Source organism: Halichoerus grypus, chromosome 3 (genome assembly GCF_964656455.1).
Source record: "Halichoerus grypus chromosome 3, mHalGry1.hap1.1, whole genome shotgun sequence".
Taxonomy (NCBI): Eukaryota; Metazoa; Chordata; class Mammalia; order Carnivora; family Phocidae; genus Halichoerus; species Halichoerus grypus.
Window position 1 is genome coordinate 133,387,109 of NC_135714.1, and position 71,067 is coordinate 133,458,175.

Sequence of the window (71,067 nt, forward strand, 5' to 3'; positions counted from 1 at the left end):
GGGGAGGGGTGTGGGGGGATGGGTTAGCCCGGTGATGGGTATTAAGGAGGGCATGTACTGCATGGAGCACTGGGTGTTATACGAAAACAATGGATCGTGGATCACCACATCAAAAACTAATGATGTATTGTATGGTGACTAACATTACATAATAAAATTAAATTAAATTAAAAAAAAGAAAAACTTCTATGTGGAATATGTACATTAACTGCTTTATCTAAGCCTTGGATCTCTTGGAGCCACACTCATACCTAGGAGAGTTGTGCCATGGGCACCGCGTGCTGTTTTATAGCACACCTGATTGCATGGAAGTTTTCTTGAAGGTGGTGGACCGCCTAGTATCAATCTGACCCATCTGTGACCAACTTCTATCATGGGAGTCTTTGAGTTTGGTGGCTGAATGCTCTAACAGGTTTTAAAAGCTCGACTCCTGCCCACCAGGTTTGTAGCTTTGCCTTCCACAGTTGTCCATCGACAACAGCCTTTACCTCATGCACCCACATTCCAAGTCCATTTGACAAACAATATGAGAGACACAGACAAAAGAAAACAAAGATGATCTCTGGGAGGAAAGGGATCAGTAACCAAAGAGTTGCTAAGCCCAAGGGATTACTTCCACAGATATTTTCTCCTTCTAATCTAAATTTAGGAAGAGAGATAAACGACTCTCACCACTCTTGCTCCATCGAACTCCGCAGATGGATTCTGGGGGCTGACATGGTAAGAAATCCTACCTTCCGTCGGCTGTATGTCGGATTTCCCAGGATCTCTCAGTGGCAGCTATATCTAGGGCAAGCAGTGTCTGGCGAGTGAAAGTATCCCGTCCACTATGCCAACTTTCCCGGAGCAAGAATTCCTGTTCCCTTCAAGCGTTCTTCTACCTCGATTAACAGACAGATTCACAGGAGACAATAAAATGTAACTGTGTACGAACAGGCAATCCCCACAGACACAGAAATCACGAAGACTGTCTGGCAAAATGAAGTATATATGTCATCCTGACCTAAGGAGAAGGGGTCTGGGACTTTAGAGGAAACTATTAAAAGACAAACACAGGCCCCAAATGGTGTCACTTCGTCAGAGTTCTCAAACCAGTGCTCAATACATAATCTTATTGCACTTTCAATGTCTGATTGGGTTGGAAACCCAGAAATATAGAAGTTTTTGGTCTGTGCCACTGAGTCTGCCACCTGGGTCCTCTCCATCCCCCAAAGAAAGACGAGGTAATCTGCATGAGACATCTTGCCTTCCCCCCTAGAAACAAGCTCACCTGGAACAATCTTTTTCTTTTGCTAATAAGCTTCTTGCCCCCCCCCCAACATTCTTCTATAAAAATCTTCCAGTTGGAACAACTCTTGGAGTGCCTCTCTACTTGCTAGAGAGGGTGCTGCCTGCTTCATGAATTATTTAATAAAGACAATTAGATCTTCACATTTACTTAGTTTAATTTTGTTTTTTTAACAGAAGAAATGCAATTCACAGGGCAATAAGAAGAACAGACATTTCATAAGCAGATGTTTGTCCTGCCATACAGATGAGTCGCTCAGATAAAATTTATCTCTACTGGTCAACCTTATTCTGAAAAAAGACCCTCAATTTCGATTCTTTTATGCAGTTAAGAGAGGGGTAAAATTTCTCTTGAGCTTGCAGGGTCTCAAACTGCCTTCTGCTCAAAACAGTCTGCATACCAGGGGCAACCTGCTGGCTCAGTAAAGTGTATGACTCTTAATCTCAGAGTTGTGAGTTCGAGCTCCACGTTGGGGGTAGAGTTTACTTAAAAAATAAATAAAATAAAAATTACAAAAAAAACCAAGCAACCTTTAAAAAATAGTCTGCATACCAAAGTGTCCCATCTTGGGGTGGCCTGCCCTTGGTCCCTACAAAGGTAAGACATTGTTACTGAGAATACCACATAGACTACTTGTGACTGTATTCCTATGCTCCTTTGTCATAGGAATGGTGGTGGCAACAATGGGTAGGGTGTTGCAGAAGCAGAGTGACTTCCTTTTGGGATCTTCCACTGCTGGTGGCCAACCCCCTCTCCCCGAACATCATATCCTTTGTAGTATCTTCTGGGCCAAACAAAAGCTGGCGAAGATTTGGTGAACAAAACTTTTTTTGGATTCAGAGTGAATATAAGACAATTAGAAAACAAAACAGCAAAATATACTTACAAATGCAAATAGGTGTTGGACAGAAGGACAATCATTGCAAAAAGTTACCAGACAGAAGAGCAATGATGGGGGAATGTTTGAACTTCAGAGAGAGAGAACAAAAGTTGACAGGGACGCTCATCCTTCATTTCCTCTCATATCTCCCTCCAGGTGGACTTTTCTTATTTTTCATAATTAGAGAGCAGTTTCCCCTCTTTATCTTTTACCTATGAAAATCTAAGGTAGAGGACACCACAGCACACTCCAGACTGAGATGCAACAGGGGTTTACCGCTGGTCACAAGAAGACAGGTCAAGATATGATAAAAATTCTTTTTTTTTGGAAGATTTTTATTTATTTATTTGACACAGAGAGAGAGAGTGCACAAGTAGGCAGAGGGGCAGGCAGAGGGAGAGGGAGAAGCAGACTCCCCGCTGAGCAGGGAGCCCGATGTGGGGCTCAATCTGACTTTGGGATCATGACCTGAGCTGAAGGCGGATGCTTAGCTGACTGAGCCACCCAGGTGCCCCTGATAAAAATTCTTTTTAACAAATTAAAAAATTATTACATCTTCATAGAAAAATATCAAAAGGTATAGAAGATCATCTTACAAAATGTAAAAGTCTTGATCTCTCCAACCACTAGTTTGAATTATAGACAACAGGCAAATCAAAACTTTCCTGTGCATCTCCCCAAAGGTTATGCTTACAGCAATGTGTGTGTGTAGTCTTATTACCCAAATAGCATTTTATCTTATATAACCAAAAAAATTACATTCATGTGTCATTTGTTTATTTAATAACATATTTTCTGTATTGTTATGTATCTATCTTTTTCAGAGTTGTATAGAGTAATAGGCTATTTTAATGGTTAAAGAGTAATAGTTAATAATAAATAATAGTTTAGTATTTTATTTATTGTGTAAAGTGTTCCATTGTATGAATCTAATTGATCATTTCATCATTGATAAAATTAGTGTTTTTATAAGTTATTTGTTGTTTTGTTTATTTTCTACATAATTATTTATTTCTTAAGATTTTTAAAATTTATTTGACAGAGAGAGAGAGAGAGCACAAGCAGTGGGGGAGGCAGAGGGAGAGGGAGAAGCAGGCTCCCCGCTAAGCAAAGAGCCCGATGCAGGACTCAATCCCAGGACCCTGGAGATCATGACCTGAGCCGAAGGCAGATGCTTAACGACTGAGCCACCCAGGTGCCCCTCTATATAATTATTTCTTTATCAATTACACCTCAATATAGATCTCTGGGTACCAATGCCAGTATAGTTTTCTTGCTTTGACATTTTCTCTACCATACTGAAATTGTTCTCACAGTAAACTATTCACATTACAGAATAGTATCCTGGCTTCTCAGGTCCACTTGAGACTGGTGACCTAGAAGCAATGCTTGCTTTCCCTTCCTCACTTTGGACCTAACACTAGTTAACCATATCCATGCGCCCCAGGCAGTTTTAATCAACAGAAAGTTCCTGTTCCTCTCATCTTTTCCCTGCGGTGGGCCTCAGAGCACTAAGGAACCTAAGTGTCTGGTAGAATGTTCACTGGGAGATAGATTACTTAAAAGGTTGCTTATTTTGTACTGTTCCCCCCCCCCCCCCCAGCTCATCTGTTACCTCTGAGAAAGAGGAACAGAAGTCAATTCTGGACAGTTAAAAATTCCCTGGAGTCATAGCTCTTGTCTATGATATAGGGTCAGGTGTCCCACCAGGATCAAGCATAGAATACAGGATCTTGTAGGGCAGTTTAATAATGGGCAAAGTTGGGTTTGACAGGATGCTCACCAAACTGTATTATCATGCTCATCAAATTGAATGAATACTTTAGCTGGCTCACTCAACTAGTCTCATTAACTACAAGTAGTATGTGTTAAGCTCAGTATTATTAGCTTTCAGTTTGCCAAAAGCTGTTGAGGAATCAAGCCACAAAGGAAATGTTTATCTGCAAGAGGACGATGAACATGAGGATGCTGACCATGAGGGTGTATTCCTTTTTAGGGCTTGTCTGTTGCAATACACACATACACACACACACACACACACACACACACACACACTCTCTCTCTCTCTCTCTCTCTCTTTCTCTCTCTCTCTCCTTAGTTTTTGCTACCCTTGAAGGCAGACCTTTGGGTAAGAATACATTTGGTGGGACCACAACAGCTGTATTCTTCCTCCCCCGGAATTCATGCAAGAAGCAAAACTGGGGCTTCTCCGTCGTCATGTAATGGCCTCAAATGAAAGCCTTGTCACCGGGGCGGGGACTGGAAGGCACTGGAGCGCCCCAGCGCAGAGAGCATCCGAATTCCCTCCTCTGTCGCTGACTGGTTGAAAACTGGGAGGCAACGACCAGCCTCCAGCGGCTCGACTCTCGATTGGCTGCGAAGTGGTGGCAATCAGGGCGGGCCGAGGCTCTGCGCTGCTTCCAGCTCTATGCTGCCGCCGCGGTCCTGTTGCGCGGTCGCTGCTGCAGCCGCCACCCGGGTCCCTTCGGCCGTGCCTCTGCGTGGGGGCTGCCTCCTCGGCTCGGGTCGCAGACACCATGGTGAGTGCCTCCAGCCGGGGCAGGCTAGGAACCTCACGCCGTGCCGCGCCGGGCCTGGTTGCCCAAGGGAACCGGCCGCGCCACCCGAGCTTGGCGCGGGGGCCGGGGGAGCGCACCGCAGGTCGCGGGAGCAGTCTCTCTGTTTTGCCTGTGTCCTGGGCAGGGGTGGTGGGAACGCTGGGGGTCGCGACGGGGCGGTCAGTGCCTTCGCTCCTGAGGGGAGGGTCCGCCACTCTGCATCGCGCCGCCACTTCCCGGGCTCGGGAAGGGGACTTGCGGCTGAGGCGCGGGGGCTTTTCGTCTCAGGCGGACCCCACCGGCGTGGGTGGCTGAGGGCCAGTGGCGGGGGATGTGCCGGGTTCGCGTCCCCTTTGCCACACTTTCCCGGATGCCCAGCCTGCTTCGGAGCGGTGACAGGTGAGCGGAGGGGTAAGAAGGTGGCATGGCGACGGGGCGGACGGTGGCGGAAAAGATCGGCCTTTGATTGGGGTGGAGGTGGCGCGCGTCTGATGCCTCTCTTTAGCACCGAGTACCCCGAACCGAGCGGAGCCAGAGGGCAGGGGACAAGGTTAAACCAGAGCTGTGACAGCTGATGCTGCAGCCCACCCTCGAGCCCCCTCCCACCCACCGCTGGTCCCTGGCGCTCAGGTTTCCCCTGTCCCTGCAGTACGGATTTGTGAATCACGCGCTGGAGCTGCTGGTGATCCGCAATTACGGGCCGGAGGTGTGGGAAGACATCAAGTAAGTGACTGGCCCCTCTAGCTTGGGCCCCGCTCTGGCGACGCGCGCTGCGTGTACGTGCGTGCGTGTGTGTGTGTGTGTGTGTATGTGTGTGTGCGTGTGCGCGCGCGAGGTGGGGTGGGGGTGGGGGGCGTCCCGGGGCGGCCCCGGCGCTGTCCCCCGCGCCTCATTGCATCCTCCGCTTCCTGCCTGGGTCGCGGGCGCTCATCCTCCGAGATGCCTCCGCCCGCCGCTCCCGGCTGCAGCTGCGCTCCCACGCTCCGGAGCGGGGACCCGGAGAGGAGGGGCGGCCGGGGCGGGGCTGCGAGGGCGAAAGCCAGGGGAAGGAGCCCCCGGGGTCACCGCGGCCTCCCGACCCGGCCTGAGCGTGGGAACGCTCTGCCAGCGCCCGGGCGGCTCCGAGCCTCTGCAAGCCGGGCGACTCCCACGCGGAGAGGGGCCCCGGGGACCACTAAGGCCTCCGCGACGTTCAAAGAGCCTGAGGCCTTAGAAACAAACAGGAAACCTTGGCTCGTTTAGAATTTACACACCTCGAAGACACATAAAATAGTTAAGCCTTTTTAGTGTGCCAAAACTCACTTCTCTTGAGATGATTTCTTGAGCAACTGAATCAAGTGCATTTACTCATTTGAAATAAAGTAAAATTGGATTTTTTTCTTCCATTTTCTCAAAATCTACCCCTCCCCCTTCTTTTTGGCTTCTGCTATGGTGAAGGCTGCCATGTAGGAGAGCATCCTAGTTTCAGTCTAGCGCTGACGGTACTTTGGATGGGGACGGAAATACCACAGCCACCTGAGACTTTAAGCCTGTTGGAATGATGGATCATTTCCGCGGGCATGTTGAACATTTCGATCTAACAAAATTCTTTCTTCTCTTACTCTGGTGAAATTTGCGTTTGACTTGTATATATGAGCACAACCAACTAGCTATACCAAAACCATGTATAAGGGTTTTCATCCTGGAGCGATGGAGCGACAATAGGTCACATTGAAATGGAAGTAGAGGAAGTGATTACCTGGGTGGGCGGAGGAGAACACATTGTTACTCTTTACTTTCATTTCCTGACCTCACTGATTTCATTTTGTAATATCAAGTAGGTGGTGTTTTCATGCTATTTTTTTCCAAATACATTGCAACTGTTGGCAATCAATTCTAACAAGTCTTATTATGCAGTTACATGATAATGATTTCTTTTAAATATCAGTTTCCATGGAAACGGCCAGGGTTAACTATTAAGCTCTAGAATGCGACTTTTCTCTTCCTCGGGTCTGTACCGTTGAGCCTGGTTTCATGTTCCATGAGCCAATTATGTTACCCACAGGGCATATCCACATATTATAAAGAGAAGTGGAGATTTGGAAATTATGGATTGAATCAAATGAGTATTTAGGTACTAAAGCTTACTTAGGGATTTGAATAAAGTAGATTTGGATCTACTTTATTAATGCCTTCATAATTTTTATTATGCTTGTTAGAGTTATAGAGAAGGCAGACGTCAAAAGCAAGATTTTAGACTGTAATTTAAGTATAGGATTATCTTTAAGCCACTTTGTGAATTTATGAAAGCATCATGCATATCACCCACATGTTTTCTCATCCATAATATAGAAATCTCCAAATTTCTGAGAGAATATGCTATGACAATATATTTGAAATTTTGAGGGCACAATAAAAGATAGCTATTATGGCTAAATAGCTATTATGTGTTTTAACCAGATTTAGAGTGTATGTCCTACCCACTACCAACTTAAATCACTGTTAAATACAAAGATGAAAAATATGCTTTATAGAGAAATGTATCAGAAATTTTCAAAAATTAAATTATCACTGATTTGTTTGTATTGGCCACATTTTCCCCCAGAGAAGGTCAAAATATCGAAAAATATTCAAATTCCACTGGTGTGAGAACTTAACTTTCTCAAAGTAGGCTAAGAACTTTGTTACATTCTACTTTAAAAAACAGTGTATTGATTTTTAATTAAACATCAATATCTTTTAACTCACTAATTTATCTCTAAGTATTTCTGGACAGTATTCTTAATCTGTTCAAGTGTTGATAATTTAAATCATTCAAAATCTTTTTTTCTGGTAAAATGAAACAAATCATATGGGTCTTTTTATATGTACCCCTGCAACAATTATGTACCCCAGCAAGAGGAATACTGTTAGTTAAACTAGTGTTGTAATACAGGTGTTAACTTTAATCCTTTTTTGTCTGAGCATCCCTTTTGTTGGAGCCCTTATTGTCTTGGGTAGCATTTAGGATCTGGAATAGAGAACATTGTTCAGTTTTCTGTGTTGAGAGGGATTAAAGCAGCTCATTGGTTTCCAACCCAGTCAGTACCCCTGAGGGGTGACTTTGTACTCCCTGGAAGAGCATTTGCTTAGCACAGCAAAGAGATTCTCACTGCCTAGGGGCAGGAGAGGAGAATTTGGAGGAGCTTAATTTGAAAATGCTCCTTGGAAGATTCTGATGCCTCCTCTCAATTTCATCTTCTACTCCAGGAGGGAAGGATCACTGTAACCAATGGTTCAATATGCAAAATATACAATATACTTTCTGTTTTAACTTTTTATGAAAAACTAAATGTGTGACTTTTTTTTTTTTTTTTTGTCTCCGTAAGTACCAAACGTCTCCATCTTCCTTTTTGGTCTGTGAGAAACTATATAAATCAATATTTATAAAACTTTATATAACATTTTTTTTTTGGTTTAGTAGGAAATAGCTATACATTCTTCATGAGAAAGGATGCCAAACATTTAATGACAAATAAAACCCTAAGTAACAGATTCCAGACAGCAAATTCTAAGTGGTAGGAGCCAAAAATGCTTCATTGTAAACTCTGTATCCACTTACACTCTTACAATCATATAACCATTTCACAGAGGCTTTAAATTCCTCCTTTTAAGAAAAAAAAAAAATCTAGACTAAGGGTCAGCAAACATTCTCTTAAAGGGCCAGATAGTAAATAATCCAGGTGCTGCAGGCCAAAAGTCAATATTGAGGTTATTATGTAGGTATGGACATAACTGTTAAAATGTGACTGTCTAAAATATAAAAATGATTCTGTGCTCTCAGACCGGACAATTGGGGCAGTGGCCTGGATTTAATCCATGGGTTGTAGTTTGCTAACCTCTGATCTAGACCAAATATACATATGAAAAAGAAAAAGAGACCTCTGAATCTATTTTAAATCTTGTTTTGTTGGTATCTTTTCAATTTTCACATGGTCCTTTCTAGAAGCCGTGGTCCCAAGGTGATGAAAAAAATCAATCATCATTTCAGAGAAAACATGAAGTCAGGATATAGCTATTAGAAAAGCACCTAACTACTTGGTTTAATCATTTCTGTTATTCTTCCATCATCCCTGGCAAAACTAATCATTGCATCAAATTAATGGGTTCAATTTTAGATTGGTTTAACTTCACTGAAACATAAAGATGGATTCAAAAAACTGAAAAAAATCTAAGATGATTAAAAGTTTATCGAAAACAAGCAAACAAAATGCCTTCCTAAAAACTATTTTGCCTCGAGTTGAGCAGGCCAAGGAACAAATTAAAAATAGATATAAAACTCCATAGTGCTTTACAGTACATGGCTTAGCCCTTCTCTGTCTTACTAAAAGGTATGAGATAAATATTTGGATCGAAATTTTAGTATGAGATTTGAAAAGATGTAATCACACCATTAGTTGGTACATGTTGGAGCAATTCCTCTAGAAGGCTGTCAATCAGCTTCCTTGAATAAAGAATTCATATATGTTTAGTATGGTTTTAACTGATTTACCCACAGCAGGGCAGCATACTTTTTCATTCATTGATTTGTTCCTTTTTTTCATTTTCTAGTTAAGCTTAGTCTTAATGAGCATAGTGTAGTGTTTTAGGCACTGAGGATAGAAAAGTAAGATATACTCCTTGCCTCTACATAAAATCTTATCATGCTACTAACTCTTTTCAGAGTTATCAGGATATTTTTGTCTTATTTTTTCTTGAATTTTCTGCCTATAACACAGACATGGAAGGATTTCTGCCTGTAACTCAAGCATAGAAACATGCTTATCTTCCAGTTTTGAAATTAATGTATCTAGTTGAATTTGCTAATCACAAATTAATCATTATGGTTCATACAGGCACGTGCTTTGCTATAAGCTAGTTATGTGATTTTCCCAAGTTGCCTAAGTTTTCTAAGCCTTTCGGAGTAAGGAAAACATAATACCTATTGTATAGAGTTGTTGTAACATGTTGAAAAATATCTGAAAGTGCTTAGCACAGTTTTTGAAAAGGAACTATTTAATAAATGGTAACTATTATTAATTTCATCCAGAACCAAAATTTTTCAACTTTTCTCTTCCCCAGCTCACCTGAAAGATATGAAGTTCTCCTTTAAGCAACAGTAGCTCATTGAGGTCTACATAAACTAAATGTTCCCTCATCACTCTAGGATAAGTAGTAACTTCCTTGTCATTTTCGCTTGTTTTTCTCTTTTGTCCATTCTGTGCAACTGGTACCAGTTCTTTGAATTTGAAGTGCCCCTTAGACTCTCCTCTTCTTTCATTCTGGCTCCTAACACTTTCCTTTGTCCTTCTCTTAACAGCACTATGACTGGGTTTTCTGTGTCTGACTTGTCCCACTCACCCTCTCCATTCTGCAGATTGTGGGAAGATTGTTACTTTCATGATGCTGCTTCCACTTTGGAATCAATCTTACATTTTTCTCATCCTCCCTCCCCTAATCCTTATTTATTGTTTGAAAATGTAGCATTTGCTCCTCATATACATTTTATCAAAAAAAAAATTAAAACAAGCAAAATAAGGCACTATGTTTTGCCATATTTTATTTATTTTATTTTTTTAAGATTGTATTTATTTATTTGATAGGGAGAGAGAGATACTGAGAGAGAGCACAAGCAGGGGGAGCAGCAGGCAGAGGGAGAGGGAGAAGCAGGCTCCCCGCTGAGCAAGGAGCCTGATGGGGGCTTGATCCCAGAACTCTGGGATCATGACCTGAGCTGAAGGCAGATGCTTAAACCACTGAGCCACCCAGTGCCCCTATGTTTTGTCATATTTTAATCAGATTTTCATATTCATGAGGCCATAGAATTAAATTTCTATACCTTTCTGTACCCTTGTTCAAGTAGGTTTTTATATATCACTGGTACTCTATATTTTAAAAACTGTTTAAAATTTCCAGTCCTTTCCTCTATGCAATTTCAGTTGAGTGCAACAGTACCCATTTGAAATTGGAAAGACTTTTCCAGCTCATTTTTTTTCCTGCTTTAGTGAGATATAATTGACACATAACATTGTGTAAGTTTAAGGCATACGATGTGTTGATTAGATACATTTATTAAGTGTGAAATGATTGCCACGTGTGAAATGATTGCCACCGTAGTATTAGTTACTTCTATTACACAGTTATCATTTCTTTTTTGTGGTAAGAACATTTAAGCTCTACTCTCTTAGTAACATTCAAGTATATGATACAATGTTATTAGTTATAATCAGCTTGTTAATCTTACAACTGGCAGTCTTACCCTTTGCACAACAGCTCCCCATTTCCCCTACCCCCACCCCTTGGTAACCGCCACTTTACTCGTTTCTCTGAGTTTGTCCTTTGTAGATTCCACAGGTAAGTGAGTGCAATATTGTTTGTTGTTTGTTTATTTTTAGTGATAAACCTGAGCTTCCAAGAGGTTAAAGGACTGTCCTAGGGGATTATATACAGGAAGCTAAAAGGTCGGGACTCCAACCCTGCTCTTCTGGTGCCAGATGATAGAAACCCTTCTCTTAAGATAGAAATAGGAGCTAATGTAATATACATATAAAAATGAAACCATATTGGGCGCCTGGGTGGCTCAGTTGGTTAAGCCACTGCCTTCGGCTCAGGTCATGATCCTGGAGTCCCTGGATCGAGTCCCGCATCGGGCTCCCTGCTCTGCAGGGAGTCTGCTTCTCCCTCTGACCCTCACCCCTCTCATGCTCTCTCTCTTTCATTCTCTCTCTCAAATAAATAAATAAAATCTTTAAAAAAAAAAATGAAACCATATTGTCACACCCAGAAACTTCCTCGGTCCAAATAAAAAAATAATATACAGATAAAAATAGGTAAATTAGATAATTGTTAGGATCAAGACCTTTTCCTGTAGGAAGACCTGCTAGTTAGCCTGAAAGATGGAGGTAGGCACAGTCTTTTGGTTGATAAGGTCACTAGCATTTGAAGTTATTCTTACTCGGAGAAAGATGTGCATATGTAAATCCCTCCACATATCTGCCAGTGAGCTCTTCACCTAAGATTCTTTCCCGAACCTGGACCATGTCTGGAGAGCAGCATGATGTGTAAGTGATAGGCCAGGTCATAGCCTGATCTCAGGGTATTTTTTTGATGATTTGAAGTATCCCCCTGAAATCAAGCTAAGTCTTTGTTTTACTTGCAATACTTGCAAATATTTTCTGCAATTTTTGAGAATTGAACAAAAAATCATAGAAACATATTTAATTAGGTATTTCAGAGAAGGAGCTTTGCTCATTAACATCAGAGCCAGAGGAAAAATTAGAAAATCTGTATTCTCCCTTTTGACCTATCCAGACATAGCTGTGGCCGATGTTAACTAGACATTGCTACTGTTTACAAGGAACAATGTCTTTTCGACTCTCTTGCTCTCTGCAGGAAAAGGGACTCGAGCACATGTTTCTCTTCAGTGTGTTGGAAAGCGATAGTTATGAGTCGATAGTGTGTAGACATTAACAGGAAAACAGGCTTTAAGAAATCTGTATAACTGGCCCAGTTCAGAGGGTGACAACTCAGAAGACATGAGTACTTGCAGCTTTTCCATCTGCTTCTTTGCTTCGTTGTTCATTAAACAGGAAACAGTGGGAAAATGGTGTTTTTGTGCCTAGTAAGACGGAGCACCTTTTTTTCTGTCGAAAGATATTGAGGTTAAAGAAGTCTCTATTCCAGGTAAAAGGCAAATATTCTGAAGTATTTTTTGTACCTCTTTGTTACTGTGGTTTTGGATCCATTGCATATTCTGATCTACTTACCATTCATTGTCGAATCAAGAAATATTAAATTTTTGTTTTATTGAAATTCTTTGTGATCAATTTTCATATCACTCAAACATGGGGACCTTTCAGTCCACATACCCTGCTTTCTCTCAGCACTCCAACCTCATGGGCCAGTTTTCAGTTCCTGAAGACTTTGAATTTTTTTTATTATTATTATGTTATGTTAATCACCATGCATTACATCATTAGTTTTTGATGTAGTGTTCCATGATTCATTGTTTGTGCATAACACCCAGTGCTCCATGCAATACGTGCCCTCTTTAATACCCATCACCAGGCTAACGCATCCCCCACCCCCCTCCCTCTAGATCCCTCAGTTTGTTTCTCAGAGTCCATAGTCTCTCACGGTTCGTCTCCCCCTCCGATTTTCCCCCCTTCATTTTTCCCTTCCTGCTATCTTCTTCTTCTTCTTTTTTTTTTAACATATAATGTATTATTTGTTTCAGAGGTACAGGTCTGTGATTCAACAGTCTTACACAATTCACAGCACTCACCATAGCACATACCCTCCCCAATGTCCATCACCCAGCCACCCCATCCCTCCCACCCCCCACCACTCCAGCAACCCTCAGTTTGTTTCCTGAGATTAAGAATTCCTCATATCAGTGAGGTCATATTATGTGTCTGGATAACACCTGTGCTTAGCAGATTCTCCTCTTCACTCTCCCCATCCCCTACCCAGAAATGGAAATGTGTTTCAGCTCTGAGATGGCAAAACAAATGTGACTTCTTAAAGGAAGGCTTCTCTCACCTCCGAAACTGTGATTTTTCTTTATGGTACATACCAGGGTTTATAATTATGTATTTCTATTATTGATTAATATTTGTTTTGTCTCAGTAGATTCTAGGCTTTGTAACAGTTACCTAAGAAAGAGCCTGGCATATTGTGGTCTTTATCTTCTCTCTCTCTCTCTCTTTCCCCCATGTGTATATGTGTATGTGTGTATGTGTTGTGTGTGTGTATATGTGTGATGTGTTATTATATATATAATATATTATATATATAATCCTTCACATTTTTAATTTCCAGGGAGTAGAACACATACACATTCACAGATTTTTTTTCTATAACCAGGATTTAGTATGTCAGATTGATGACATTTATAACCACTATTTAACACAATATAAACTCTGTTGAAATGGACTTTTTTTTTTTTTTTAATATCAGCAAAGGCAGAAGATAGAGTAGTATATTATAGCAGCTCCTTTTGGAAGAGTCAGAGTTCTTTTGTGTCATCTCCCTCTGTGTATGTATATAATAGAAGATTGAAAACACTACTGTTGAATTACCAATTTCATATACCAAAAACCAGCTACTGGATTGGATTCAGGACAAGACTGAATCCTTTAGCAAGTGTCTAAAAGCTGGGTAGATATAGTGCTGTTTAAAGTCAGTGTTATAATCTGTAGATAAATGTTTGTAATACTGAAATTAAATGTAAAACCCAGACGAGAATGCTCATCATGTCATTCAGTTTTGAACGTAACAGCTCATATATACCGCACACTTACCATAAGCTTCCTCAGTCCCAGTCCCCACTACTGAAAAGTGCTTTATACTCATTGTCTCACCTAATCCTCACAACCACCAGAGAAAATAGAGTTGTTCATTGTCCTTGTTTTGTAAGTAAGGGAACTGAGCCTTCAAGACTTTAAAACCCTGTGTCAAATCACTCAGCTGTTAATCATCACAGCAAGGATTTGAACAGAGGTAGGCTTGCAATGATTATATTATGTGCTTTCCCCCAAAGAGAAGAACCTTCTTTCCAAAGGCAGCCAGTTTAGCATGGGCCTGGGCAATATGCATGTGTATTAGTACTACTCATTTTTGTTTTTGTTTTCCTGGGCTTTTCAAGCACTTATACAGGTGATTTTGGCTATGACATTTTTAGAGGTGGTTTTATTCACCAACTAGCACATTTACTAAAGAAAACCAGAGCTTCAGAAATTTTGAGCAACCCATTTATTTTTAGAAGAGCTGTAACTCAGCAGGTCACAAGGTGAGTTCATGATGAAGTGCACACACAAAGATCTAAGTGAATTCATTTGTCTGATGAAGCTACTGAAAATGCCTCATATGAGATGTTTATGGATGTGCCTTCAGAATTTGGGCAGTTACTAATGATACTCTGTGGCAACCTGTACAAAGAAAGAAAATGCAATTATATATCAAGAGGATGTCACTTTGCCTCAATATGTGTCACTCTTGACAGCATTTACTGTTACTGTTTATAGTACTTGGATGAGTGAACACATTGCCTTAAGGAGGGACCTTTATTAACTGAAAGAGACTCCAAGCAGGAAGCCATTGCTGCATTTAAAGGACCCATCTCTCCCCTTCTCCCCTCGGCAGCTGCCTCAATCCAGAGTTTCTCCTTTGCAGATTCAGACCTAGTGTGAATCCACTACTGAAAATTGAGAGGTCATTAATACTTCACAACCACTCAGAAAAAAAACAATGTGAATTTTTAACTTTTTAGATATTATATAGAGTTATCTGTGTTTTGTAAGTGGGGGATTTCAATTTTAGTACTGGTTGGACACAACTCAGCATTTATGATGTCCTTACTGTACACTAAAATAGACCATCTTGGGGCTATTGTCAAGATGACATCTACATTCTGTTTTTTAATTAAACATGTTCTGTGATAATGGTTTTCAAAGATAACTGGTCAGGTTGATTGTTTGATGTGTGCTCACCTTTTCCTTCTGAGGTCAGACCCTATTTTGAGACTTTATTTTTAAGATGCCTGTATTCAGGGTCTACATCACAGAACACCTGCTTTCTTACCTCTATGAGAAACCTCTTTACTTAAAAGTCAGGTCCTTCTAGTACACTAAACTTATCTGAAAAGTGTATAACAGCACGAATTCAGTGTCAGAATATGAATTCAGTTTTTTGTACATTCACATTTCACAGTTAAGGATTAACTCCTTAAGTATGGAGTTATGAGAAATGCTGCCTGGATATTTATGACAAATTGTGTACCTAGTCTTTAAAAATTAAATAGTAGCTTGAAAACAAACTGCTCAGTTTTGCCAGTAATGTTTGATTGCTTGATTTTTAATAGGCATTTAGAAACATGTGAGGGAAATGGGTTTAATTAATACATTCACTTCTTTTAAAAGATTCATACATTTATTGAGTGCATGTTCTAGCACTTGGGTTAGGCACCAATGATTAGAAAAGCAAAAGGCAAAAGCCAAAACCACAGAACACCACAGTAAAAATACCTACTACTCTTTTGGGGAAAGGTAATTAGTGTAAATAAATGATCAATTTATATTCCACTAAATAGCCATCACTAAAAGGAGGGAAATGGCTACTAGGAAAATTGTTCATGTGTGCCTACTTAATTTTTAAACACTTGCTGTGGCTACAAATATATGGAACATGATGATTTCTTATTCCATCTCTAGGTGAGAGCTTGGTCTTTTATTTTTAAAGTCCTTAGGGGAGACAGGACTTATTTGTTCTTGGCTATTTGAATTAAGAGAACTTACCATCAAATCAACAAATTAAGTGCACCTTTAGTTTGACATTTTTGATGCTGAATACAAATTCCCAATATTTGATTGTCATTTCTTTCCTTCTCTTCCTCTCCACTTACCAGTTTGTCTTCCTCCTCCTTCCTCTTCTTCAACAACTAAAATATTGCCGGTTGGCTGTATTGGGCATTAAATGGGTGGGAGACACTATTCTAAATCTGTTATGTAGACTAATTCTGCCATCCAACAGGACTCCAGGTAAGTACTGCTGTTCCTCTATTTTACAGATGAAGAAACAGAAACACTGAGAGGTGAACCTGCCCAAGCTTAGTGCAGCCTCCTATGGAAGTAGCTTAGCTGCTTCTTTTGCATGCTGCGTGAGAAAACACTCTGACTTGCGGTACAGATGAAACCAGATGAGTTTCTCTCTGTCTAGGTTTACTTGTTAACCAAAGAAAGGGCCTTTTTTTCCCCACTTCATCCAACCTCATTTAAGCCACTTTAAAAATAAATCTCTTAATATGTCTTACCGTATGCTGACTTCTTTTATTGAATAATGCACCAAGTAGAAAAATGTAATGCTTAGCCCAAATACAGTTATTGAGTATATAGGTAAAGATAACACAAACTACTGCAAGCGATACTGTTTGGAAAGAGGGGGAAGACTGTATTCTTTGGGGTTATCCAAGAGATATTTAAAATAATAGGAAGCAGCAGGATATAATAACACAAACTCGGATATATGATGATAATAGTTCTATCGGTTGCATTTCATAAATGAACACTATTGAATATATTTTAATCCAGTTTACTTCTGGGTTCATATGATATTTGCTGTCATTCCATTTACATAGAAATACAGTTAATAGCTACAAAGATACTCATCACAACATTGTTGTGAGAGTTATTGGAAAAAAAAGTATGTCCAAAATCTTTCATTTTTGAGAAAATTTAGAATTGTTTCGCAGATCAACCTCTGGCTTTTTTCACATGTAAACTAAATATAATTTAAATAACAGGGAATTACATCCTTGCTTTGTGTATACAACAATTTAAACAAAGTTAATGCTCAAAATATATTCTGAAAGGTGAGTGAATCTAGAAAATTGGGTTAATGTACTTGGCTGAATTTGGATAATTTAAGCACAAAAGAAATTTCTTGACAGCAAGAAAATAAACCTTAAATATTGTTAGAAATGTTGTATCTATATATTTGAAGCATCCTTTACTTTTGCTTTTAAGAAAAAAGCTAGAAACTTATGGAGAATTATGAGGTGAGCTAATATTACCTGAATTATAGAAATTGTTTATGTAATCTGAATATTAGCTTACTTCCCAGCTTTTCTTTGCTGGTTATCCTCTGTGGTTTTAAGTAGCGAGGGAAAAAAACATCTACAAGAGGAGCAAAGGAAGAGTGTAATGTCAGAAGGAGGCCCACTGAAGCTTCCCTCAAAAAATAGTGGAAGATATATCTTCAAGATGTATCTGAGAGATGGTTATTATCATCTCTGCACCCTCTGGAGGCTAAATCATTTGACAGCATAAAGTCTGAACAAATACAAATTTGTCCAGAAGTTAGAAGAAAAGTAGTATTGAGAATTAAGACACACTGAGAAGGTATTTCTAGTAGCTTCTTTGATCTTATTGCCTGAAATTAATTCTTTTGCATACTACTCCTTTTGCACTGTAAATTCTCCTTTCCCCTAAAGAGGGAAAAAGATGAAGAATGATTTACAGAAGAAAGGAAAATGGGTCCAGAAAGACTAGGTCATGGAGATCAATTTTACCACCTAAAATCTTGCTGGGAAATTAACTTCTCCAAGGAAGCCTCTCATAATCATTATTTTATTTTATTTTATTTTTTATTTTATTTTTTTAAAGAGTTTATTTATTTATTCATGAGAGACAGAGAGAGAGAGAGAAGCAGAGGGAGAAGCAGGCTCCCAAGGAGCAGGGAGCCCGATGCGGGACTTGATCCCGGGACCCTGGGATCATGACCTGAGCCGAAGGCAGACACTCAACCGTCTGAGCCACCCAGGCGCCTCTAATCATTATTTTAATACTGTATCCTTCCCCTTCTTCCTACATCCCTACTTTCATCCCTTTATCCTCATCTACTTTGTTTTGTAACATTCATCACCTCAAGATAGGTTATAAAATTTGAGTATATAGTTATTGCTCATTGTTTCTACCAGTTAAAATGTAAGTTCTTTGAGGGCAGGGATCTTTATTTCCTTCATTAATATATTAAAAGTACTTAGAAAAGTGCCTGGGGCATAATAGGTGCTCAAATATTTGTGGCAAAATACCCCTTTCTGGGGTGAGGTGGGGGGAGAGTAATTAAAGAGCCACTCAAAATTCCAAAAGATTTCTAAGATAAATGTAAATAAGGAATCCTAAGTATTTTAAATAATTCATTAGAATTTAGTGTGACATTTTTCAAAGAAGATGATTATTTCCTTCCATGTACTACTGTTTAATTTATATTTCAGCCTCCCTCCAGGGAGCACATTGGGCTGATCATTTCAGGAAGTAAAGCTTAAAAGATAAGGGAGTTTATTTTATTAAAACAAGAGAAAAGAAAGAAGGAATGCATTGACTCATGGTTAGGGGTTTTCTAGGGAACTGGCCATTCTTCTATTTTATGCAGAGGGATTGAGTATTCTGTTTGTACCTCATTCATTTAACTATTGTTATGGGTTGGTGAGTGTTTGTGAGGAACTGAGTTTATTATAGAAATTTATGTCATCTGATTTATCCCAGTTGGAAGAGAGAAAAGAGGGCACAGTGAGAACATAGATTAATTTATACTTTATTATATATTTAATTAAAATGTATCTATATTTTATTAGAATGCCCTAAATTAGAGGGCATTCAAAATTGTAATCTGTTGACCAATGCTATTTTGTAATAAAATGTTAGTGGCAAAGTGAGAAAAATAAGGCTATCCATATCCTTCAAATCAGCAATCCCATTTCTAGGAATTTATTCCGTTTTTACATAGAAATACAGTTAATAGGTACAAAGATACTCATCACAACATTGTTTATACTTGCAAAAAAAGAAATCTCAGTATCTACTAAAACTTCAATATGTCTATACAATGCAATTTTATGCAAAGTATAGAAATGTATTGAATGAAATGAAGAGATATCCATCAAATACTAAGTCAAAAAAGGAGATTTTTAAGGCAGCATAATTGTGTGTGTCATCCATACAAGTATATTCAAGCATGAACAACTCAAATATAGTATTAGCAGTGGTTATTGGGATAGGGGAGGATTCTTTAAAAGGTTTCCCTGCCTATATTTTATATTTTTATACAATTAGAAATTAGAATGTATAAGACACATAATAGCATTTATCAAGAGATAAGTCAGTGTTTGTACATTACATCTTCATAATTTGGGGATATTTCACTGACCTTTGGTATTAAAAAGACTTGAGGTTTGGAACATGTGTTCCCTTCATTTAATAGCTATGTAAGTTCAGCAAAAGGAAGACTTCCACTTCTTATATACAGCTCTTTAATTTTTTGAATACGTAGACATGGGAAGCACTATGGCCATTAGTAATACACACACACACACACACATACACTCCTCAACAGCTTAGAACATATTTTTGCACATTGTATCTCTTAAAATGTGGAAGCTGGGTTATATTACTGCTCTTGTTTTTAAAAAGTGGGGGTTTAATGTTCATGTGCTTTGTGTGAGTTGTCCAAGTTCATTCAGCTGGTAAATTCTGGGCTCTGAAATTCAGATCTCTGTGCCTACCAAAATCAGGTTCTTTTTTTTTTTTTTTTTTTTACATGCAACGTTATGCACAACTGCAGGCAAATAAATGGTACGCCCTTAAGCACACAGGGTACTTTTAAAGAATATCTCCATGCCCCCTGGACCTAATCCATGGCACCATTTGGAGTTCTTCCCTTGAGCAGATGCTGGTATTCTAGCCCGGAGAGAGAGAGGAAGGGACTGTGGCCTGCCTTGGCAGCATTTCATGAGTAGCTATTCGAGCTACTGTGTTGCAAGTTCACCTGATGATAGTGGCTGGTTTGTCTTGCATTCTCCTGGCAGCCTACAGGGATTTAGATGAATTGGACTGAGAGTCAGATGGATTTCCAAGCTCCACCTATTTGTGATTTTTAACGCTGGAAAAGATATCAGCAAACTTGTCAGTTCTCTTCTACAGCTGGCAATATTTTGAATAATAGATTTCTCCTTTGGACACTTGTTTGAGAAAAATAATCCAAATTTTATCAAGATAAAAATACTTCTGTGATCATGACAACCATTAAAAATGGTAAGTATAATTTCCTTTCATGAATACTGTATATATTTTGAGCTACTGTATTTAATAAGCTAAGGATATGTTAGGAGATTTTATCCAATCACTTGGCACCTCAAACCTAATATGTTTAAAACATAACTCTTTTTTTTTTTTTTTTTTTTTAAAGTAGACTCCATGCTGGGCTTGGAGCCCAAGGTGGGGCTTGAACTCATGACTCTGAGATCAACACCTGAGCTGAAATCAAGAGTTGGATGATTACCCAACTGAGTCCCCCGGGCGCCCCTAAAACATAACCCTTGATCTAACCCACCCCTGCTCCAGTCCACTTCCAACAGCTTTTTCCAGTTCAGCCATTGGTGACGATATCCTTCCAGCTGTTCATGCCAAAACCTCAGTGTCATCTGTGTGTCCTGTCCTCTTCTCACATCCTGTATCCAATCCACCAGCAAATCATGTTGAATTTGCCCTCAGAATATATTCAGTTTGGACCACTTCTCCCTCCTTGCACTGCTTCCACTCTGAATCAACTTACCAGCCTTTCTCGCCTGAGTGTTGGCAGTAGCCTCCTCACTGGTCTCCTTGCTCTCTCCTAAACCCTTTTGGTCCAGTCTCAGTGAAACAGCAGGATTGATTCCTTTAACATAGGTCTGTTCCTCTCGCTCTTGGGTCACAAAGGCAAAAACCATCCATCTCTTTCAAGTAAATGCCATAGTCATCCTAATGTCCACCCAGGCCCCTTGTTACCACTCTGACCCATTCCCTTACAGCTACTCTGCCCCCACGCCTGTTCCAGCCACACTGGCCTCTGCTGGTCCCCCCAGTGCCCCAGGCTGCTCCTGCCTAGCCCTCTTCCCCACATTGCTCTGGCTCACTCCCAGAGCTTCCTTCAGACTCTACTCAATTGCCAGTATCTCAGCTTCTTGGCTTTTGTACTCAAGCTCCCTACCCCACTACCTGTCATTATTTTTCTTCAAACTACTTACCATTATATGTTACTTATTACATGCCTGGTCTGTCTCCCCTCCTAGAATGCATATGTCGCAAGAGGTCAGGTATTTTTGTTTATCTTGCTAAACGCTCGATACCTAATGCCTGAAACCATGCCTGGCACAGAGAGGGACTCAACTGATATTTGCTGACTATTTGTTGAACCAAAAGTTCTTTCTTTCTTTTTTTCTTTTTTTAAAGATTTTATTTATTTATTTGACAGAGACAGCGAGAGCAGGAACACAAGCAGGGGGAGTGGGAGAGGGAGAAGCAGGCTTCCCGCCGAGCAGGGAGCCCGATGTGGGACTCGATCCCAGGACTCTGGGATCATGACCTGAGCTGAATTCAGACGCTTAACGACTGAGCCACCCAGGCACCCCCCCAAAAGTTATTTCTTGATTATAGTTAATATCAGGCATTGTATTGGGCATTAGAGTACTATGTAAATCTTAATCTTGCTAAACTATGCTTAAATATATCATGTTGATTTGGGGAGGAGAATGTGAAATAATTTCTTCTTAATCATTAGACTTTTAGGCAAATGGCATTGATTTAAACAAATTTGCCAAAAACATCCCATTTCAGGTGTCAAACCATCGTTTATACAATAGTTTTAGCTATAGTAGCTATTTTTTTATTTCAGCATTTGCCTCCTGTCTGTTTTTGTTTTCCAGAAAAGAGGCACAGTTAGATGAAGAAGGACAATTTCTTGTCAGAATAATATATGATGATTCTAAAACTTATGATTTGGTTGCTGCTGCAAGCAAAGTCCTCAGTAAGTTGAATGTGACTTTCCTTCTTTGGCTAAGTTATACATAGAAGCCCAGAGGAATGCATGAACCAAGATCCCATTGTATAGTTCCATAGGTTGTACACTGCACAACAGTGGAGGGAAGGCTCAGGCTTTCCTGAGTCCTAGTTTTCCTTCACAAGCTCTTTAGAGAGTGGAGAAGCTCTCTGCATGCCCTCACAGAAAACCATGTGTTGGGGTGGAAAAAAGTTATTGAGACTTCATGTAATAATAACTTCAGTTATGGTGTCAACAACACAGTAATTACAAAAATGTAGTATGCAGAAAATATTGTCCCCAAACCTCTCTTGCAATCTCGTGTTCCATTAACTATTGGTAAAAGAAACAAGAAACAGGTCTACATCAGGGAAAGCTCATGCAAAGTAGGCAAAGTTCAAAAACAGCTTCATGGGGAAAAAAGTTGTTCTCAAAATTATTCTCTTGTGCTTAATTTACAACTTGGCCACAGTTTGGGTAGAATAGAAAGAAACTTTTTAGCTTTGCCACTGATAACTAGAAGAGCAAATACCTATTACAGAATACAAGAATTACAAAGAAAGAATGGTAATTTGTTAATAATAAAAATATTCAGCCTCGTTAGTAATCAAAACTGAAACAAATATGAAATTTTATTCATATAGATTTGGTAATTTTTAAAATTAAGCGTCTAGTGTAGTCAAAAGTAGAGTTAAACAAGAAATTGCACACATTGTTAATCTGATGGTAAATTAAGACAACATTGTAGAGAATAATTTTGCATCATTAGTCAAAGTCTCTTAAAAATGTACAAACCCTTTAGGAATTTTTCCTAAAGGAATTATTAGATCTATTTGCATTAAGATTTATGTATATTTTCATTTCAGGATAACTTGTATTATCAAAAATTGGAAAAGTCTACCTTTTTGATAAGAGTGGATTGGTTAAATAAATTGTTGTGTCCCTAAGTTAATGAGATGGCAGTTAAAATGGATATTACAGAAAAAATGTAAAGATTTTAGGAAATATTAATAATTGAACATTAAGAAAAAAGCAGGATATTGGGGTACATATTATATGTAACCAATTTATTAAATATGCATATTTACATTAAGAAAGCCATTTTTCACCAACATACTGTCATGTGCATTCTTGTTTTTTTTTCTGTGTTTTTCAGAAAAAATAAGTTAATACATTAAATATAGGTTTAAAAAAGTTCAAAATTAATAAAGTAGTTTGTTGTGAAAGCTGAGAAACTGATTGTTTTGCACGTAGGTACACATCTACACTGCTGACCTGTCAATATTTTGTCTTCACAGATTTCATTGTATTGTTCAGGTCAGAATTTTTTTCTTGTGATCAGTGTCTACCTGCGCAAAAATTGAGGATATTTTAATTTTTTAATTATGCACCTATTTTCATTCTTCCCATTAACAATATTCTAGCTGTAATATGTTTTATTGTTGTTGTTCTCCCAAACCTATAAATAGATCTCAATGCTGGGGAAATCCTCCAAATGTTCGGGAAGATGTTTTTTGTCTTTTGTCAAGAGTCTGGTTATGATACAATCTTGCGTGTCCTGGGATCTAATGTTAGAGAATTTCTACAGGTAAGCAATTTGAAGTCTCGTAGTTAAAAGTTCTGAGTTACTGATTCTTAAACAGAGGCTCTAGAATACTTTTGCTCAGCCAGCTAGATGACGGTGTCTTGCTGCGGAAATGGAATCACAGTGAATCACATAAAATAATGGTTATTGGGTGGTATTGAATACATTTTAGCATTTTTGTTTCATATATTTTTCTTTAACTTTTGGTTGCTGACCTTGAATATTCAAGTTGTAAATTAATGCTCTCTGAGAATCTCAGCATGGCCTATTGTGATCTGTTTAACTGCCCCCTTTCTCATGGTTTATATGTGCTAGTAGTTGTGGTTTTATGTTTCAGATATATAATGCGGTCTTATTTTTTCTCTTTTAAGGTATTCTTAGTTTGTATAGTATAATTAAATAGTATTGATGACGTTCTCTGTGGGCTCAAAGTTTGGGAGAAAGCACAATGGCTTTCAGGTCCTCGGCCACCAAAACAAATTTGAGAAGCATTGCTCCCAGTTACATATTAATTAAGCTACTGTAGAAAAGAAAATAGGAGAGCACTCCCAAAGTCAATTTCTGTTGAAGTGAAAAAAATAATGTCCCCAAAGACCTTTGTCTTCTATGTTTGTTTAAATTACCTTAAAAGTTTTTACTAGTAAATTACCCATTAGATGAGAGGCTATTTTTGGATTGACTGCCCTATTTTAAGCACAGGCATTTGTAAGACCCTCTTCTTGAAATGTGTTAAGGTTGAAAATTATTTGGTTGTTTGTAAAGGATTATTTCTGACCCAGCTGCTGAGAGTGGCCAGATCTTGCTGGAAAATGATGTCAGCGCAATACTAGCTGAGCCGAAGCCCAGTTTGGAGGGAATGTAAACTACTTTCAATTCAGCTGCATTATTGATTTAACAGCCAAAATAAGAACTGTAGTGTTTAATCAAAATGTCTGTTGTTTACATAGTGACATTTTTCTTATAAACTTAAAACAGCACTAAATCAAGATGGAAACTGGTTTGCAATGCCCTGCCGTGGATTTATAGAACTACTGGTGTCAAAAAAAAAAAAAAAAAAGCTGCCAATTCCAAATGAAGTCGCTGCCAGGAGATTTTTAAATTAAGCGTTAACAGGCTGTATTTAAATGAGTTATTTTAAATGGATTAAAGTTTGATATTGAAAGTTTATTGGGATTTTGGATTTTTGAATGCATATTCCATTTTTTAAAACTTTTGTTGACTCCTGTCCCCTTATCGGCAAAGTTGCAATTTGCAGTTCCTCTGTCTTAACTTTAACTTTTGTTCTCATGGCCACATCTCCATAACAAAACAACGATCCAAATGATTTTACAAAAAAAAATTTTTTTTTAAAGATTTATTTATTTATTTGACAGAGAGACACAGCGAGAGAGAGGGAACACAAGCAGGGGGAGTGGGAGAGGGAGAAGCAGGCTTCCTGCGGAGCAAGGAGCCCGATGTGGGACTCAATCCCAGGACCCTGGGATCATGACCTGAGCTGAAGGCAGACGCTTATCGACTGAGCCACCCAGGTGCCCCACAAAAATTTTTTAACCTTTACTCCTTGTGACCCTCTACTAAATTTGTAACGGCATAGTAAGAGAGCAAGCAGCCTCTTGGTGGGTTTCCCTGCCTTCTAGAACTGCACCATCCAATAGGATAGCCACTAGCCACGTGTAGCTACTAAGTATTTGAAATGTGATGTGCTATGGGTAAAATACAGAACAGATTTCAATGGCAGTACAAAAAGAATACAAAATTGCTGATAAATATTTTATATAAATTCCATGTTGAGATGATAATATTTTGGATATACTGAGTTCTATAAAAAAATCATGAACATTAATTTCACCTGTTTCTTTTTTTCTTTTTTAACTTTAATATTACTTATGTGGCTAGTATTTGCGCCTTGCTCTAGTGGCTTTTATTGCCTTCTGTTTCCATTGGATGGCATTACTTTAAGTAGCCCTAAGTCCTTTTTCCTCTAAGTCAATATGCAACTTTAGTTAATGTATCTTTAAATTACATAAGATTTTATTTTTCTTTCACTGTGAGTGTGAATAATGAAGAAACTAGAAAGTTAGAATACTGCGAAATTTTCACCAATATTGGATATTTTTTATCTAATTCTTTTTTCCCCTGTTTTTCAAATTGCATATCTTACCGGCAAATTGAATGGATTAAAATACTCTAGGTATTTGTCTTATGATTAGGCTATTTACACAGAAATTAAATGAATATTTTTTCTGTATAAGTGATTACAAAACGAAGCAACTGATTTTCATAGATTGTCTTAAGATCCTTGTTCCCATATAAAAATTTACATTTCTCATTATATAAATTAATAAAACATTATTTTTTGTAAACTTTAATCCTTCACTAAAGAGTAAGATAAACTGGGTTTCATTTTAAAGAGAGTTCAAAAACTTTTCTTTCTTTTTCACCCCCTGATTTTAATCAGTCATCAAAGCCTTAGAGTCAATTTCCTAAATACTGTATTTTGAAAATTCTACCACTTTTCTTCATTTCCTCTACACTTTTGTGAGAGCTATCATTCTTTAGAGATTGGATGGTTTCCTAGCCTCCCTTCAAGCCTCTTCTGATCTCTTCTCCATTCTATAACTCTGCTGTTTTTTCTGAAATGCAAATATATCTCATTATATCATTTTCTTGCTTAAATCCTTCAACGATTCCCAATTACTTGCTGGAAAAGGTAGAAAGTAATTAAAATGATTGAAACTACTTACATCCTCTATCCATCCTTCCTCTTCCTCTCCCGCAGCCTGGCCAAACAGAACTTTTTTTTTAAAATCTTTGTTTTTATCTTGCTCTCTCTATCCTCTGACCTTTGGCACCTGCTCTTCCCTTTGTCTGGAACACTGTTACTGCTACTTTCACCTAAATAAATCCTGCTTATCCCGCTGGTCAAATTACTTCTTCCAGGAGGACACTAGTCCTCTCTCCAATCTCTGCCCTTTCTAAGTCAGGGTAATTGTCATTTCCCATGTTTTCACAGTACACTTATTTCCCCAGCCCTCATGTTTCTCACACTCTATTATTATTTCCTGTTTGTTGCACTGGAATGTAAACTTCATGAGCCAGAAACTATGTACAATCTCTTAATGATGGTATCTCCACAGATACAATCTGAATCTGGGAATGAATAAGTATCATTTTTGAAGATTGAAGAATGAAGATGTGTTGTTTGTACAAAAAAAGGAAGCAAATACACCAACAGCTCAAGATTAATTCTTTTATTAAAGATAACAAAATTTATTTTATTTTTATTTTATTATTCTTTTGATGAGACTGTATAACTTCTTTAGAGATGAATTACAGTTTGAAATATATAATAATAGGCACACACTAGACCAATGTCCACCTCGTGTGGACATGGCAAATTACTATTTATTAATTAATTTACAAGTTACATTATTTATATCTAGAAACTTTAAAATGATCATTCTAATATCTCCATTTGGAGTTCCCAGGCCACAATAAAATAGCTACTGGAATTATAACATGGAAAACCATCTGACTATGCCTTGGGCTGGGCAGCTCTGACCACTCATCATGGTTCCAGGGAGGAACTCCCTGGACGTTGTCTTTCCTCAGCATCTCAGTTGGATACATTATTAAGAATGGTTCTTGGGGCACCTGGGTGGCTCAGTCGGTTTAAGCATCCGACTCTTGATTTTGGCTCAGGTCATGATCTCACCATAGTGAGATCATGACCTCGTGACAGGCTCTGCACTGGGTGTAGAGTCTGCTTAAGATTCTCTCTTTCGGGGCACCTGGGTGGCTCAGTCATTAAGCGTCTGCCTTCCGCTCAGGTCATGATCCCAGGGTCTTGGGATCGAGCCCCGCATTGGGCTCCTTGTCCGCGGGGAGGCTGCTTCTCTCTCTCCCACTCGCCCCGCTTGTGTTCCCTCTCTCACTGTGTTTCTCTCTGTCAAATAAATAAATAAATAAATGAAAATCTTAAAAAAAAAAAGATCCTCTCTTTTCCTCTCCCTCTGTCCCTCCCCGCTCCTCTCTCTCTCTTGCTCTCTAAAAAAAAAAAAAAGTACATAAACCTTGGAATTTATCATCCTTTAATTGATTTAGTAAACGGGAACATGATTTATCGAAAAGATAAAAACAGGAAGACATTTTGATTTTGATTTTTGAACTTTATACATTTTACTTGGATGTGTTGTTTTACAGATAAGATCATGTTTCAGCAAGAGTTTTTCCTCTATTCTGCCATTTCCTTAATTGTAAATTCGGAATAAAATGTGCAGTTTCATGCTGCTATTGTAGTAAATTTCTACTTGAAGCTTCTAGTGTATTGATTAAAACAGTGCAGAAAATATGGAGGATTTGAAAACTTCATAAAAAAAAAAAAACAACTAGCTTGTAAGGAATGTCCAAAGTGACAGTATTTGCACCTTAATCCACACTCATCTTACTTCCAGTGTCCTATTTGCATTATTGCCGATTGTGTTTTCCAAAAATCACTGCATTAATATCTCCCACCTCACATGCTCCCCTGAAATATGATTTTGCCACTCCCATCACGAGGTAGAATTCGCCTTCCCTTGAATCTAAGTTGGCTTTAGTGATTATTTGACCAATAGAACATGGCAGAAGTAACATTTTGATACTTTCTAGGCTTGTTCATAAGAAGTTTTAAAGTTTCCACCTGAGTATCTGGGAATAGTTGCTCTTGGGATGCTCTCTCCAGGAACCCAGTGTCATGAAGTGAGAAGCCCAACCCACGTGCAGAGGTCATGTGTAGGCTCTCAGACAGCAGTGCTTGCTTAACTCCTAGCAAAGGGCCAACAAATTCTCCTAGCTTTTGGGTGACCTGACCTAACATGATGACACCATCCCCAGCTTCATCTAACGCAACCCAAGAATTTCCTGAGTCCAGAAAATTCACAGAACCACTAGGGATAATAATATCTTATTGTTTTAAGCCAATAAGTTTGGGGTGCTTTAACATGCAGTAATGCATAACTGGAACAGCACTCTGTGTATTGTTTTGCTCTTCATTTTTTATGTCTGTGTTAGTATGTACACGTGCACTTATATATTTACGGATGAGTCAAGAGTTTTGAGCAGGCCATGTTTGATAAGATAAGAATGATATACAGCCTCGGGGAATGAAACCCAAGTCAATCTACAGTGGGGCCACCAATTCATTCTCAATGGTGTTGTATTGCTATTACATTGTATATTGTTTACCTCCTAATACTTTTACAGAGGTAAAATGAAATTTAAATGAGCATGGAAAGCTGCCAGGTTGACTAATGAAAACTAAATGAGCAATGTGCAATCTTAGAGATTAGTCAGGATTTAAATTATGAGCCTGCTTAAATATGCATCAGAATCTCAGTTGAATATCAAGCAAATATTCTGTTACCATTTGCTGGAAACACTGGTTCCTTCCACTAATTTTGGTATGGTGGCAGTTTCACTCATTTGTTCAGTTCATGTCCATGAATGTTCCTCTAGCAGTACCTCTCTGCAGTCTGCAATGGGATTTTCTTCAAATTCAGGTTGACTCGAGGTTTTGGCTTTTAAAACACAGCAGTGATTTGGCCAGCCTACCAGCAGCAGTCTGGGATTGATGATGGATCTAAAATTCTTAAATGTTTGTGCGGCGTTATTTCGGGAAATATGAGGATTTTCCTGAACAGCTGTGAAATTCTAATACTTCCTTAAATTATTTATAATATTTCTTAGACAAAAATGCACCATTCATTTTATTTTTAACTTTTGAATTTCAAAAGGACCTGTTTCTCTCAACACCCAAAATGCCAATTTCTATAACCTGCAATTTTAAAATGGACAAGTAAGGACTTATAAGGGAAGATGAGTATTTTAGAATTGTAAGACTGTTTTCTCTTTGAATAACTGACATATATTTTCACAATTTTATAAAACATTGTCAATTGCAGTATATAAATGGGATATTTTGTAAACATGAATTTAAAAACAGTATAATAACTAAAATATTTCACAGAGGTAATTCTATGATTATTTGCCTTTTTTTCTTTAATTAACATACTTTTCTTGAGAGGATGGTAATGCTAATTATATGTAGTTTTAACAATATTACCAGTGAAACAGTTTTCGTGACTCTGATATAATTTCTTTTTAAACAGTGCCTTACATTATTTCTTCTTAAAAAGATTGTATCTTTTCAGCTGGAAGGCTATTTCCCATGAAGTAGCTCCAAGAGGAAAAGGCAGGAGGGGTATCATGAATGCATTAACTTCTTACTTGTTCTGATCTCATGCTATTCACACCCCAACCTTGGTGCTTCCTGTTATGTGGGTTGGGTTTTCCACCTTTATTTAGGTCCTGCTTGTTTCATTTTTTGATGTTCAAATTCCAAAATGACTTATATCTTATAAAACTTGACAAAATATGTTTCAAAATGCATGCCGCTTTATACACAAATGCTGGTGTTGGTCATGTTTTTCAGAGGTATAAGAAGTAAAAAGAAAGGAAATGCTTGATCTCATCTTTCTTCCTTAAAAAAGAGAGGTCTGAAATGACTGATTTTGAAGGTTTCTTCCTAATCTAAACTTCAGTCATGTTCTCCAATAACACAGGCCACTCCCTTCCCCCCAGTCACTAGGATAAGGCTACTTGGAGACTGAAAAATCTCTCTTAAAACTTTCAAGGCGACGACTTACTCCACCCACTTAACTCATTTAGAGTTTAGAGTGGATCATTTAGAGATTTTTTTCATTAGATGCCGAGGAAGCAGGGAAATGAGGTAGTTAATTCCTGGAAACTCTGCCTCTATAATTATGTATGAACGTATTTTTACTGTGCATCTTACAGAGACAACTTGCATTTATTTTGAACCATTCCAAGATCTTTGAAAATATGGAACTTCAAAGTATTTCTCAAAGGAATAATAAATTCTCGTTTGTTTCCTAAATCTGTGGATTGTACTAAATCCAGATCTCCACCACAGTTTCCCAGGATGCCAGCACTCATTTTTCTTCTGTAAATAATAAATGCTAGGTGACAAGATGAATTGGACTTAATGGATTAGCAGAATTCCTGAGTAGAAAAAGTATATTTGTTTTGCTTGTAGAAAAAGCAGTAAAATGATATCAGAACATAAGAAGTGAAATAAAAACCTGACTACTCTTTTTGGCATCTTGAAAGAAAATAGATAAATGAACCTGCTCTCTATCCCCTTCTTGTTTTCTGACTTTATAAAGCTAAGAAAAATGAAGTCAGAGCATACTTAAGCTTTGCTTTATTGTTTGCTGGGAATCTACTGTGCTAAAATATATGTGTTTACATTTTTTTATGTCTCTTTTATGTACGTATACTTCTTTATAACTGGCCATTCAGGTCTTTTTTTGTATACCTATTCCCATGGTATATTTAGAAATGAAACAGAATACCAGTTTTAATATGAAACTCTTGTTCTCCAGAATACATTGCTACCGTCCTGTGGATGAATAATTAGCTTTATATAGATCATATTATAAAAGGTGGACAGAGTTGTCCCTTGGCTTTTTTGAGAATCTTTTTTTGTCGTCTTTCAGGTTGCTGCAAAGAAGTACAGTGTAACTGTGAAGAAGGCTCATTTTTAGCAATAGAAATGTACTCAGATGAAATCAATTTAATTTTTAATCATGAAGTCCATTTCTAATAGTAGACAGGCTGTGGTCATCACTTGAATTTTGAGAGAATAAAACCAATAAAACCAAGTAAAGAAAGCTGCAACTAAAGAAATCCCAAGAGTATTTTGTGTGTTAGATACTATCTAAAGAAAATCAATCTTAGATTAAGTGGTGTTAAATCTTTTATGCTCCAGGAAAGCACTTTACTTGTCCATTTAATTAATAGCAAATTCAATAAAACAATAAAACTCTGGAGAGTTGGTTACCACAAAAACTTAAAAGGTGAACATTCTGGCTTGATGCGTTTTGGTATTCCACTTGCTTTGAAGTGATGAATTTAAGCAATATTTTATTATCAATTTTAATACCTTAGGATTATCAGTATTTTTATTTAAATTAAAATGGGTCCACATTTAAGGTGCCGCGTCTACCTTTGTGTGACTCATGGCAAAGGGTCTTGGGCTATCCTGGTCTATCTCTGGCCTTCGTTGGCATCAGTGGTGCTGCTTATGTAAATGGTGCCAGTTACTGTCTCATGCCATCTGTTTAGTTGCATATAGAAATGTGCTAATGGTACAATTTGACACAAGGGGAAAATAGGTGAGGATGGAAGTGATGTTGGCATATTGATTTATGGTATATTTGAACATTTTGGAGAGGGAAAATGTAAAGAAATCACGATACATATTTCAATTTATCATTGGACTCCATTTCTTTTTTCTTTGAAATCAGCCACAGCATAGTACCCGGGACTGACTACATTAGACATTTCCTAAATGCAGCAACAAGCTCAATTTTTACTTTGTGAGAAATGGAAATGAGTACTAAACTTTTTTCATGATGTTTCTTAGCACCAGATTTTCTCTCACATTTTTTTGCAACCCCGGTAGTTGCAGAAGGGATCTGGAAGAGTTATAAAGGAACAGTCTTCATGTCTTCCCTTCCCAGGGAAGAATTTTCATGAGGAAAACTTACAGGAAGAACTTCCTACTACTCAACCAAGTAAAATAGTTTCAGGCCTTCAGTGGCTTGCAGTTTCTATAAACTGTCCAATACTTAGCATCTGCCATATTGGATTCCTTTTATATGACAATAGCAACCTCTAGAGGCAATCAGGACAAACTGAAATTTTTGTTAAGAGCGGGCCTGATTTGATTTTAACAGGTGTAATTTTCAGGAAGAAAACAAAAATCACTAGGCACGAAGGCAGTTGAAAAAGAAACCAGATTCACTCAATTGAGAAGACTATTGAAACATTTCTCTGAATCAGAATGTCAACCTTTCATGACCTAGCTCAGGGCTTCTCTTCACTTTGAAGTTTTTGGACCCTATTCTTTCAGTCTGAGCTATTGGCTCCGATTTTTATGCCTCAAAAGCCACTCTGCACATTTATTTGTGATATGAACCATGAGCTGCTTAAAGCCAAGGTCCATGTCCTGCAGATTTGTGTCTGACTCTCTACCCTGTCCCCAGCTTGTACCTCATACAGTTCATAATATATAATGCATATGGAGTAACTATAGAATGAATGAATCATTGAATGGAGGGGACAGAAAAAAACTAAACCGCAGTGCCATCGGTGCCCTGGTGGGGTATTTCTCGAATTTGGGCCCCCATGGAACCACCTGGTACTCACTTCCTAATATCTCACTGGATTCTTCTGTTTTCCTAAATTGGCTTCTTTGAGACATTTGGAACTAGAACCGTAGTTCGATTTTGGCCTCTCTCCAGCACCTTCTTTTTTGATGCATTCTTTTATCCTCATGGGGTTCTGAAACTATTTTATTTCACCTGTTTGTTTTTAGTGATAATGACCAGTTATTGATCGATTACTATTAGCTTGGTGTATTAGTTTTTATTGCCGCCATAACAAGTCACCACAAATATAAGTGCCTAAAACAGCACAAATTTATTCTGTATTTTTTTGGTCAAAGTCCATTAAGGTCTCACTAGACCCTAATGAAGGTGTCGGCAGGACTCTGTTCCTTTATGTAGTCTCTAGGGGATAATTGTTTCCTTGCTCCTTTAGGTGTTGACAGTTTAGTTCGCTGCTGTTATAGGGCTGAGGACAATGTCATGTTTTAAATCCAAGTCTACTTAATTCTAAAGCTACCTCACTCTTAATTCTTCTACTGTGCTACGATGTGTGTATCTTACGACATACGTGTGACACACACAGGCGAGCACATTATGAACTGTTATTTGAAAGACCATGTTGGGCCAAATAAAACATACAGTTTACCCCATTCCTCCTGGTGCAATGGTGCAATTTATTATAAAATAAGTTTTGTGTATCAGTGAGTAAAACAGGATGTTGGGGAGTTTGGTATGTTCTATGTTAATGGCAAAGCTACAAGTACAGAAAACATTTATTGGTAAATGTATTAGTTTCCCAAGATTCCATTCCAAAAGATAATTATTTCACAGGTCCGCGGTGATGCTGTATCTTGATTGGAGGGTACTAATAATATGAAACAATCCTGCTACTTTAACTTATAAAATGTTTTTAATTCTAAAATATTACCTCTCAAAATAATAGGCCTATGTTTCATAGGCTTATCACTGATATAATTTTTTGCATTCATACTTTTTAGGATTGTAGTGTAAACAGAGGGTAATATGTGGTCACTTTGGGCATCCATATTGTTTGTTATAACATGCATATACAACTTCCCCAAACTCCTATAAATATGCATATCTTTGCTTTAGCCCATAACTATATTTTTCTTGCTTCTTATTACATACCACTTGTTTATTTATCCTTCTTTTAAGTGTATTAACTGTTAATAGCCTCAGATATTTGTCTTAATCATACTACTTTAGCTTTAAGTTCTCTATGGCTCATCCCTTACAATTGTCCAGGTACACAGGGGAAAGTTGTGTGCCGTGTGAACCTTCACTCAATCATTCTGCCAACTAACCTCAGATTTGGGCCCTGTTTCCTTATCTTGTTTTCTCAATGTCAGCTGCCATTGTGGAGGCATCATCTATTCTTCCCATTTCCTCTTTATTGCAGAACCTTGATGCTCTGCATGACCACCTCGCTACTATCTACCCGGGTATGCGTGCTCCTTCCTTTAGATGCACCGATGCAGAAAAGGGCAAAGGACTCATTCTGCACTACTACTCAGAGAGAGAAGGACTTCAGGATATTGTCATCGGAATCATCAAAACAGTAGCTCAACAGATACATGGCACTGAAATAGACATGAAGGTAATGGTCAGTGATGGAGACTCTTCTGAACACATGTGACATATAGAATATTAAGCATGATACTCCGTGAATTTACCTTTAGTTATCACTGCCAGTGGACCTCATCAGATATATATTTGAGCTATAACAGTGCTGCACCAGCAATACTCTACATCTGGCCTTGGAAATCATTCTACAGGATATTTTTTTCCTTGTGGCAGCAGATATCTCTTTCCAATTATACATTGCTTAAGGCAACATGAAACCTAGTTTGCATCTCCTGTGAGCACACACCAGTTGGGCAGCAGAAGGATATGTGACTGGCTAAGCTGTAGCCTTCAACATACAAAAAACCCATAATGTGGATAGTCAAATTCTAAGAGAATATAAAATCAGATATTGTTCTGCCCCTGGAATATAGTTGGAATCTCTCATTTTGTGATGTAAAAATTTTGCTCTTTTTTTTAAAAAGATCTAATTCTAAATCTAGTATAATTTTTTTTAAAGATCTAATTCTAATTCTAATTCTTTTATTAGATTACGAGGTGAAAGAAGCCAGGTCTTACACTTTAAAAGTTGTGTTGCTATTGATAATACACGGTCTTAGCTCTGTGCTATAAAGAGAACTGTTGTTTGACTCTTTGTGACCCACACGGTCTCTCCTAGTCAACTGCTTTTTGTGCGCTCAGCACGTTCAGGCTTGAGAGCCATTTTTCAGTTGCCTTAAGTTTGAGAAAATTAGGGAAAGGGATATCCCATTTCAGCTTTTTTTCCTTTATGGATATTTCCTAGATGTCAGAGTTATGTTCTAGCGCATATGTGAAGCCCAAGCTTTAAGTACAGTATTATGCCAAATAAAAATCGTAGCATTTAAATTGATGATATTGGAAAAGTATCCCATCTAGTTCATCTAGTAGTGTTATGTTAGGCTTTGTGGTTTTCTTTCCTTCAGGAGTTAGTGTCGATGCTTCATGGGGCACTTGTTGGTGATTCCCAGATGCAGCCTTAATTTTTCTACAACTAGAGAGTGGGACTCTATGTAACTTGACCTTATCAAATCCAGACATATTTAAAAGTTAAATTAAAACCTTGGGCAATGAATAAAAATTTATCCATGATTAGGAATCTCATTGGAAGTTAGTCAAAATATTAGATGCCTTTCATTCCTCATCTTTGATCCTGGCACCAAACTAACACTACATCTATACTAAGTGAGCCTTCATCAGGGGCTTTATGCACTGTGTCTATCTACTCTTGGTTTTGTTTTTTATTTAGGCAAGTTGAGCAAGAGACAAGCACAGAAACTTCAGGAAAGAAACACAAATTAGGGCACACTTGGATCCTGCAGTTGCTATGGTTATTAGTGTATTTGTCATGGAAGGTTGACAGCCATTAGCACACTCTATATAAAATTCAAGTTTTTACTTAATTATGTGGTTTACTTTATACAATATTTAGGTTGTCTTGTGGCCTTTATTGATTCAAGTACTCCGTCACAGAATTCTGAAATATTTTCATTTTTAATTAGGTTTTGTATATTTAATTTTTGTCAAAGGCACTGTTTTAATTTCCTGAAGTATTATGTTGAATCTCTAACCTTAACAGGTCCGGAGCTACCAGACAGTTTAACTATTTAAGGAATATTTTACCATGTCAAGAAGTAATATACTGAGGAGAGGTTAAAAATATGATCAGAGAGCAGTTCATTTTGACAATTTAATCAAAGCAAAAGAGCAGAATTGAGGAATTAATTAGTAAATTTAGGTTGCATATAATTCAGTTCCTGTAGCTAAAATGGAATCAGAGCAGAACATTTTAAAGATTGGCTCTTATTTTGTTTATGAAACTTTAGAAAAATCAACTTTAGTGGGACAGAATGCTTAAATCATACGTAAGAATACTAATATTTAGCCAGTGTAGTAGATTAGTATGACACTGATAGTAGTAATATCCTAATTCCGTCAGGAAACTGTATTTGAAAGAATATATACAATAGCGGCCATATTAACTGTGATTCATTCTGCAGTTTCAGAGTGTGGTGCAGTGAACTGAACAAAAAAAGCGAAAAAGAGCAACATCTGCTTTCATTTAGCTATAACTGAAGAACTCTTGCCCCAACTACTTCCCATTTGGATCTGGCCGCAGTTGAGATACAGTATTTCCCTTTTTAAGGGGATGCGTTGTTTGTAGTTTCTTAAACTCAAAAGAAAAAACAACTTCTCTATACCTTAATAATGTATTTGCCTATGAATAATATTTTAGAAATGTAGTTATGTCTTTAAATTATAGAGCTTTACTCACTATTATGATTACTTCCTCAGAATGAGTTCCTAGATTTGTAATTAAATCAGAGAATATAGAACTTTTTGGGGATTACTTGTATATTATCAATCTACCCTTCAGAATGTATAATCAAGATCCCCTTCCACTGGTGGTATTTGAGATGACTCTTTTTCTGTGTCTTACCCAATTTGGTATTTTGCATAATTGCCAACTGATGGATAAAAATGACACTGCATGTATTTTTTTAAAGATTTTATTTATTTATTTATTTAGTGGGAGCAGGGGGAGGGGTGGAGGGAGAGGGAGAACCTCAAGCAGACTCCTCCCTGAGTTCGGAGCCCAACATGGAGCTCGATTTCACGACCCGGTGATCATGACCTGAGCTGAAATCAAGAGTCAGATGCTTAACCAATGGAGCCACCCAGGCACCGTGACATTGCATGTATTTTAAATATATATCTCTATTAAATTTCATTTCTCTCTGTGAATATCATTTTTTATCATATTAAATAGAGCCACTTTGTATGCTTTGTAGATTGTTCACTGAACAAGTGTACTGGCTGAGTGGGAGCCTACAGGACAACGGGGTGCTTTTCTCCTAATTCTACCCAAGAGGCCGTCTGGGCTACTAAAGGACCCATACCAGATTCGCAATTTTATTGTAAATAATTATTCAGTTTTCACATTGCACAAGACAATGTCTAGAAATAGTTTCCTATTTAAGACATGCATAGTATTTGCATAATTAACCCTCTAAATGCAATTCTCATAACCAGTTTCTTAGGTATTTAGGTATTTTAACCAAACTGAAATGCAGACAATCAACACCATCTTCCCCTTTGAACTCCAGGTTATTCAGCAAAGAAATGAAGAATGTGATCATACTCAATTTTTAATTGAAGAAAAAGAGTCAAAAGAAGAAGACTTTTATGAAGATCTTGATAGATTTGAAGAAAATGGTACCCAGGAATCACGTATCAGCCCCTATACCTTCTGCAAAGCTTTTCCTTTTCACATAATATTTGACCGGGACCTAGTGGTTACTCAGTGTGGCAATGCCATATACAGAGTGCTTCCCCAGGTAAAATGACCTCACACTTCCTTGAGGCCTGAGACAAAAGGCCATGAAGACATCATTGTTACATATGGCCATTTATTCATTTAACACATTGTATATCACGTGATGTGCAACACATCATATATCATAAATTTTTCAAATGTGAGCTAAGTATATTTGAGCATACTGCAACTTTCCCTAGGAAGGCCACTTATTTATTTATTTTTCTGTTTTAGTCACTTACAGGGACAGTGGGACAATTATATGGGAATGCTTTTTATTTTTTTCAAAGGAGAAAATGGGTGATTTTCTGGTAACAAGCGTCTTTCACTTATTTATTCATTCATTGAGTAAATATGTGCTGACTTCAAATATCTTTCAAAGTCAATCATTGACATTTTCAGGGAAATGAAGGGAATTTTACAAACACTTAAGAAGAAAATGATAGATTCTCATGGGGTTGAGCAGACAAAGCATCAAAGGACAACAGTTGGGGTGATGATGAGAGTCTGCCTTTGACTTGTATTATTCAGACCCATTTGAAAATCCTTTCTACTTTTTTCTCTCACCTAACTTTTTTTTTTAAATTTTATTATGTTATGTTAGTCACCATACAATACATCATTAGTTTTTGATGTGGTGATCCACGATCCATTGTTTTCATATAACACCCAGTACTCCATGCAGTACGTGCCCTCCTTAATACCCATCACCGGGCTAACCAATCCCCCCTTCCCCCTCCCCTCTAAAACCCTGTTTGTTTCTCAGAGCCCATAGTCTCTCATGGTTCATCTCTTCCTCCAAATCCCCCCCCCCATCATTTTTCCCTTCCTTCTCCTAGTGTCCTCCATGCCATTCCTTATGTTCCACAAATAAGTGAAACCGTATGATAATTGACTTTCTCTGCTTGACTTATTTCACTTAGCATAATCTCCTCCAGTCCCATCCATGTTGATGTAAAAGTTGGGTATTCATCCTTTCTGATGGCTAATATTCCATTGTATATATGGACCACATCTTCTTTATCCATTCATCTGTTGAAGGGCATCTCGGCTCTTTCCAGTTTGGCTATTGCGGACATGGCTGCTATGAACATTGGGGTGCATATGGCCCTTCTTTTCACCACATCTGTGTCTTTGGGGTAAATACCCAGAAGTGCAATTGCTGGGTCATAGGGTAGCTCTATTTTTAAATTTTTGAGGCACCTCCACACTGTTTTCCAAAGTGGCTGTACCAACTTGCATTCCCACCAACAGTGTAAGAGGGTTCCCCTTTCTCCACAACCTCTCCAACATTTGTTGTTTCTTTCCGTGTCCATTTTTGCCATTCTGACTGGTGTAAGGTGGTATCTCAGTGTGGTTTTGATTTGGATTTCCCTGATGGCTAATGATGATGAACATTTTTTCATGTGTCTGTTAGCCATTTGTATGTCTTCTTCAGAGAAGTGTGTTTTCATATCATCTGCCCACTTTTTGACGTGATTATTTGTTTTTTGGGTGTTGAGTTTGAGAAGTTCTTTCTAGATCTTGGATACCAGCCCTTTATCTGTAGTGTCATTTGCAAATATCTTCTCCCATTCTGTGGGTTGCCTCTTCGTTTTGTTGACTGTTTCCTTTGCTGTGCAGAAGCTTTTTATCTTCATGAAGTCCCAAAAGTTCATTTTTGCTTTTGTTTCACTAGCTTTTGGAGATGTATCTTGAAAGAAGTTGCTGTGGCCGATGTCAAAGAGGTTACTGCCTATGTTCTCCTCTAGGATTTTGATGGATTCCTGTCTCACATTGAGGTCTTTCATCCACTTTGAGTTTATCTTTGTGAATGGTGTTAGAGAATGGTCGAGTTTCATTCTTCTGCATGTGGCTGTCCAATTTTCCCAGCACCATTTATTGAAGAGACTGTCTTTTTTCCATTGCATGTTTTTTCCTGCTTTGTCAAAGGTTATTTGACCATAGAGTTGAGGGTCCATATCTGGGTTCTCTATTCTGTTCCATTGGTCTGTATGTCTGTTTTTGTGCCAGTATCATGCTGTCTTGGTGATCACAGCTTTGTCATATAGCTTGAAATCGGGCAGCGTGATGCCCCCAGCTTTGTTTTTCTTTTTCAACATTTCCTTGGCGATTCGGGGTCTTTTCTGATTCCATACAAATTTTAGGATTGTTTGTTCCAGCACTTTGAAAAATGTCATTGGAATTTTGATCGGGATGGCATTGAAGGTATAGATTGCTCTGGGTAGCATAGACATTTTAACAATGTTTATTCTTCCGATCCATGAGCATGGAATATTTTTCCATCTTTTTGTGTCTTCTTCAATTTCTTTCATGAGTGTTTTGTAGTTCCTAGAGTATAGATCCTTTACCTCTTTGGTTAGGTTTATTCCGAGGTATCTTATGGTTTTTGGTGCTATTGTAAATGGAGTCGTTTCTCTAATTTCTCTTTCTACAGTTGCATTGTTAGTGTATAAGAAAGCAACTGATTTCTGTGCATTGATTTTGTATCCTGCCACATTACTGAATTGCTGGATGAGTTCTAGTAATTTGGGGGTGGAGTCTTTTGGGTTTTCCACATAAAGTATCATGTCGTCTGCGAAAAGAGAGAGTTTGACTTCTTCTTTGCCAATTTGAATACCTTTTATTTCTTTTTGTTGTCTGATTGCTGTTGCTAGGACTTCTAGTATTATGTTGAACATTAGTGGCGAGAGTGGGCATCCTTGACGTGTTCCTGATCTTAAGGGAAAGGCTCTCAGCTTTTCCCCATTGAGGATGATATTCGCTGTGGGTTTTTCAAAGATGGATTTTATGAACTTGAGGAATGTTCCCTCTATCCCTATACTCTGAAGAGTTTTAATCAGGAAAGGATGTTGTATTTTGTCAAATGCTTTTTCTGCATCAATTGAGAGGACCATATGGTTCTTCTCCCTCCTCTTATTAATGTGTTCTATCACATTGATTGATTTGCAAATGTTGAACCACCCTTGCATACCAGGGATAAATCCCACTTGGTCATGGTGGATGATCCTTTTATTTTTATTTATTTATTTATTTATTTATTTTAAAGATTTTATTTATTTATTTTGACAGAGAGAGAGACAGCGAGAGAGGGAACACAAGCAGGGGGAGTGGGAGATGGAGAAGCAGGCTTCCCGCAGAGCAGGGAGCCCGATGTGGGGCTCAATCCCCAGACCCTGGGATCATGACCTGAGCCGAAGGCAGACGCCCAACAACTGAGCCACCCAGGCACCCCTGGATGATCCTTTTAATGTATTGTTGGATCCTATTAGCTAGGATTTTGTTGAGGATTTTGGAATCCATATTCATCAGGGATATCGGTCTGAAATTCTCCTTTTTGATGGGGTCTTTGCCTGGTTTGGGGATTAAGGTAATGCTGGCCTCATAGAATGAGTTTGGAAGTTTTCCTTCTGTTTCTATTTTTTGAAACAGCTTCAGTAGAATAGGTATTATTTCTTCTTTGAATGTTTGGTAGAATTCCCCAGGGAATCCAACAGGCCCTGGACTCTTGTTTTTTGGGAGGTTTTTGATCACTGCTTCAGTCTCATTACTGGTTATTGGCCTATTCAGGTTGTCAATTTCTTCCTGGTTCAGTCTTGGCAGCTTATAGGTTTCCAGGAAGGCCTCCATTTCATCCAGATTGCTCAGTTTATTGGCATATAGTTGTTGATAATAATTTCTAATAATTGTTTCTATTTCCTTGGTGTTAGTCATGATCTCTCCCCTTTCATTCATAATTTTATTAATTTGGGTCCTTTCTCTTTTCTTTTGGATAAGTCTGGCCAGTGGTTTATCGATCTTACTAATTCTTTCAAAGAACCAACTTCTAGTTTCGTTGATCTGATCTACTGTGTTTCTGGTTTCTAATGCATTGATCTCTGCTTTAATTTTAATTATTTCTCTTCTAATGCGTGGCTTAGGCATCATTTGTTGCTTTTTCTCTAGTTCTTTAAGGTGTAGAGGTAGTTGGTGAATTCGGGATTTTTCTATTTTTTTGAGTGAGGCTTGGATGGCTATGTATTTCCCCCTTAGGACCGCCTTTGCAGTATCCCATAGGTTTTGGACCGATGTGTTTTCATTCTCATTGATTTCCATGAATTGTTTAAGTTCTTCTTTGATTTCCTGGTTGACCCAAACATTCTTGAGCAGAGTGGTCTTTAGCTTCCAAGTGTTTGAATTTCTGCCAAATTTTTTCTTGTGATTGAGTTCCAGTTTTAAAACATTGTGGTCTGAGAATATACAGGGAATAATCTCAATCTTTTGGTATCGGTTGAGACCTGATTTGTGACCCAGTATGTGGTCTATTCTGGAGAAAGTTCCATGTGCACTCGAGAAGAATGAGTATTCTGTTGTTTTAGGGTGGAATGTTCTGTAAATATCTATGAGGTCCATCTGGTCCAATGTATCATTCAAAGCTCTTGTTTCCTTGTTGATTTTCTGCTTCGATGATCTGTCCATTGCTGAGAGTGGAGTATTGAGGTCTCCTACAATTAACGTATTGTTATCAATATGACTCTTTATTTTGGTTAACAGTTGGCTTATGTATATGGCTGCTCCCATGTTGGGGGCATAGATATTTACAATTGTTAGATCTTCTTGTTGGATAGACCCTTTAAGAATGATATAGTGTCCTTCTGTGTCTCTTATTACAGACTTTAGTTTAAAATCTAATTTGTCTGATATAAGAATTGCTACCCCAGCTTTCTTTTGAGGTCTGCTGGCATGGAAGATGAGTCTCTTGTAGGCAGCATATGGATGGGTCCTGCCTTTTTTATCCAATCTGCAACCCTGTGCTGTTTTATGGGAGCATTTAGGCCATTCACGTTGAGAGTGATTATTGAAAGATATGAATTAATTGTCATCATGTTTCCTGTGAAGACATTGTTTTTATAGATTGTCCCTGTAAATTTCTGTTGTATATCACTCTTGGGGTCTTTCTCCTTTTATAGAACCCCCCTTAATATTTCTCGCAGGGCCGGCTTAGTGGTCACATATTCTTTCAGCTTCTGCCGGTCGTGGAAGCTCTGCATCTCTCCATCCATTCTAAATGAAAGCCTTGCTGGATAAAGTATTCTTGGCTGCATGTTCTTCTCATTTAGTACCCTGAATATGTCTTGCCAGGCCTTTCTGGCTTGCCAGGTCTCTGTGGATAGGTCTGACGTTATTCTGATGTTCCTCCCTCTGTACGTAAGGAATCTCTTCCCCTTAACTGCCCTTAAGATGGTTTCCTTGGTTCTAAGATTTGCAAGTTTTACTATTACATGCCGGGGCGTTGGCCTGTTTTCCTTGATCTTGGGAGGGGTCCTCTCTGCCTCTAGGACTCGAATGTTTGTTTCATTCCCCAGATTAGGGAAGTTCTCAGCTACGATTTGCTCAAATACATCTTCTAGTCCTCTTTCTGTCTCCACTCCCTCCGGGATTCCAACTATTCTGACATTGGAACACTTCATGGTGTCACTTATTTCTCTGATTCTATTTTCATGGATTCTGAGTTGTTTTTCCCTGGCCTCCTTTTTTCCCTTTTTATCTATTATATTGTCTTCCAGGTCGCTTATTCGTTCTTCTGCCTCAGTTACCCTAGCTGTTAGATTATCTAGATTGCATTGGATCTCATTGATAGCATTTTTTTTTTTTTTAAAGATTTTATTTATTTATTTGAGAGAGAGAATGAGAGACAGAGAGCATGAGAGGGAGGAGGGTCAGAGGGAGAAGCAGACTCCCTGCCGAGCAGGGAGCCCGATGCGGGACTCGATCCCGGGACTCCAGGATCATGACCTGAGCCGAAGGCAGTCGCTTAACCAACTGAGCCACCCAGGCGCCCTCATTGATAGCATTTTTAAGTTCTGCCAATTCAGCTTTCATTTCTGCCCTTAGAGACTCTATGTTGCCATTAATTGATTTCTCCATTCTAGCCATTGTCTTCACAATTGCTAGCCTGAATTCCATCTCCGACATCTTGGTTATATCTGCATCCATTTGTAAATCTGCAGCATAAGTCATAATCTCTGAGTCTTTTCTGTTTTGGGGGCTCCTCCTCCTAGTCATTCTGTTGATGGGTGTTTGAGGGAATGTATAGCGTCCAAATTATTGACCAGAACCCAAGCAAGATGCACCTGTTTTCTTGGGACCTTAGGGTTGCTGGCCTGTTGTTTTCCCAGCCTGTCTTCTGCCGGAGGGGCCTGCTGCGCTTTTACTCAGGCAACCCTGTTTGGGTGGAGTTGCCCTGCCCCCCTGTGGCGGGGGATGGGCTCAGCGGGAATCAGTTTTGGAGCTTTTGTTCTCTGGCGGCTTTCCCTGGCGGCTTTCCGTGTCTCTTCCGCGAGTCAGAGCAGAAGAGACCGTTCCCAACCCTCTGCCTCAGAGCAGAGAGATCGCAGTCTGTTCTTCAGTGAGCTCTCCAGGCCACACCGTCTCCGTTTCTGTCTGTGCTGGTATAAACTGCAGCGGCCTGGGTTGTGCTCCCCTCCGCAGCGCTCCCAGTCCTGCCTCCAGGTCGGAGCACGTCTCTGCCCTTTGTGCTTCTAAAACCGCCAGCCGCTCCCAGTTTGCCCGCGCGACCCCACAGCTCTGGGTTTCCACCCCGGGGGCTGCAGTTCACAGGCCCGCCGCTCTGGGTTTCTGCCCTGGGGGCTGCCCTAGAGTCCTTTCCCTGCCACTACCGGTCTGCGAGTCTGTGCCCGTCCCCAGTGAGCGAGGCTGTCGCTCACCGGAGGTGTAGGATCCCCACGGCCAGGCACCCTCCCGCTGCCATTTATCCTCCGATATCTGCCCGCGGAATCAGGGCTCCCCGCCTCCTACCTCGAAACCAACCGCCTGCAATATTCTGCTTGTAGAGATCCAGATCTTCTTACATCTCAGGCTGGTTTCATGGGTGCTCAGAGTGGTCTGGTAGATATCCAGCTCAATTCCGGGGAACAGTTGAAATAGGGTCCCCTACTCCTCCGCCATCTTTTTTCCAAACTCACCTAACTAACTTTTGAAGTTGTATCCAACATGTTAGAGATACTTCCCACTTTTAATTAAAGAGACTTATTAATTGAGGATTAGCCCTTATGGGATCTGTTGTAGACCTATACATCCAGAAGCCGGGTAGTGTACAGTGTGGGTTCCTATGCTGGCCCTGCCTCTCTCTCATTGTATGAATGTGAGCACATTACCTGGCCTCTCTCTGCCTATTTTCCCTTCATTACAATGTGAGGAGACAGAGCGCATAAAGAACATTTGGTCCAGTGTCTAAGCAATTATTAACTGTTACCTGTTATTATTATTAGCCATCTCTTAATAAACTATGAGTGTTTGCTGGTGGTTTTGCTATTTAAAGTTCATCTTAAGCCACAGGCATTTGAGACCTCATGCCACGTTTTTAAAAGACACGTTTCTTTTCTTTCTTCTTTGAAAATGCTTCCCTTACTTATATTAGCTTATATTTGAATATGAATGCTCTGAAGCCATATTAGGTTTCGTGTTCATGCAACGATATGATGCCCATTTGATTGCTGAGTGACATAGGTCAAGGGAGGAGTCCATAGTTGAGGCAATTCCCCTACCAAATGATTATGGTTTTCTATTTTTAAGTCTTTTTGAGCTCGCTTAATCTAATCTCAAATCAAAAGAATTATTTCAGCTAATCACATGTTCTTTTCTTTCCATCTACATTGTAGCTCCAGCCTGGGAACTGCAGCCTGTTGTCTGTCTTCTCTCTCGTTCGTCCTCATATTGACATTAGTTTCCATGGGATCCTTTCACACATCAATACGGTTTTCGTATTGAGAAGCAAGGTAATCAAGATGTTATTTCTTTCAATGTGATTGAGTAAGGGATGTTACAAATTAGAAGTGGTCCTGAGGGAAAGTTAGCTACTCTACCATTCTATGATATGGAGAAGGTATAGACAGATCCCAACCAAAACCTCAGAGGGAGTCCTATTTCAAAGGCAATGTTACTGATTTTCGGTTTGCCTGAGGGCCAGTGGAACCCTTATCAACTGATCAGAATTAACAAAAATAAGTTTTGAGACTGTCTCATCGGGACAGGTCAGTTTCACATAATAAAACAAACATCTTTTACTCCCTAAAGCTACCATGTGCTATTTTAGAAATCAAAACTGACAAAGAAAATGTTTTTAAACTTCAACCAAAGCCCTGATTTAATTCTTCCTTAAATTGTCTATTATTCTTCCTGCCATTTTTGTGGGAAAATAAAAGTGAAAACATATTCATTCAGTTGATTATTTAGGCAGCACCCAGATCTCATAGTTTCCATTCTTCAGATTGGTATAGCAAAAGTGTCGTAGACTACACATCTTGACCTTCCTGCAGCCCTCGCAAAGGCCTTATCCACATGTACTTTATGTACTTGGAACTACTCCCAGCTGTTCTGTGAATCCACGCGTGGGGAATGGAGATGCTTGGTTTATTCTTTGCTAGAACTTAGTATTATGTGTTGTAGCCATACTAGAAAATCAGAAATCCGATTCATGGAAGCTTTAAACAAATATGCCAACAGAAGTACAGCTATTGTCTTTCTGGGTTTCAAGGAGCTAGTCAATTCGTTTTCCTGCAGTGTTTGCCAGGTAGCCAACTTTGCTTACTACCTAGTACCATTTTGGTGAAATGCCCTTCCTCATCTACTTGGTGCATTTATTCTCCCTTATGGTTTGGTGGGAAATGAAGCATGCGTGTCCTGCTTTTTTGCTGAATGGTTAGGTAGGGAGAAAGGTACTAGTTAATGGTTATGTCTTGCCTTTTCAAGGAAGGATTGTTGGATGTAGAGAAATTAGAATGTGAGGATGAACTGACTGGGACTGAGATCAGCTGCTTACGTCTCAAGGGTCAAATGATCTACTTACCTGAAGCAGATAGCATACTTTTTCTGTGTTCACCAAGGTAATCATTTTTTAGATTAATTATAATGGATATAAGTACCCATCTTTAGCTAACAGAGAAATTCAATAACATTTTATTTAATCATGTCTACATGTTCTAAGTATAATTAGATTTTACAACCTTGTTTATATACCTCTCTATAACAGAGATAATTTCATTTCACATTTGTAATAAGCTCAAAAGAAATCATGTATTCTTTTTTATTTGTCCTGTCTTAATCAGTCTGCTGAGGGTTTATGCCATTAGATCATGGAAAAATCTAATCTGCAGGTAGCTAATTCTATAGCTTTATACCTTCCAAAGAGGTGTCATATAGAAAAGCAATTCTGTAGAGCATCTAATATGATGGCATGAATACATGGATATGTTTGGCACTGAGAAATTACTTTTTAAAATTATTTCTGGATTTGAACTATTTTATATCAAAAATATATAGCAACTTTAATCAGGATTCACTATTTAAAATATAGTATTACATTGAAATTTATGTAAATTATGTTATTCATAATAAACATCAGAGGGAAGTAAAACTGTAGGCTGCTGTTTTTCCAATTTGACAAACCATTTTACTAAAAGATGCATGGGAACTCACAATAAGAAAAATATATCTACATTTACTTAGAAAAATAGAAAAAGGTAACTGGCACTTGTTAGGTGATATTTTGTGTATTTATAACTTTGTATAACTGAAAGCTATACACATTATTTAGTAACACATTCAATCAAGCATGTTTTGGTGAGCTATTGGCTAAAAATTTAAAGTTCACCATGATCACTTTTCATTTAAAGATACTGCCTTAAAATCTCTGAAAAACATAAGGAACTTTGTACAACTTCCTTTAATACACTATTAAATACTACATAAGACTAATGACTCTTTTTCCTGAGAATATGTATCATAAAAATAAAAGAGACAAAATTAGAGAACATAAATTCTTTATATTTTTTAATTAGTCACCTACATTGATCTACTATATCTTCATCTGCTGTAAGTGTTTGTTTCTTCTGCCTCTTTTCCAGTTGAGCTTTAGTAGAACGACAGCTTTTCAGTAGGGACAATTTCTGTTCATGGAGATAAAGTTCTCTTTGGAAACAGAAGCAGACAATTTGGAGTCTTTTTGTTAATTGCCATATGCAGAAATTCACATAGTGACATATTCACAGTTTGTTATATTGTACCTGTCCATGTGTATAGAAAGATTTGTACTTAAATTAAATGAGATCACCTAAAAGCAGTTTTACTTGTAAAGTAAATAATTTCAAGACGATTAGTTTAACTTTAGGAAAAAAATGTTAATAGTCCATTAAAATAATTTTTAAAAGAGTGAGACATAATTTGATTGTTTTCTAACTCAATATGAGCATTTTCAGCCATTTTCATTTTAAGATTATAATCTTTTTTTCTCTACTCTTGGGTAGGTCTTTTATATCATTTAGCAGATGATCTGACCTCTTTTCAGATGGGTGTTTTCTGAAAGTGAGCTTTAACATACATAGCATTTTAACAAAATCTAAAGAGACCATGTGTTTCATTAGTTAACTCTTTGATCATTTTATTTTTCTATATTGACATGCTAATTTTTGTTTTGATTTGTGGACATTTCTGTTGAGAACGTATAACAAGAGACGTTTTATCAATCCAAAATTCTTCAGTACAGTCAAAACTTGTTATGTCATTTTAAAGAAATTCTTATTGGGAATGCCCAGAAGTAATTACTTTGTATTTAAAAAATTCAAACCAATAACATAACCTTAGGACATTTTAACCAAAAAATAAAGTTTTAAAAAGCAGTCACTTACCAGATCATCGCTGAATCAATAAATATTAGTATGCTATTCTAAAAATAACTTAGGTAAAAATAACTTAGGTTACAGAGATGCATAAAATCTAGCAAGATTAAATAATGTTTCAAAAATGAGAAAAATTTTCCAAGAAAAGAAGAGTAGTAGAAGAAATTAGAACCAGAAGGAAGAGTAGCATATAAAATACATGTCAAAAAGTCATAAATACATAAAATACATCAGGTCATAAATCTGATTATAAACTTTTAATCATTGCATCTAAAAAGGAAAAGTAACCAGTTACAAGAGTCAAAGAATCCTTAAGGCCAAAATGAACTGGTTTCTCAAAAGAAGCACTATCATCCCTGTTACAGAGGGTAAAAAGAAATTTTTTTTCATCTCTTTATAACGAGAGGAAAATGTGATAGCAGTGAATAACAGCCTTGTGATAAATACCTGATCAGGAGGCATGGGACGGGTTTCTACCTTATCTTTCAATTTAGGCTGATGGCATCTAAAAGTGTGATTTGGCAAAATATATGTCTTTGATAGATTTTTAAATATGTAAGAGAATGAAGTCATAGTCTTCATGTGACTCCAAATTTTCTTGTCTTTAACCTGATCTATTGAATGGGTAGGAGGAATTGAATAGAAGGAGATGACAGAGTTATACTCCTTGACAGTCATTAGGCTCAGGATTGTCATGCAGACAAGTTGGCACTGATTTTGCCTCATTTCCCTGTATAACAGTGTGATGAATCTGGACGATCTGACACGGAGAGGTCTGTATCTGAGTGACATCCCTCTGCACGATGCCACACGTGATCTCGTTCTTTTGGGAGAGCAATTCAGAGAGGAATACAAACTGACCCAAGAACTGGAAATCCTCACGGACAGGCTGCAGCTCACGTTAAGAGCCTTGGAAGATGAAAAGAAAAAGACAGACACGTAAGAATGTAACCTCATGGTGGAGGAAGGGCATCGTATGATGTGACTCAGCTACAGTTAAGTCTGATCAGCACACCAAAGGGGCACGGAGCCCACTGAGGCTCTGGAGTAGTAAATAAAACCTTCCATGTCACTTAAAAAGAAATTATGCGTACAGAAATAAATCAGTCTTAATGGTAGTGGAAATATGTCTTCTATTTTTATAAACCATGTTGAAAGAACAGATGCCAAAATAGCTCTCTCGGAAAATCAGTACAATAATTCAAATGCGTATTTAATGTTGAACTCTCTATTCATTCCTTCCTTCATGTGAGAGCTGTGTCCTGAGCATCCTCTGTGTGCCAGGGGCTGCCTGGCTTCTGAGGGTTACGTTGAACACTGTACTTAGAACTGGCCATTGTCTTTTAAAAGATTTCTCGGAGTCTAGGTTATTTTAGGGCTTGGCAGATATGAATTTGACAGATTGTGATGTCATTTGTAATCACAACGATTACATCTGTAATGACATATGTTAACAAAAATAACAAAATCTGGGGCACCTGGATGGCTCAGTCAGTTCAGGGTCGGACTCTTGGTTTCGGCTCAGTCGTGATCTCAGGGTTGTGAGATCGAGCCCCACTTTGGGCTCCGTGCTCAACGGAGAGTCTGCTTGAAAGCCTCTCTCTCTTTCCTTTTGCCCCCTTCACCCCTATGTGTTTTCTCTCTCTCTCAAATAAATAAATAAATCTTTAAAAAAAGTAACCAAATCTAAAACTACTACTATTTTTCTATGAATGGTGGATTAAATTGTGAAAAATTGGACAAGTAGCATTAAAGATAATACTTCCTTAAGTTTCAATAACTCCAAAAAATGTACATGATATAATTGAAACTTAAGGAATAAAATTATGTCTTTTGTGCATGCTTCTGAACAAAATAAAGTTAATAGTTAGAATTTTAATAAATTAAAATACTATGTTAGTATCTTTATACGAACTTTTAGAGTCAAAATGGATATATAAAAACCCACAAATTTGGTGGGATGATCTGATCATTTCATACCAATACTTTTCCCTGTCATGGGAGAAAAGAAAACCTAAAAAAAAAAAAAAAAAAAAGATAATACTTAATTTTCAAGTAATTCATTTGAATATGCAGTGTGCATACTACTTGGCCTTGTTTGCATACCCTAGTTAAAGGCACTAAATCACTGGATGTTCATAAGTGATTTTACCCAGGGTTTTGTGTGTTCATTCTTAACGCTTTATAATTGGCAACTGTCTTGTTGGAAAATTGAACTGATCTGTCTTACTTCCCATAAGAACTATTTCATTCTTCTTGAACACCCAGGTATTGATAACAGCATCACTTTCTATACTTTTCTTTCCATTGATACATGTGTAGCTGCCCTTGGATGAATGCTGTGTCAACACATAAACACATCAATGAGCTATGTATTAATAACATGGATTAATAACTGGGGCACCTGGATGGCTCAGTCAGTTCAGGGTCGGACTCTTGGTTTCGGCTCAGTCGTGATCTCAGCGTTGTGAAATCGAGCCCCACTTTGGGCTCCGTGCTCAACGGAGAGTCTGCTTGAAAGCCTCTCTCTCTTTCCTTTTGCTTTATCCTTAGCTTCTTAATTCACTTGTCTGGACTAAGATATGCTTAGTTTCTTGGAGACCTCTTCACTTTCCTTGTGGCCCTAAGTGGACTACTTAATCTATCCAGGTATTTTGCAAATTTCAGAAAGTATATAGGGCAGGCAGCTCAAATTCCTCCCCCTCTTTGAAAAGCAATTCAAACTGTAGGTTTGATTAGTGAGTGGTACAACTTCATCCCTGAAAATAACATATTTTATGAAGCCTGTAAGATTAAACTTAGCACGGAATGCCCTCTGGCTACAGGGAAGAAAAAAGCAGAGAGGCATCATTTGTTCTGCTGGGTCCTCATGCCAAAAGACATCGGTCGCCCTCGTTCCTGCTTCTCTCCTGTCAACCCTCGGCTCTCATCCCCTTCCTATTGTGCTTACCACACTTGTCCCTCAGTGTAATCCCTGAAGCCATCAGAGTAATCTCCGTATTACCTATAGAAATACAATATTTTCTTGCCTAGTCCAATCTTCATCTGTTTTATCAGTTTCTTCCATGGAGGAGTGAGGCATGCATGAAACTGAAGAGAAATCTCCTTTTTTTTTTTTTTTAAGATTTTTATTTATTTATTTGACAGAGAGAGAGAGAGTGAATGAGAGAGAGAGCATGAGCAGGGGTGAGGAGCAGAGGGAGAGGGAAAAGCAAGCTCCCTGCTGAGCAGGGAGCCCGATTAGGGGCTGGATCTGAGGACCCCGGGATCATGACCTGAGCTGAAGGCAGACGCTTAACCGACTGAGCCACCCAGGCACCCAGAAATCTACTTCTTTTAATACTATTTACACAAATTCAGGTAGATTTCTTAATCCTAAGAGATAAACGTGGTCCTGGTATTATGCTGTGCAGACAGCATTTTAAGTGCTCGTGATGACAGCTTTCATACTGTGAACCATAATGGCAGGTCGGAATTCAGTCCCACAGATGAAAACTTTGCCGTCCTATGGCCAGTCTTCCGCTTTGCCTATTTATTTGTTTGGCTTATTTTCATTTGGCGTGAACTGGTTTGTATGTGGAGATGTTGTATGTGATTAAAACAAATAAATTTCAGTATCTTCGATACCTCCCTTACATATACAGCCAGTAATGGGTGTCCTATTACCACTTGAGGATTTTACAGTACACATGACATCAAAGCTTTAGGAGGTGGACAGTAGAAGCACTAAAGCTCTTCCCAGCATCTCTTACTGTGGCTTTTTCCCCACTCCGCTGAACTGAACAGGTTGTTGTATTCTGTCCTCCCTCCGTCTGTCGCCAATGAGCTGAGACACAAGCGTCCGGTGCCTGCCAAAAGATACGACAATGTGACCATCCTCTTTAGTGGCATTGTGGGCTTCAATGCTTTCTGTAGCAAGCATGCATCTGGAGAAGGGGCCATGAAGATTGTAAACCTCCTCAATGACCTCTACACCAGATTTGACACATTGACTGACTCCCGGAAAAATCCATTTGTTTATAAGGCAAGTCCAGATCGTATCCTAATGCGGGGCTCCTCCGACTCTGAATTCTGGGACCCTAACGCTCAGGGGCACTGCTGGCACCGTCTCTGAGGCTAGCCCTGTAGCCATGCTGCAGCCAGCCTCCGTGTATTCCCGGTTTACCATTTTCTCAAATAATTCCCTCTTGGTACAAAACTTTCTCTTCCTGGTAACCGAAAGGAATAGCACTGATGATCCCCTGGTGAAAATGAAATGTTCAGCAGCTCATTTGCACTTACGTTAATGAATCTGCGCAGGTTGTTTATCACACGTAATATAAACGTAACATTCGTTGTAGTGCTCTGCAGGAGACATTTGTACTGAAATATATAAATGCTTTGCCTAGGAAAGAAGTCGGAGAGCAGGAGAAGGGTACTGGGGACTCTGATCTGCTTTTAGATAACACTGACTTGAAGATAAACATTTATAAGGCATTTTCTGCCCTTTGTTTCAATTAAAAACAACAATAATATTGGAAAACTGAAGTCAGGGGATTATTGCTTCATAAAAGCAAGAATGTTAACTAAACCATCTCCAGGCATCTGGAGTAATAGGAGTGCCACAAAAACTGTCTATTTTAGAGTGGTTTTCTGAGGTACACTGGAACACTTTGTGAGCACATCAAAATATAAATGGTTAATGAACGTGATAAATCACTGGGCTCTGGGCAGTGGCTCTTGTGCTGTAACTCATCATTATTTTAGGGAGTTATTGGTAATTAAATGTCCTATTGAATTGTAAGGTATCTGGGGCGAGAAACCAGGAATTATTAGGGAGAGAATAATGCTGTGTCTCTACCTGCCTGTAATCAAAGACCTCAAGTTCCAGTGTGTAAATTTGAAATAATTACAAGGTTTCATCTTATTGGAGTTGAATGCACTAGAATTTTAAAAGAATTCAGAGAAGGAAAGTTTAAAGCTATTGGTAGCCTTGGAAAAACATTGTTTATATATAAAGGTAGCAAATGAAACGGTAATGTGTATTCTAACCAATGAACATGTAAATTATATGTGCTGTGTTAGGTGGAGACAGTTGGTGATAAGTATATGACAGTGAGTGGTTTACCAGAGCCATGCATCCACCATGCACGATCCATTTGCCACCTGGCCTTGGACATGATGGAAATTGCTGGTCAGGTTCAAGTGGATGGCGAATCTGTTCAGGTTAGTAAATAAAATAGATATTATAATAGTAGTAGTAGACCTTTGTGGACATCTGACTCACATTTTTTACCAGGCAATTATTAATTATGTATAAGGAAAGACTCCCTGAGAACAAAGACTATATATAATCTTTTTCAAACACATTGTATTCCATTTTTTCATAGAGATGGGAAATCTGTCCACCTATTTGAAATTACCTAGTCTATTCCATGTGCTGAAATCATGAGGATGAGATAAAACTTCCTGTCCTTTCTGGTTTATTTTTTAAAATCTCTTTTCCTGTGTCTCATATAAGTTACCAGATTCATATCTTTGAAATCTTCAGACTTTAGAAAAAGAATGTTTCTCTTGGAAGACAGATTTTGTGAGGGTTTTTTATTTTTATAAATACACTTGGAGTTCTTCTATTTTATAAATATGCTGTAATACACTTGGAGTTCTAGAGAATTCTTACTATTTTTATATGATGACTCTACAGTCTGTAATATAAAGTAATCAAAAATTAGTGTTTTGGTGATTGAACTTATTGAAACAAAGTTTTGATTTCTGCAGATCACAATAGGGATACACACTGGAGAGGTAGTTACTGGTGTCATAGGGCAGAGGATGCCTCGATATTGCCTTTTTGGAAATACCGTTAACCTCACAAGCAGAACAGAAACCACCGGAGAAAAAGGAAAAATAAATGTGTCTGAATATACATACAGGTAAGAAAACGTGTCTTAGTATTTACTGATTTGCAAGAAAAATGTCTCTTTACGTGTGGCTTAACTCTCAGTGATTTTGTTATTTTTAAACAGTCATCATGGGGCGCCTGGGTGGCTCAGTTGGTTAAGGGTCTGCCTTCTGCTCAGGTCATAATCTCAGGGTCCTGAGATCGAGCCTGGAGTGAGGCTCCCAACTCAGCGGGGAGCCTGCTTCTCTTTCTCCCTCTGCCTGCCACTCCTCCTGCTTGTTTTCTCTCTCTCTGTCAAATAAATAAATAAATAAATAAATAAATAAATAAGATCTTTAAAAAAATAAGCAGTCATCACTTAATGCTCTTCGGATTGTTTATTTCTTATTTGAGAAGACTGGATCATTACTCCCACTTTTAATGATTTCACACCACTTTAGGAATTCCCTATATGATCATTGTTACTAAAACCTTGTGTTACTTTTAAATAAAACTTTAGTGTGTGTCATTATTGTCTCTATTTCTAATTTAGGTTCATGTCACTTTCTCCATGCAACCATACTGCATATGTCTCTCCCTATTCCCTGTCCCCTGTCCTTTAGATGTCTTATGACACCAGAAAACTCAGATCCACAGTTCCATTTGGAGCACCGAGGCCCTGTGTCCATGAAGGGCAAAAAAGAGCCAATGCAAGTTTGGTTTCTTTCCAGAAAAAATACAGGAACAGAGGTATGACTAAACAGCATGCAATTCCTTTTTTTAAAAGACAGAATATAAATATAGACAGCTAAAAATAAATAAATAAATAAAATATAGAGAGAGCTAAATTATAATCACTGAGAATATGTTTTATTTGAAAAGAACTCTTGTTTACAGAAATGAACTCTCAAATAAAGTAGCGGAAATACTGAAACATTAATGAGCCAGTTAGAACAATAAAAACTTCTTAGGGGATACTTTATGGTTGCCGGCTTTTGTCCTCTAATGAAATTAAAACCAAAAGCACCAGATGGGGAAGACCTGTTTTGTTTGTTTGTTTTGTTTTTGTTCTTCCGCCATAATCTGGCTCAAACACGGCTGAGGTGAGAGGGCTCTGAGAGACTCCCCGGCCTCTTTCCTTAGCTCCCTAAGCCATTCTGAGGTCACCACTGGGCAGAGTCAGGACCACAATTTATGGGAGTTTTCTTCATCATGAAGCTTTGGATCCTTCCGAGGGTCAAGCCATCTCTCTGTGGAATGTTTGGTGATCTTTAGACATCCTAGTCCCTTGGGCATTTTTCCTAGAAAGAAAAGCAATTTATAATCTTCCCGAACCTGAATGATTGTGTAAGGGAGCCTCAGCTTCATGCTAGTGCTATGGTCTTACTCTAGCTGGAAGCCATGTGCTAGAACAGTCCTCAGACACTGGCCCTCCAACCCGGAATCCCGACTCCCACCGGGCTTGCACACACCAAGGTCATGCCCCCTCTGTTCCCAAACGCAGTGCGCTGCATCAGGAGCGAGTTTGATACTTTGTTCCCCTGTTGATGTATTGGTTCTTCAGAGGGGTGTGAGACTCGCTGATTATTTCTTTTTTCCGTATGCATACATTCCCTAAAAATGCTGGTAGAGCCTAAGTCCTAAAAGGAATGGAATGCCAAATTTTAAAATATTTATCTTTATCTTCTTTCTGCTCTTTTTACTTTAAATAGTTTACTTATGGTGTTGGCATGCTTACGGATGTTCTTCTGATAAATTAAACTCTACCTCAAGTGTTGCTCATTTTAGGTGGGTGGCCCTGTTTCACCCAGAATTAGGGTAGGAGGACAGAAGAACAGATGTGAATGCAGATCACACTTTTGTCTGAAGGAAAAAAAAAGAAAGAAAATATTTTGGGGGATACTACTAGCTTTATTATCACTGAAAATGAATCCCTGTTTATTCCACTTTTTAAAGGAAACAACCCAGGATGATGACTGAATGTTAGACTGTGGGATGAAGAAGATGGCAGAATGGGCTCTTGTTGTCCACTGTCACACGGCAAGCCTGGGAGCCATTATTCCCTGTGGATACAGATTTCGCTTTGTCTTTTGCAGTTATCCCAAGCCTTTCTCCTCGGTATAGCTTTCATGATTCATTACTCAACCTTAGCTCTGCTTTTGATTATTTTCAAGGTTTAGTATATTACCTGAAGTTTGGCTTTAGATGTGAATGATGTGAGCTTCCTGTGTCTTAAGATCTACCACAAGCATTGCCGAGCATGGTAACTTGCAAGTGGTAGGCACCCAATAAATATTTGTTGAATTTAATTAAGTGACACTGAACAGTATTTGGTCATGTGTATATATCATATCATGGCTTACCAAATCTGCTTAGTGTTCCATGTATATGTCTATGTATATTTTCATGACTATAATAACATAGAACAAAGTTTATATCATGTTGGTGTACATCATTATAGAAATCATTTTATAAAGGAGTGAATTCTAAGTTTTAGGAAAAAAAATGCCATTTATTTTCAGATTCCCAAAATAAGAATTAATATACCATGCTAAGAAAATAGTGACTATTTTGAATTGTGCTCATTTTCCTTCAAAAATAGAGGATGCACATTTCTGTTACCAAAGTATTTGGTTGCTCACTCAAATCATGTGGCATTATAATTCCTCTAAAATTCTATCATTTGTACTATAGCCCTTGTATTAAATCTCATTAACCACATGCAGCTGTTATAAAAAGCTGTTCTGTTTCACACTGAGCTATTACATTAGCCTAGGATAAATGTGAGGCGCTCTAACCACATCCAAGAATAAAATTGGAGACACTGCTGGGATACTCCTGAAAGAGCCATTTCTGGCCTTTTATTTCCGGAAATGAGCTTCTTTTTCTTAGCTTGGAAGAATGTGATTATATCCAGGCCATCATGTTCAGAAAAGTTACTTTAAATTTGACATAGAAAGCATTCCTATTGGCATAATTGGCCTATTGTTCTTAAATATCTCTGATAATTTATTAATACCTACCTTTATAAAATATAGTGCAACTATTGTGTAAAAATGTTTGTCTTTAAATTTAGCATTTCATATCAGCACATCTAAATATGTATAAATGTCCCATGTTCATGTGTAAGAGAATCTCCAATAAATTATTTTTTCCACTTGTCTCTAGAGTGTTTGTATTTCAACAAAAATGATATTAATGTTATTATGGGCCATATTATTACTCCCATTTTTATAAGTATATTTTATAATTTTCCTGATTCTGCACTTTAATTTTGATTCACTGTTCTTACACAGTTGAATGGCTCCTCTTAGATAGCCTTATCCTCAAACGCTGTTTTTCTTTAGTACCAACAAAGTGGCAGAAGCAGGATTAGACCTGGAGGGCAGATCCACAGATCTCTAGGAAATGACAACAGCTCTTGAGGATCTCAGTCTTTTAGGAGTGAAAGACACATATACAAATAATTAAAATGCGTGACACTGGTAGTGATAAAACATAGTTAACATACTGAATGAACACTTAGCGAATGAGAAAGGAGAGGATGAAGGTAGGATGGGAACAGGAGAAGGCAGGGAGATTGGGGAGGGTTTTAGGAGGGTCTCATTTAAAGGTGAATTAATGCCAGCACTGGGTGTTATATGCAAACAATGAATCATGGAACACTGCATCAAAAACTAATGATGTAATGTATGGTGATTAACATAACATAATAAGATTAAAAAAAAAAAAAGAAGCAAGGCTCTAGGCCAAGTCCAGTGGCCTACGTTCAGTGTCTCCTGTTTCTCCCCTGCCTCATCCTCATGGGCAACACAGATCCTGTGCATTGAGTTTGCTTTGCATAAAGTTCTCTTCCTAATTTCTAAATTCCTTGAAGTCTCTCTGCTGCACTGACCCTGATGACTGCTTCGTATTTATTTTTTAAAAAAACTGTTTCTGGTCAATTACTTCACAAACATTTTTTGGTAAGAATTTTAAACATAAAGAAAAGGTCAAAGGACTTGTATAGGGTACAACCATTCACCTGCCACCTGGATTCTAGAGTTATTAAAAATTTACTAAATTTTCAACAATTCCCTTTTAATCCATTTTCTAGCTTTTTGTGGCCTGCTGGATTTTATTTTGTTGAGTTATAACCCAATAAAATTCACTTTTTAAAAGTGTACAATTCAGTAGTTTCGGTATATTCGCAAAGTTGTACAACCATCTAATTCCAGAATACTTTCATTAACCCAAAAGACATCCTGTAACAGTTAGCAGTTGATCCCAATTAATCGCTTCCCCCAGCCCCTGGTAATGCCAATCTACTTTCCGTCTCTAAGGATCGACCCATTCTGAGCATTTCATAAAAGCAGAATCATACATATGTGGCTTTTTGTATCTGGCTTCTTGCACTTAGTGTAATGTTTTCAAGATTTTTCTATGTTGTACCATAAATCAGTATTTCCTTACTTGTTATGGTTGAATAATATCCTATTGTATGGATATACCACTTTTTGTTTACCCATTCATAAACTGATGGGCATTTGAGTTGTTTCCACTTTTGGTTAAAATGAATAATACTCTTGTGACCATCTGTGTACAAGCTTTTGTGTGCATGTGTTTTCAGTTCTCTTGTGTGTATACCTAAGAGTTTAATTTCTGGGTCATATGGAACTCTAGATTTAACTTTGTGAGGAACTGCTAAGCGGTTTTCCAAGGTGGCTGCACTAGTTTTCTTTCGCACCAGCAGCTTATGAAGCTTGCAATTTCTCTACATCTTCCACAGCACTTGCTATATCGTCCGTCCTATTGATCTAAGCCATTCTGGTGGGCATGAAGGGCCATCCATTGTGGTTTTGGTCGGTATTTCCCTAATTACTAATCATGTTGAACATCTTTTCATGTGCTGAGTAGTCATTTGTATATCTTATTTGGAGAAATTCCTATTCAAATTATTTGCCCTTTGGGTGGGTGGGCGGTGCTGCCAGGCCACCCATGGGGTCCCCATTGACCGCCTGACCGCCGCCCTCCGCCTTGAAGGCGTTGAGTAGAAGTGCTGATCCAGAGCTGGAGGGGGAATGTCCAGCTGCCCGCTGGGATGCCCAGGATCTGCAGCCCCAACTCCCCCCATCCCCGGGCTCCCACCGCCACTGGGCTCTTCTCCGGCGCTGGCGCCCACCGTGGGCGTCCCACAACTCCGGAGGGACCCGGGCAGCTCCTCCTGCGCTCAGGACTGGTGACTGACGCACCAGGGGCCCACAGAGGCGCAGGAGCGATGGTGATGGTGTGGGAAGCAGAGCTGAAGTGTGCCGGGCTTTGTTGAGGACTGGTGAGGTAGGAAAGCGTGGATGATTACTACACCACATGGGCGAGGAACTTGGCAGGGGTAAAAGTGAGAAGGCCCGCGAACCTCTCTAAACCACGGTATCATCATCTGTAATACAGGAATGCTCATTTTCTCCCTGTGGATTTTTTTCAGAGGAAATGAATGGGTGAGAGGGTCCTGGCATTTTGTTTTCTTTCACCGTTTTGTGGACATTTTTCCTCTTCCCGTGTCTCTTCTGCAAAATATAAGCTAATAACATTACCAATGAAAGATATTTGGCTATTGAAAAGTTGGGGGGAAAAAACCAGATTTTTTGCCAAATTTATAAATTGAGCTGTTTGCTTTCTTAATTGTGAAGTTGCAGGAGTTTTTATATTCCGTACATTAGACTTATCAGATCATGATTTGCAAATATTTTCACCTAATATATGGGTTTTTTTCACTTTCTTGGTAGTACCCTTTGAAGCTCAAATTTTTAAATTTTGATGTAGTTAAATTTCTCTCTGTTTTTCTTTGGTTGCTTATGCTTTGGACATCTCCAAGAAACCATTGCTTGATCCAAGATCACAAAGATTTACCTCCTGAGTCAGTTTTTATATGTGGTGGCCCTAGGGGTCCATCTTCATTCTTCCGCTGGTGGAAATCCACTTATCCCAGCATGATTTGTTGAAAAGACCATTCTCTCCTTACTAAATTGTCTTGGCACCCTTCTTGAAAATAAATTGACCATAAATGTAAGGGTTTATTTTTGGACTCTCACTTCTCTCCCATTGATTGAGGTCTATCCTAATGCCAGTGCCACACGGTCTTGTTTACTGTAGCTTTGTAGTGAGTTTTGAGATTGGGAAATGCGAATTTTCTAGGTTTGTTCTCTAGCAGCTAGTTAAACATTGATGTTCCTTGATTTCTTCCTCATGTCCTTTAATAATCTCACTTGTCCAATCTGTGATGACTAATAATCATGACTAACAGTAGTAGCACCTTTACTTTGTGCAAGGTTTTATTCTTGCCACTTTATATGGCTTATTTCATCAACATCCTCACAACCTAAATAAGTGTGTTTTATTTTTTAACATGCCACTGTATTTTGTTTCCTAGCATTTCACTTTGGTTGTTACATTCATTTTGTTTGTTTGTTTGTTTGTTACTTCCATTTTTATACAGAAGAATAGTCTGTAGTTTTGTATGTTTTGATGATGTCCTTGTCAGGTTTGGAGAACTGATCATATATTTCCTCACATAACAAATGTGAAAGTTTGCCCAATTTTTTTCTGGGATAGTTTAACTAACATTTTCATGACCTGACCCTTAAAAGGTTGGAAACAATTTCCTATGAAGATCTCCAGATTTAGTGCCTTGTTTTGTTTTGTTTTTGTTTGTGGAGTAGCTTTCTATTGTTTTCTCTGTTGCTTCTCTGGGAACTGATCTCTAACTTTTTAACTTAATTAGACTTAATATTAGTTTTTTATTAAAAAAACTATCAATTTCATTCAGATATTTAAAAGTATTTTAATAGACATCAAAGTAAACTTTTATGATACTTAAATTTTTTCTCACTTTTGAAGATTATTTTGCCTCAAATAGTGTTTGTTTTCTTCATTTGTCCCTTAGTCCTGTTAATTAGTGACTTTTTCCTGTTTTCATAAAACCGGCTTTTGGATTAGTTTTACTATTTTCCTATTTTCCAACTTTTAAATTTCTGTTTTAATCATTAATTTCTTCTTTCTCTTTTATTTAATTCAGGTTTTCTTTGTCCTGCTTTTTTGAGTTATATGTTTGTCTTAAAAATTGAATGCTATAAAATGTCCTCTGATAAAAGCATTTGGACCAGTATTCTTTTTTTTTTTTTTTAAGATTTTATTTATTTATTTGACAGAGAGACAGCGAGAGAGGGAACGCAAGCAGGGGGAGAGGGAGAGGGAGAAGCAGGCTTCCCGTGGAGCAGGGAGCCCGATTCGGGGCTCGATCCCAGGACCCTGGGATCATGACCTGAGCCGAAGGCAGACGCTTAACGACTGAGCCACCCAGGCGCCCCTGGACCAGTATTCTGATATATCATGTTCTAGTTATCACAATTTTTTTCATTATTATTATTTTTTTAATTCTCCAATTTTACTTGGTATTTTCCTTTTGTTCCAGGACTTGTGTAATCATGTGTTTTTAATTTTCACTTTTTTCCCCCACTTTCTCTTTTCTTTGTCCCAGCTGTTCTGTCCTGATCAGTATGGATTCTATTCCTGGAGCCATCTTTTCTGTACAGTATTTGTCCTGGGAAGGAGAATTGGTAGGTTATTTTCCGTTATCATAGATCCCATCACATCCCATCATCATCAGACCTTGCCCTAGTCTCTTTATACTCCCTCAGTAGTTGGTTTCTATAGATTGCTGTTCCAGTTTTGGTTGCGATAGTCTCAGAATGGTCAACTGAGCTTCCTAGTAAGTATGCATTTGTGATATCGGATTCTCTGATTTGGAGCACCAGGTCCTTCCTCCTATTTCCCCCCTCGTAGATAGTAACACCGTCTGATGATTTTAGCTATCAGTGGTTCCCAATCCATAGGTTTGGGGGTACATTTGGGTTGCAGTTAAGGTGATTTTGTTCTGATTTAGGCATCTGTGGGTTTTTGACTTTGCAATTTTAATTGTTACGCCTGTCTTTAAGGGACATTCAGGAAGAGTCAAAAACTACAGTGAACTGCCATCTTCCCAGAATCCAGCGTACATTTAATGAGTGTTAACTTGTGGCAGGCACTGTTCTAGGTGTTGGGGATGCATCAGTGAACAAACATCCCTTCGTTTGAAGCACTTAAATTTCAGTTTTGGCATCTTGAATATTTTTTAAAGTCTACTTTATTCTGCCTACACGTCTTACTTCAAGCATTCATCATCTCTAACCTAAACAATTACAAGATCTTTCTAAGGCTTTCTACTTCCTGTCTTTCCCCTTTCCATTCCCCACTCTCAAAGTGCTGTCAGAGTGGTCTTTCTCAAATCAAAATTACTCTTTGCCTAAGATCACTTAATTGCTATTCATTGTCTAGACACCCTAGGAGAGCATACACAATTGTCACCTTTACCAGCCTTATCTGTTGGTCGCTGCCTTTGTAATTTTCTACTTAGCTCTTTCTGGAATACCCTGTACTCATACTCTGCTGGCAAATTCCCAATTGTCTTTGGCACTCAGTTCAGTGTTCTCTCGTTGGAGATTTCCTAGGCAAATTTAGTTCTTCTTAACCTTATTGTTTCACAATACTTACCATGGTTAGCACATTATTTGTTTATATGTCTGTTTCTATCTTAGGCTTTAAGTTTTTAAGGTTAAAATAGTTATTCCTTCCCTAGATTTATCCCTTGAGCCCACCACAAAATGGACACTTAATGTTTGTTGAGTGAAGGAAGGGAGAGAGCAGTCTCTTTGAGTGGTGGTGTCAAAAATCAGAATTGAAGAGAATGAGAAATGGGGACTGGACAAAAAAGACTTCAAAAAATGGCATTATTCAATTTGTATTTGGAGGAAACCATTGTCATTGGTGGGCTGATTTAGAGAGAGGGGCTGATTTAGAGAGAAAAGAATCAGGATTGAGGGTGGTGGGGAGCCTCTCGTACTTTGTTTTTGGGCCTGCTTTAATGTGGTGGCAGGACAGAAGTTTTACTAAAGACAGATCAAAGTTCAGTGAAACAAACTAGTGAGAACCACCAAAAAAAAATTAGAGCCAAATGTTAGGAAAATGTTATGACACTTTGAATTGAAGATATAAGTACATGTTTTAAAACTTTCACAGTAGAATACCAATTTATATACACAAAAAAATATCTTTCAGAACCAATTCATTATTTTATTTGGTTTAAATACGTAATGATTCACCAAATGACATGTTCTGTTTTCTTTGTCATTGAAGTGATATTATAATCAATAGTAAGAATATATATATGTTTCATCTCGGAATTTCCTAAGTGATGAGAGTGATGAAAGTATCTTTTTTACATCAGTGAGGTGACTTTTAGGTCCCACTCACAGATGGAGGCTGGTAGCCAGCGGAGCCAACCACTGATTAAAGGGTTCCACTTTCAGTACCACACCTGAGCTCCGAACTTCAGGGGGGACAGAAGAGCTGGAGGTTGAATCGAATTGCCAAATGGCCAATGATTTAATCAATCATGCCTATGTAATGAAGCCTCCATAAAAACCCAAAAGGACAGGGTTCAGAGAGCCCCTGGTTGGTGAACACTTGGAGATAAAGGGTGAGTGGTGCCCTGGGATAGGGCATGGAAGCTCTGCCCTCCCCCTCCACCACCTTGCCCTATTCATCTCTTCCATTTGACTGTTCCTGAGTTATATCCTTTTATAATAAGCTGGTAATCTAGTAAGTAAATGTTTCTCTAAGTTTGCATGCCACTCTAGTAAATTAATAAACCCAAATAAGGGATTGTGAGAATCTTAGATCAGAAACACAGGTGACAGCCTAGACTTGCAATTGTCCTCTGAGTTGGGGACAGTCTTGTAGGACTGAGCCCTTGTCCGGTGGATTCTGATACTGTCTCTGAGTAGATAGTGTCAGAGTGGAGTTGAATTGTAAGACTGATAATTGACTTCTTGTGACTTCCTGAGAATTGCTTGGTGGCATAGGAGAAAACAAAAACAAAAACCCATATTGTAAGTGGGTGCAAATTCTTAAAGGGGAAAACTCACTTACCTGCTTACCCCTAAGTAGGTTTCTCTTTTTGCTGTCCTCACTAACAACTCAGACGCTCTAGAGGGCAGCAGAGAATGCTATTTAGAATGTAAGCTTGTAAACCTGGGAGGGACACGGGGTTATCTCGCAGAAGGGCAGTTCACCACCTTGGCTCCCAAACGACTGTCACTTCCTGTGTGCCGCCTTGAATCTATCCCATCCACCTCCCCCCCAGGTTTAAAGGAATGTCATAAAAATAATTATTTCTATCTCATTTTAACCATTTGTGTAGCATGAAACCTAGGCACACATATCTTTTTCCAAAATTTCACCCAAATACTTCCTGCTAATTCTGTAGGAAGCTGTCCAAATTTATTCAAACAGGCAATTGTGACAGAAGCTTATAATTTTGTACAGAATTATTATAGACAAACTAAGTTGTATTTGTCTCATGTTAAAAGCTATCAAAGACATAAGAAAGTGCTATTTCTTTACAGGGAGAAAATCAGAAAACTTATTTTGTATTAATTAAAAATGTATTTAAATGACTCTTCCTTAAAAAAAATAAATAATTCTTCTTTGCTACTTCTACCACATGGAGAAAGGAAATAACTTAGGGTAGGTTTAAAAAAAAAATCAAAACAAAAAAACACTGGACAGAAAGTCAAGAATCTGAGTCTAGTTCTCGCAAGGTTAGCCCTGTGTTCTTGACAAATCATTTAACTTCTTAGGATTCAGTTTCCTAATCTCTAAAACAGGAGTTGAATGAGATGATATCTAAAGTTAATTCTTACTCTAAAATTCCACTATTTCTTTAGTAAAAATTTCAATGCAGTGATGCTGTGACTTTGGCCTGGCCCTTTTGGAAATAGTTAGACAATCTGTACTTAACTGTACTCACTTTAATGGTTGAGGAACATTGAGTAGATCAATTGAGGGATTTTAAAGGTAACTTCTAAGAAATACACAGATCCAAGGCAAAGACCTGGTGTGAACTTTTGGCTGCAAGCTAAAATCAGAATGACTAGATCCTGATTAGTGTATGAAAGTATTAATGTATGTGTTTCTGTGAAAAACTGGTCTTATATTATTTACCTAATTATGTTACATAAGTTCAAATTCCTTAATAAAGAGTTGTGTTTTTGATTCTCTAAAAATAAGGAGAAAAGTGTACCTCTATTTCAAGCAGTCATCCTTTGAATAGAAAATTACCTCTTAAAGACAGAAAGTATCAGTGTTACATGTAAGATTATTGCTAGTGAAATTTATTGCCCATTTTGTATTAACTTATGAAACATTTCCCTTAAAAAAAAAAAAGAACTCTATAACTGAAACATGGAAACAATCTGTGTCCATCAATGGATGAATGGATAAAGAAAGTGTGATATATACATATAAAATGAAATATTATTCAGCCTTTAAAAAAGAGAAATCCTACCATTTGTGACAACATGGATAGACTTTGAAGGCAGTAGGTCATTACGATAAGTGAAATAAGCCAGACACAGAAAGGCAAATAATGCATGATCCAACTTATGTATAGAATCCAACGAAGGTGAACTCCTAGAAACAGGGAGTAGAAGAATGGTTACCAAGGAATAGGGATTGGAGGAAATGGGGAGATGTTGTTTATAGGTACAAACTTGGGGCACTTGGGTGGCTTAGTCGGTTAAGCATCCCACTCGATTTCGGCTCAGGTCATGATCTCAGGATCTTGGGATCCAGCTTTATGTCAGGCTCTGTGCTCAGTGGGGAGTCTGCTTGAGATTCTCTCTCTCTCTCTCTCTCTCTGCCTCTCCCCCTACCAGCTCACTCTCTTTCTCTCTCAAAAATAAATAAAAACAAAACAAAACAAAAACAAAGGTGTAAACTTAAGATGAAAGTTCAGGAGACCTAATGTACAGGATAATGACTACAGTTAGCAATAATGATGTATTGTATACTTGCAATTTGCCAAGATCTTAAGGGTTGTACACACACACACACACACACACACACAGTAAATATTAGAAGTGATAGGTATGTTAATTAGCTTGATTATGGTAATCATTTCATAATGTATACATACATACATCAAAACATCATATTGCACACCTTAAATGTATGCAATTTTAACATCATTTATACCTCAATAAAGCTGGGGAAAATGGTTTGGGCTATAGTTTAAAGCCTATGTAGCTGTTTGTGATTGGTTGTCCTTGGGTTTCAATTTCATAACCTAGAGGCATTTACAGACTTAGATCTTGGCTTGTTTATGTTAGCTTCCATGGCATTCCAGCCACATCAGTCTAATGGCCCCATTTAATTAATTTAACACCAGCCACTTTTCAAGTGCTCAGTGGTCACTAGAAGCTGATGGTGATTATCGGACAGTTCAGGTCTAACTACACAGGATGCTGACTGGATCTTCTATAAAAAGTGAATAGTCATCTGAAATATTTTATTGTTTTGTTTCTTCCTTACCAGCACATTGAATCATACCTTGTTATTTATACAAACAAAACAAGAAAAATAGCTGAATAGTTGAAAGTGAAAGTGGTCATGGGATAAAGAAAAAAAGTATATATATGCTTATACTTTTTTATTTAATTTGTAATATGCAGTTTGAATAGAGACTTATTTTTTAAGGATTTTATTTATTTATTTGAGAGAAAGCGAGTGAGAGAGAGAGCATGAGAGGGAGGAGCAGACTCCCTGCTGAGTGGAGAGCAGATGTGGAACTGGACCCCAGGACCCTGAGATCATGACCTGAGCTGAAGTCAGATGCTTAACTGACTGAGCCACCCAGGCGCCCCAAATAGAGCTCTTCTTCTGAGCTTCAACACTCTATGTATTACAACATAATCTAAACAGTGATAAGAAGAGTAATAAAGGAAAATGAGTTCTAACTGAGAGATTCTTAGAAAAATATATAAGGAAAGAGAAATCGGACCTTTTTATAAGTTGCTAAGAGTAGCAACTTAATGTTTTAATATTATAAAGAACCTTACATTTTCACTTGACAATTTTCTTGAAAGTTTTGCAAGAAGCAATTAGAAAGCACTAAGCAGCACCTATTGTTTTCTGACAAAGCTAAGACTATAAAGATCTAGTTTCCCACCCACATTCCATTTCTCCTTTTCATTTGTATTCCTGTTAAATGTTGCTTTTTCCCTGTCGACTGAGCCTATTTTTACACTTGACAAGAATATTACCAAAGTACTAACTGAAAATGAATTACGCAAAAGCTTTCTGCTAGCCGTTTTGCACACTTGTGGACACACGAGCAATTTTTACTTCACTTGTGCTCAATAAAATGTCCCTAAAATGTAAGAGCTCTCCAGACTTAAGTGGGAGAAAAGGTGCCTATCATACTGACCATATGCTCTTCTCTCTCATGCTAAAACGTTGTTCCTGATTTATACATTTTTTCAGATTCAAAACTTTATATATAGCTCATTGCATTTGTTAACATGTAAATCCCCTTTAAAAGTTCTTTTAAAAATAGTGTTAAAACTATAATAAATGTTACAAACCTCTTTCAGTATACATTTCTTTATTTTATTTTTTTAATTTAAAAGATTTTATTTATTTATTTGAGAGAGAGCCTCGCACTAGAGAGCAGGAGTGGGGGGAGGAGGGACAGAGGGAGAGGGAGAAGCAGACTGCTGAGAAGGGAGCCTGATGTGAAGCTCCACGCGGGGCTCAATCCCAGGACCCCGGGATCATGGCCTGAGCAGAAGGCAGAGCTTAACCGACTGAGCCACCCAGGCACCCTTACATTTCTTTAAATATTGTACTGTACTGTAACAGTTATTTGAATTTGGCCGGGAAAAGATTTGGTAAGAGGTGATCAGAATCCCTGCTGCCCTTCAAGCTCACAATAAAACCTACAGAATTGATGACAGGGAGCAATATTACTGTCCCTGGGTAGCCCCATGAGCCCAACACTGTTTGGAACATTTTGCATTTGCATTAAACATTTGTTTAATCCTTACAGGAACCCATTGGTCTATCACCTCCACTTTATTTTATTTTTTCAAACTGTATCGAGCTTTATTAAAGATACTTTTCATAAACAATCATGGTGTTTCAGGCAGGACATGGGCAAACAGTCATTAACAGTATACAACAACTTTCGAACTCCCTTCTTCAATGGACTCCCGAAATCAGCAAGCCACTGTAAAACACAGTGAAGTCTTCATGTGATGCTCTGAACATCAAAGCGAGTGTTCACATTTCACATTTAGCATGTTGTTTAACAACTTTCCACAAGCCAGCCCTGACTTCAAAAAAAAAAAAAAAAAAAAAATGGAAATGGCAGAATCACCAATCTGAAGATCCACAAGCTAAAAAAGGAACTCTTTGGAGGGACACCATCTCCATGGTGACACTGCAAAGTGTGGATTGCCTGACACACTGGGAACCATGTCTTGGCATCAGATTCCAACAGGTCTCTGAGTTTAAGGGAGTCAAATCTACAGGGAAGGCAGAGAAGGAGAAGAGATCATAAATAATGAATTTTGTTTTTTTCACACTACAAAGCATCTGTGCCAATGTGGCTAATTTGTGTCAAAGTAAAGGAATCCCTCCTCCCAGGAACCAAGAGGAAGTTTCTCAAAACTAGAAGGGAAAGGTGTTTCCCCACCCCCGTATCAATCTAGCTTCGGGGATACCCTGTTAGTGACTTATGCCTTTCCCCCAAACAATGAAAACTCTGTGTGCTAACAACATAGCCTCAAAAAAAAAAAAAAAGTAAAACAAAATCCTACATTTTTATAAAACTTGATAAAAAAGAAACAGTATTTTAAATGGTACAGTGACCAGAAGCACACAGTTATTAAAAGTGCACACACCTCACGTGGGGCATGGCCAGCACGCTCAGCTTTCCGTTTCTGCTCTGTGCGGGCACCTCTGTTTTCTGCAAGGTTATTCTCATCCTTGCCAGAAGCAGCTTTCCCATTTTTCCATTTGTTCCTTCTCTCCTTTCTTTGCAGGGGCCTTTTTAGGCTTGGGCTCTGGCTTTGGAGGAGCACGGTTAGCAGATGACCTTGCAGATCTTCTCTCATCCTTCACCTTGGCTTTATCTCCTTTAGCATCTCCTCCAGGCTTCCCCTTGGGCGTGGCAGCAGCGGTGGGACCTAGGCGCTGGCCTTTGGCTACCCCGGGCTCATCCTTGTCTCTTCTTTTTATTTTATTTTTTTATAAATAAAAAAATACACAATTTACTTATTTATTTATTTATTTATTTATTTTCATACAATATAACTTTAATGGAAATAACTCTGTACTTAGTATTACAAGGAAGTTTTATATACTTATTTTTATCTTTTTCTTTATCTTAGTGCCTGTTTTTATTTCACTGCTTTTAAGATCTCATTCTTTTTTTTATTATTATCATGTTCTGTTAATCACCATACCTTACATCATTAGTTTTTGATGTAGTGTTCCCTGATTCATTGTTTCATTCTTGCCTCTTCTTTACACTTCTGTACGTCCATTTTACTTAAACGGAAATGGAGCACATAAAGTTTGGTTAACTTGCCAAAAGTCAAACAGTGGAAGAGCTAGTAATTACACATGGCAACTGGATGCCAGAACCCAAGCTTCCAAACCAGCACGTCTGATGCCTACCAAATTAGAGGTAAGCAAAGCAGTTGGTGAGAGGTGAGCTTCTGATGTGAGTTTGAACATTAGATTGCTATCTGTCAGGTGATGAAGTTCGAGTTGGACAAGTGAGCACGGAGTGTGAGGGAGATACGACAGGTGGTTTTAGCCTTAAACATTATGACTAACACTGAATGACAGGATTTGGAGGCCTGGGGTACAGGCAGGGGATAAAAGTAGGTCCAGAGAAGGAACACATGATAAAACTCAGAGGAGGTGACAAAGCAATAATCATAAGGACAGAACAAGAGGATCCTATGGTATGCAGCAGGAGAAATATCATAATGACTATGCACATATTTCCTTATATTGTCTTTTACATTTTGTAGTTAGTTATTCCTCTTGTATTCATCTTAATTGATATTGAGTTTATGATGGTATATGATAAGAAATAAGAACTGAACTTGTAAAATCCGAAGAGTTGACTGCAAATTCAAATACCCTTCTTTCCCCTAGTGCTTTGTAATGCTGATTTATTACTGAACTGATTTATTACTGAACTCTTACATACTGGGGTGTGTCTTAGGGTCATCAGGTTGTGCCATGTACCTATTGGTCATCTCTCCAACCAGGACTGTAGTTCTTTATGTAAATTCTTGATAATACATTTAAGCATTTGATAAGAAAGTCTCCCTAACCTTTACCTCAAAAATTACTGCTTTTTTCTCTGAAATATAACTAAATTTATATTAAATGATGGTAAATCTTAGTATTATTAATTTCTACAAAAAAAAAAAAAACCCGAGCCCAATAGGACATCGGTTAGAATAATAAGCCTATTTAATAGTTTCAGAAACTAACAATTTAGCAAAATGCAATTTTAAATCCTTTGTCTCATTCAACATGTGTTTATTTTACATATTTCAATACACTTTTATAGCTATCATCATAAAAATCCTGAATATTTCTTAAGTTAGTTTCTACACATTCTGTATTCTTGTGTTCATGATTTTCACTGGATTTTGTTTTTTCTAAGTGGATAATCATTACCTTTACCAATAATATTGTTTCTTTCCTGTTTTCAATTGCTATATCTAATAATTATTCTTTCAGTGACTCATTGAATTAGTCAGGA

At 38.2% G+C, this 71,067-nt stretch overlaps 1 protein-coding gene across 3 annotated transcripts; it reads left to right on the forward strand.

Annotated features, from left to right (window-relative positions):
* The first annotated feature begins 4,553 nt into the window (after positions 1 to 4,553).
* GUCY1B1 (guanylate cyclase 1 soluble subunit beta 1) lies at positions 4,554 to 57,526 on the forward strand. 3 transcript variants are annotated; one of them, XM_078069346.1, is made up of 16 exons: positions 4,568 to 4,708; positions 5,015 to 5,125; positions 5,376 to 5,449; positions 20,085 to 20,310; positions 21,960 to 22,060; positions 23,542 to 23,660; positions 34,311 to 34,508; positions 37,621 to 37,851; positions 45,491 to 45,607; positions 46,581 to 46,714; positions 49,247 to 49,444; positions 52,292 to 52,529; positions 53,570 to 53,710; positions 54,263 to 54,417; positions 54,989 to 55,115; positions 56,322 to 57,526. In XM_078069346.1, exons 6-16 carry the CDS (start codon positions 23,568 to 23,570, stop codon positions 56,343 to 56,345), a joined length of 1,656 nt encoding a protein of 551 aa, XP_077925472.1. In that variant the 5' UTR covers positions 4,568 to 4,708; positions 5,015 to 5,125; positions 5,376 to 5,449; positions 20,085 to 20,310; positions 21,960 to 22,060; positions 23,542 to 23,567; the 3' UTR covers positions 56,346 to 57,526. The 3 variants fall into 3 exon arrangements, with proteins under 3 accessions (XP_077925470.1, XP_077925472.1, XP_077925471.1); XM_078069345.1 differs by lacking the exon at positions 20,085 to 20,310; XM_078069344.1 differs by lacking the exons at positions 5,015 to 5,125; positions 20,085 to 20,310 and having other exon boundaries at positions 4,554 to 4,708.
* The last annotated feature ends 13,541 nt before the right edge of the window (positions 57,527 to 71,067 follow it).

Coding starts and splice junctions, on each gene's coding strand:
- GUCY1B1 (XM_078069344.1), top strand. Junction 22,061..23,541: donor TGCTGCAAGCAAAGTCCTCA/GTAAGTTGAATG, acceptor ACCTATAAATAG/ATCTCAATGCTGGGGAAATC. Junction 53,711..54,262: donor TGGATGGCGAATCTGTTCAG/GTTAGTAAATAA, acceptor TGATTTCTGCAG/ATCACAATAGGGATACACAC.